This window comes from Loxodonta africana, chromosome 3 (assembly GCF_030014295.1).
Source record: "Loxodonta africana isolate mLoxAfr1 chromosome 3, mLoxAfr1.hap2, whole genome shotgun sequence".
In the NCBI taxonomy this organism is placed as follows: domain Eukaryota; kingdom Metazoa; phylum Chordata; class Mammalia; order Proboscidea; family Elephantidae; genus Loxodonta; species Loxodonta africana.
Window position 1 is genome coordinate 8,353,828 of NC_087344.1, and position 69,945 is coordinate 8,423,772.

General features: G+C 54.9%; 4 protein-coding genes and 1 pseudogene across 4 annotated transcripts; 1 reads left to right on the forward strand and 4 right to left on the reverse strand.

The window, feature by feature from the left end:
• The first annotated feature begins 18,369 nt into the window (after positions 1-18,369).
• NRTN (neurturin) lies at positions 18,370-22,339 on the forward strand. Its single transcript, XM_003421655.4, has 2 exons — positions 18,370-18,543; positions 21,792-22,339. The coding sequence occupies exons 1-2, from the start codon at positions 18,375-18,377 to the stop codon at positions 22,214-22,216; spliced, it is 594 nt and encodes a 197-aa protein (XP_003421703.1). The 5' UTR covers positions 18,370-18,374; the 3' UTR covers positions 22,217-22,339.
• Positions 22,340-25,918: 3,579 nt separating this feature from the next.
• LOC100663187 (3-galactosyl-N-acetylglucosaminide 4-alpha-L-fucosyltransferase FUT3-like) lies at positions 25,919-27,064 on the reverse strand (annotated as a pseudogene).
• A 12,809-nt stretch (positions 27,065-39,873) lies between these two features.
• On the reverse strand, positions 39,874-40,962 carry LOC100676461 (3-galactosyl-N-acetylglucosaminide 4-alpha-L-fucosyltransferase FUT3-like). The gene has a single exon (XM_064283094.1). The coding sequence runs from the start codon at positions 40,960-40,962 to the stop codon at positions 39,874-39,876; it is 1,089 nt and encodes a 362-aa protein (XP_064139164.1).
• An 11,446-nt stretch (positions 40,963-52,408) lies between these two features.
• Positions 52,409-53,582, reverse strand: LOC100676180 (3-galactosyl-N-acetylglucosaminide 4-alpha-L-fucosyltransferase FUT3-like). Its single transcript, XM_064283095.1, is given in 2 exon segments — positions 52,409-52,958; positions 52,960-53,582. Coding segments are annotated over 2 exon segments (1,086 nt in total). The 3' UTR covers positions 52,409-52,495.
• Positions 53,583-67,448: 13,866 nt separating this feature from the next.
• Positions 67,449-68,884, reverse strand: LOC100662901 (3-galactosyl-N-acetylglucosaminide 4-alpha-L-fucosyltransferase FUT3-like). Its single transcript, XM_064279819.1, is given in 2 exon segments — positions 67,449-68,341; positions 68,344-68,884. Coding segments are annotated over 2 exon segments (1,326 nt in total). The 5' UTR covers positions 68,777-68,884.
• Positions 68,885-69,945: the final 1,061 nt, after the last annotated feature.

Here is a 69,945-nt window from a genome sequence, read left to right on the forward strand (position 1 = left end):
CTCGGGCCACCTGATGGTTTTCCCACCTCACTGACCTGGGGCCCAGGGACTCAGAGCCCCTTGACCTGCCACCCACAGCTGCAAATGGCCCTGTGGGGACAGCTGCCAGTCTTGCTTCTCCCATTCTCACCTGGAACCCACAGCCCCTTCCTGCCGCCCATAGGCCTCAGGAGTCCAATTCCACCGCACAGCTCCTCCTCTGGCCTGGGGTCCTCACTCCAGCCCAGCTGACCCCAACCTGGAGGGGGGTGTTCAGTCTGCGTCCCCTGCCAGGCCCTGAGGCCTCTCTCCCTGTTCTGAACATTGTCCAGTCCGGAGGTGGGTGATACGGATGAATAAATGACACTGAAGTCCAGTTTTGGGGAAGCCACTTGGGTAGCCCTGAACTGTCTGGGGGACCATGCGAGAATGACACTGCCCCCACGCTGAGGGTTCCATGAGGTGAGATGCATGCGATGCTGGCACAGGTGGGGAAGCTGAGGCCCAGCGAGCTACAGCCACCGCATGTTTGTGGCGCTCAGTGTGTGGACGTGGTTGGTGCTCTGGTCGGGGATGGCTGGAGGGACAGAGGGCACCATGGGCGCCGGCTGCCTCCTCCCCCATAGGCCTGGTCCCTGGGGGTCCCTGGACCAGTTCCTGTGCTAAGATGGAAACTTCTCCACCAGCCAAATCTGTATTTTGGCCAGCGGCCGCAAGCCTCCCAGAACCTCTGCTGAGGCCTCCACTGAGAACCAAACACCCTCCCCGGGAATGGTGGCCACCCGGGAGGATAGAAGGCCAGTCCTGGGGGACAGGCAGGGGAGCAGCCAGGACAGTCACTCAGCCCCAGGCTTGAGCCTTTTCCTTGCTCTGTGACCTTGGGCCAGTGGCTTGACCTCTCTGGACCTCAGGTTTCCCAGCTGCCAAGTGGGCACAGGGCAATCGGGTAAGGGGGTGGCATTGCAAGCAAGTACCTGGGCCGAGGGAGGGTAGGGGGGACACCTGAGGAGGCAGTAATGAATAGAACTAGTTCCAGGCAAACACCAGGGAGTGTGGGCAGGCGGCAGGGCCTGAGGCTGTGGCTTGGGGTGTGACCTTGACCCTGAGGCCAACAGAGTTGAATCAGTCAAACGGGTCATGCATCCGTGGGTGCCCCCTGCTCCCCTCCAAGCCTCAGTTTCTCCACATCTGCGCACTAGGAAGGCCACTGTTCTACCCATGGCTGCACTTGAAGCATGGGAGGTTCAAGGCCCAGCCACATCCGCAGCCCCCCTTAGGGACACAGCCTGGGCCAGGGAAGGTTTAAAAATAAAGCATGAAAATCTGAGTGTTTCCTGCAAATAGAACCACCCCTGTGTCCCATCGACCTCCCAGGCAGCAGATCCAGACAGTTCTTTAGGGGTGGGGCCTTGTGGAGTGTCCTGGACTCCAAGGGTTCTGTCTGGGGGTTCAAAATTGCCAGTAGGGCTGGGACAGGGTGGGGCGAGGAGGGTGTGTCCATGTGCACCCCAGTTCCCAGCTGTGGGTGTGAGTCAGGGAGTGGGACAGAATGTTTGTCACTTCCTGTCTAGGTGATGAAAACGTGTGAATTGATGACAAAGTGGCCAGGGGTGCTGGGTTGACTAAGATGACCCTATGAGGCCTCGGAGGGAATAAGCCTGAGTTTCAGGGGTGACCATGGGGACTGATCCTGTGAGGCATGGGGCCTCCAGTGTGTGTCCCTGTGAGTGTGTGTGTCCAAGTGTGATGGGGCCCCTCTCTGCATGTTTGTGAGTGTGCATGTCTGTAACTGTGACAGGGGCTCCTGTGTGTGTCTATGTGAGTGTGTGTCTCCGAGTGTGACGAGGCTGCTCTGCATATGTCCATGTATGTTTGTCCCTAAACATGATAAGGCTCTTTTGTGTGTGTGTCCCTGAGTGTGACGGTTCCCCCATGTGTGTCTGTGTGACTGTGGGTGTCCCTGAGTGGGGTGGGGGCTTCTGTGTGTGTGCATGTGAGTGTGTGTGTCCCTGAGTGTGACAGGGGCTCTTTCATGTGTTTCCGTGTGAGTGTGCATGGCCCTGAGTGTGACAGGGGCTCCTGTGTGTGTCTGTGTCAGTGTGTGTCCCTGAGTCTGACAGGGGCTGCTTCCCGTGTACATCCATGTGATTATTCCTGTCCCTAAGTGTGACAGCGTCTCTGCCCACATGTGGGTTTGTGTCTGGCCATGAGCGTGACCAGCCTTGGATCTGCGTGAAGGTGGGCCTGGGTACGGCGTCCCATCTCCTGCCCGATCCCTTCCCGGCCCACCGCGGCCCCGCCCCAAGCCCTTGCCCCGCCCATCTGGAGGAAGAACCAAGTCTTTCAAGTCGCGGTTGCCAGGGCAACCGTTTTACAAGTGTCCACATGGTGGGCACATGTGTGTGTCCTGCGCCCCATGTGTCTGCACGGCCCCGCCCCCACGGCCCCCAGCCGGCGGCGGGGAAGGGGCACAGGCTATGTGGAGTGAGCGGGAGGCGGCCAAGGGGCAGCTGGTGACAGCTTAATGGTGGCTGGCTGGAGTGGGGGTGGGCTCCTGGCCGGGCTGTGTGTGTGCAGGAGGGCTGTGCCTCCCAGCCGGGTCCAGCGTGTGTGTGTGTGTTGTGTATGACAGCATCTCTGATTTCTGTGAGTGTGGCTGTGCAGTAGACACCGGGTGGCGTGTAAGCCTTGTGGGTCTTTGTGTGAAAACTGTGTGTGAGCGCTGTGTGTGTGTGCACACGCGCACGTGCATCGGGAATGGTGTGAGTTGTCCTTGTGGCTGTATCAGCCTGGGCGGCCTAGAAAGGGTCAGGGACTACGTGTGGGTTGCATTGTCTGTGCCCAGTGACTGTGCCTGTGTGTGTCTATGTTAACGTGTGTACCAGTGCCAGGCAGTGTGGGAGTGTGCTACAATCTGCTGCGTGTGAGACACAGGACCATGTGCTTGATGGAGCTTTAGCACATGTCTGTGAGTGAGGACCTGCGTGTGACGGTGTTGTGCACGTGCAAATGCTGGCGTGCGTGTGTAAATGCATGTGCAGCAATGGCGGCAGGGTGTGCTCCTGGGGGTTTTCAGTGACGTGTGTGCACGGCACGGCAGTGGGATCTGTATATGAGGCCGCCAGTGCCACTCTGCCCTCCCAGCCCGGGCGTGTGTGTGTGTGTCCCTGGGAGGGGTGTGTCAGCGGTCCTGGGAGGGAGCATTTTTCAACAGCAATATGATGGGCATGTGGGCACTGCTCACCACGCACCAGACACGGTTTCTCACCCTCACTCATTCAGTCCTCACTACTAATCACACCCCTGTGGCACAGTGAGGAAACCGAGGCACTGAGAGGCAAAGGAGCGGGCCAAGGGCACACTTCTCTGACACATGCCCACTCTCACGCCCCTTCATCCACAAACACTCCGCTCACACGTTCACCACCCCGCGCACACACCCAGTCGTCCCACGCCCAAATCAGCCCGCAGAGTGGGTGGTGAGGCTGTCTGAGCACTCCCCATCACCAAGCACTCTGTGTAGTAATGAAGTTGTATAGACTTCTTGGGAATGGGGTGGGGTCTTGTTGTGGTTCGGTGCCATAGAGTGGATTCCTACCCATAGTGACCCCACATGACGGAGTGGAACTGCCCCATAGGGTTTTCTAGACTGTAACCTTTATGGAAGCAGATCACCAGGTCTTTTCTCCCATGAAGCGGCTGGATGGGTTTTGAACCGTCCACCATTTGGCTAGCAGGCGAACGCTTAACCATTGTTGCGCCACCAGGGCTCTTTGATGGGGTCCTAGAAAGGCCTAATACCCTTAGGAATCCCACGCTGCTGAGGTAGGAAGAAGGCAGGCGGCGGGAGTGAGATATTAGAGCGCGAGGCCCGAGGAACACAAACTGAGGCCCTTTCCGCGCCAGGAGTAGCCTACTTGCGGGGAGCCTAGGGAGCCTGTCTTTCGGTAACGGGGCCTGGTTGGGGGCGGCACCATTGTAGAACCAGCCCCGCCCCACCCGGCCCTGTCCCGCCCCTCCACCCGTGCCCAAGTCCGCCTGGCGCCGCCAGGGGGCGCTTTGGGAACGCAGAGCCGTCGAGGAGGTGCGTCCAGTGGGCTTGAAGGACTCGTTGGGGGCGCGCCGGGCGCGGGGGTCTTGGTGCCAAAAAAAGGAGAGGGCTTAATCCGGAGCCTGGAGTGGGAATGGGGTCCTCCACAGGGCTGGGAGGCCATATTGTGGGGAAGTACCACTTACTGGGGGGCTCTGGGGACCGCGGGTGTCGTCTTAGGGCATCGCGTGCGGAAATAGGGGGAAACTTTGGGTCTCACTTCCCTGATTCCGTGGAAGGACTTTCTTGGGGAGGGAACTTCTCCTGTGACCCAGCTTTCTGGAAAGGGGACATGGGCAGAATTGGGGGCCCCATAATCCTCAGTGGGGTGGCGGAGTTGTGGGCCGCGGCCACCGCCAATGGGATGGGGGCGCTGTCCCCTTAGTTCCCTGGAGAGGGACTACAGGGAGGGGAACCTCAGGGAGGGGGCGCGTTTGGGGCCCAGGCTTACCCGAAGGGGCGCCGTCGGGGTCCCCGTGGCCTGGGGTGATGGCCGTCTGGGGGGGCCCTGGTGGCCCCGGCGCCCCCGCCACCTGCGCTCCTTGGGCTCTCTCTCGGGCGGGAGAGGGGCGGGGCGGCTCCGGGCCTGCAAACCCGAGCCCCCGCCCCCGGCCCCGCCCCGGCCCCGCCCCCGGCCCGCGCCGGCCGAGCCGTCCGCGGCGGGAGCGGCCGAGGCGGCGGGAGAGCGCGCCGCGGAGCGGCTCGGAGCGCCGGGCCTCTCGCGCCGCCGCCGCGCCCGCGTCCGCACCGCGCCTCAGGCCGCCCGCGCCGTCAGTGCGCCCGCGCCCGAACCCTCTGCGCCGCCGGCCGTCCAGGGCAGCCCAGCCCCAGCCCGCTGGGCCCGGATGGCCGCAGCCCGCGGCTGAGCGAGCCGGGGGGCCCATGGGCCGGCCCGCGCCGCGCCCCCACCGCGGCCGCCCCCTCCGGCCCGGGTCCCCCAGGCGGCCCGGATGGCGGTCGCGGCGGCAGGGGCTGGGGCCGGCGCGGGCGGCAGGCGCGACCGCCACTGACGGGTAGTACGGAGCCCAGAGCAGGTAAGCAGAGGCAGGCGGGGGTCCCGGCGCGGGGGGGAAGGCGCTCCCGTGGACGGGGACTTGGGGGGCTTGGCAGGGATCCCGGGTAGCCTAGGAGTTTCCCTCCTGGAGTCCCGAACCGGCGTGTGTAGGAGGGTGGGGCCAAGGGGGCGACAGGTCTGCGCGTGGCCTGGGAGGGGGGCGAGATCTTAAGCGCCTCTTCAATCCCGGACCTGGCGGGGGTCCCTGTCCGACGGGGCGGGCACGTTTCTGCCTCCTCGGACCCCTGGGAAGGGGTGCTTTGGGGGCTGGAAGCAGGAGCAGCCGGAATCCCCCTCCCCAGCCTCTGGGAGGGCGAGACCCAGACATCCCTCCCTCCAGACTTGGGGTCTCCAAAGGATCGTAGGGGCATCGGAGCCGGCAGAGTCCGGGCGTGGGCTGCCGTCGCGGCCCAGCTGCGCCCAGAAGTAAACATCTGTCAGCGGCGCGTTCCAGCTGAGTTCCCTTGCGCGCCGCCGCCGCTGCCTTCGCCGCTGGGGACACCGTGTCCTCCGGTGAGGGCCGGGCCCTCCCCGCTCCTGGAGCAGCTGTTCAGCCACAAGAGGGCGCGAAACTCTTTGAGGGGGGTCCCTTAAGGGCAAAGACTGGATTTGAAGGGGGACCCTGCGTCCTCCTTCCCGTGCGTTTGAAAACAGGCATCTCTTGCAGGGGACATTCTTAAAACCCTCCCAGGAGTTGAGGTTTGGGGGTTCTGGAGTCATTAGGCACAGGGGGCTGGGGACAGTGGACAGATTTGGGGTTACACTGGAGAAAGAAATGCCACTCGGCCCCCTTCTCAGGAAACACCAGCATACATTGGGATTCCGCCAGCTTGGCTCAGCAGGCGGTAGTTACCTGCAAGGCTGTGTCACCAGCCCAGGTATGGGAAGCAGGGCCAGGGACATGGGGTGGGGGGTGGCAGAGGAGACCAGACCCCTGACTTTCCCATCTGCCCTGCCCTCTCCCTGCCCAACACCGTACTCTCTGTGTTCCATGATACTCTTTGTTTGTCTCAGAGTGCCCCAGGCTGAGGAAGCCCCAATGGGGCGTGACTGGCCCAGGCGGATGTGTCAGTAGGGGGAAGACTCCAGGCTTTGGCAGCTTCTCTTTACCCCCAAGCCCCTGCCTTGGGGCTCTTTAGGCAGCCCTCCCCACTCCCTTCACCCCAGGACTCCAGAGGTGTGGGTTCCGAAGCCCGTCGCAGGTCTTTACAGCCCACTGCCAGCTAGCAGCAAATAGCTGGATCTAGGGGTGTTTTCAGGGAAGAAAACCAAACACCCCCAGGCAGCTGGGCACAGTGCTGAAATTCCACCATCTGCGCTTGTCCCCTTAGGGGCCTCAGTTTTTAAGGAACAGTAGAGGGTACAGCTTTCAAGAATCTGGGACGGGAAAAAGGACCAAAAAGTTTGCAGCCAGGCACAAAGACACAATCAAGAAATTGTTTCAACAAATGTTTGTTGAACAGGAATGGTGTGGCTGTCTCTGGTGTCAGGGCTCCTGGGCCCTGTCCTTCAAGGGAGACCCAGGGACAGGGACTAGGGGTGCTCAGAGTGGGGAGCGAGGGCTTTACCTGAGAGTAAGAGGCTCAGGGAAGACTTTCTGGAGAAGGAGCATTGGAGCTGGGGCTGTGAAGGTTGAGTAGGAGTTTTCTAAGTGGGCAAAGAAAGGGCAGGTGAAGAAACTGCACATACAAAGTCCTGGAGGCAGAAATAGCATGGTTAGTTTCAGAATCTCCAGGGTAACCCTGTGGGTATGGGAGGGAGAGGCTGTTCCAAAAGGTCGGCAGAGGGCCAACAGAACGGGGACACTCAAGGAGGGCTCCCTGGAGGTAAGGATTAGACACACAGGAAAGAGGAGCAAGTTCGTAACGCATCCAGCGTCACTGGGCCTGGCTGCCTTTGCTGAGGGGTCTCCCCAGAAGCACCTTCCCTGGTCCCTCAAGGTAGGGTGGGAGGGGGTCTGGGCCTCAAGGGCTTATGAGGGGAGAGCAAACAGAGTCTCCCTTTCTGCCTAGTGAGCACCCACTGTGTATTTACTGAGCAAGTCTAGCAGGGGGCCTGCTTGTTCCCATTTTGCCGCTGAGAAAACAGGCTGGGGAGGCTCTGTGTGTGTCCTTAGCATTAAGCTACTTTGTGCCAAGCTGTGTGCTAGGATGAAGCAGGGGGTGAGAGGAGGTTGGGGGAGGGTGGGTGGGAGATGGACAACAGGCTTCCAAACAAGCCCACCAGCCTCCTACTTGCAGGTGTGTTCAGGAAAGTTCTCTTAGAGATGTTGGAATGGAAAGATACTCCAGTCACATCCGAGTGAAATCAGGCTTCGGGCAGGCCCTAGAAGAAATCAGACAGGGGGCCTCTGCTTGCAGCCAAGTTCTGGCAGCAGGTGGGTCCCACTTCACAGGTAGAGAAACTGAGGCCCAGGGAGATGGCACCCGCTGTGCCTATATAAAAGTATGTCGGGAACCTGAGGCAGAATTTTAACCTGGCTCAGATAGGGGGAGAAGGCACAGGCGACTCTGATGCCTGGTTCCCAGGAGATCTGGGGGCTGGTTCTCAGTCTCCCCTAGTGTTGAAGCTTGTGCCTCAGTTTCCCTTTCTGTCAGGTAGCCAGCTTTGTGAGGTGTCCTCCTGGCTGCTTCCCGAGGACCCACACGCCCCCTGTGCCACCTGCTGGGCCCCACACCAGCGGCTCAGCCGTGCCAGGCCTTATTAGCCTGATCTCGTCATTCACTCTGGGAGCCCCCTCCTTCCAGCCCCAGAGGCCCGCGTGGCCGGCTCCAGCCAACCCAGCGTGGTCAAGGTGGAAGTTTTATGGGCCAGCCTCAGAGGGCCGGCCGGAAATGGCGGGTTTGAAAAGCTGGCGGCCCCTCTCCACACACACTCCCCAGCCCTGCCTGCCGGGCCTCCCCCAGAACACGAAGGCTCCAGGGGCCAGTGGGGAATGGAGACACCCTCTCCACCTCATCTCTCCACGCTTCCCCCTGGCTTCATCCACCCCTGCCACGCTGGTCGCCTGGATCAGGCCCAGCATGGTCCTGCCTCCCAGCCTTTGAGCTTACGAGTCCCTCTGCTTGGAACACCCTTCTTAGATCTGCACTTGGCAGCTTCTTCCGCATCCTTCTGGTCTGAGCACTAATTCTACCTCCTCCAAGAAGCTCTCCTTGATCACCCAGCCCCCAGACTATTGCTTCACCTTTTTTTACCTTTGTTGTTGCAGTTGTCAATATCGAAATTACCGTACGTATTTCTTATTATCCATCTCTCCCATTGGATGGTGAGCTTGGTGAGATGGGGCCTGGGTCGGCAGTGTGATACTGAGTCCCTGGCTCCTAGCCCAGGCCCTGGCACACAGAGCTCAACGAGTGGTTGTTCAGTTAATGAGTTGGGGGCAGAACCTGGCCTGGCACCCTGGTTTTTTGCCACGTAGACCCTTTCCAGGAGTCCCTGTTGGTGCAAACAGTGAACACGCTTGGCTGCTGACCAAAAGTTTGGAGATTCTAGTCCACCCAGAGGTGTCTCAGAAGAAAGGGGTGGTGACCAACTTCTGAAAAATCAGCCATCAGAAACCCTGTGGAGCAGTTCTACTCTGACTCACATGGGGTTACCATGAGTTGAAGCTGACTAAATGGCAACGAGTTTGGTTTCTGTTTTTTTCAAGAGGGGGGCTTTACTTGGTTATTCTGTTCTGCTGTATGTCTCTGAGAAAATGTCTCTGGGTCTTGGCCCTACTGTTCTCCCTAAACAGCAGGACTAACACCACACCACCCCCCTGTTCCTCTCCTTCCCCTCAACACTACCCTTGTTACCAAGAGCCAGGGCTCTTCCAGGCAGTGGTCAGGTTCAAACTTCAGCTCGGTCACTTATTTGCTGTGTGACCTTGGGTAAGTCACTTCACCTCTCTGAGCCTTAGTTTCCCTGTGTGGAAAACAGGTGCTAATAATAATGTCTTCTTCAGGGACTGTGTTGGTGAGAATTCGATGTATGGAAAACACTTGGCACAGTGCCTGGCATTGAATCAGTGGAATAGCCAGCTTCCCCAGGAGGTAATTGTTAACATTACTATTGTTGTTGTTGTTGTTGCTAGGGAGGCCATAGAGCACCCAGGGCCGTCAAGTCGATTCCAACTCATAGTGACCCTATAGGACAAGGCAGAACTGCCCCATAGGGTTTCCAAAGCTGTAATCTTTATGGAAGCAGACTGCCACATATTTCTCCTGCAGAACGGCTAGTGGGTTCCAACTCCAACCTCTCGGTTAGCAGCCGAGCGCTTAACCACTGAGCCTCCAGGGCTCCTGGCTATATAGCACAGTGGTTGAGAATGTAGACAAGGAGGTGTTGGTGCTGGGGCTTTGAGCGATGAGTAGGAGTTTTCCTCAGTTGAAATCCCAGCTTCACCACTTACACACTGTGCAACCCTTACGCACAGTGTAACTCTCAGCAAGTCACTTCACTTATCTGGGGCTCAGTTTTCCCATCTACGAAACGGGAATAAAATGGTCTATACCTTGCTGTAAAGTGCTTAAAATGATACCAATAGCGTCGTTCACCAGTGTCAGCTATTAGTTATTATTATTATTTTTTTACTATTATCATGTAGTAGCCAGCACAGACCCCAGGCTTCTCAGTCTTCCCTAGAGGTCGTTCCCCTGTCTGTCTACCCTCAGCTTCACTTTGGCAAAGACAGACCCGAAGCCCTTCATGACAAGCTCAGGGCCAGGACTTGACACTCAGAGTAGTAGGGAGCCAGTGATGATTCTAGCGATAGGGCAGCTTCTGGGGTAGGGAAAAGGGGGGGCTGGGCCCCCACCCTTGGCCAGGCCTGGAAGGGACATCCGAGGTTGTCTCTGTCTGTACCCCCCCGACATGGAGCCACCCCACGGGCTGGCCCCCAGCCCCTGCAGATGCAGCATCGGAACCAGCTGTGCTCACCAGATGTCCCTGGTTTGTCCCCAGATGTGCGTCACCGGCTGGAGGCTGCACTGGCTTCCCTGTCCCCACCACAGGGTGGGGCCGGGCCCTGGGGCTCCCTAGGGGAGAGGGCACATTTTTGTGGGCTGTGGAATTTGTTTCTTGTTTGCACGGCGATTGAATCTTGCTCTGGGAGAGGCCTGGGGCCCTGGCCGAGTCCCGCCCCTCATAGGACCTCAGTTTCCCCCTCAACAGGAACCCCTAGGGCCATCTCGGGGAAGGGAGGTGGGCAGGGCTGCCCTAGGATCAGCCCCATCTGCCAACCCTGGTGCTGTGTGCAACTAATGGGGGAAACGGAGGCACAGCCTCGGACGCATGTTTGTCTGAAGCCTGGGTGAACACACTCGGCGATACCACCTACCACTGCCTATCTGCCTGCAGGGCTTCATTGAGTTGAATGGCCCTCCTGGTGGCACAACAACAATCTGGCGGCTTAATGGTTAAATGCTTGGTGGTTGGCAGTTCAAACCCGCCCAGCAGCTCTGCGGGATAAAGACCTGGCAATCTGCTCCTGTAAAGATTGTCGTGTTGTTAGGTGCTGTTGAGTCAGTTCTAACATATAGTGACCCTATATGCAACAGAACAAAACACTGCCTGGTCCTGCGCCATCCTCACAATCATTGCTATGTTTGAGCCCATTGTTGTAGCCACTCTGTCAGTCCATCTTGTTGATGGTCTTCCTCTTTTCTGATGACCTGGCAGTTCAAATCCACCAGGCGCTCCTTGGAAACTCTATGGGGGCAGTTCTACTCTGTCCTATAGGGTCGCTGTGAGTCGGAATCGACTCGACTGCACTGGGTTTGGTTTGGTTTTTTTCTACTTTACCAAGCATGATGTCCTTCTCCAGGGACTGGTCCCTCCTGATAATATGACCAAAGTACGTAAGACAATGGCTCACCATCCTTGTTTCTAAGAAGCGCTCTGGCTGCACTTCCTCCAAGACAGATTTGTTCGCTCTTCTGGCAGTCCGTGGTATATTCAATATTCTTCACCAATACCATAACTCAAAGGCATCGATTCTCCTTCAGTCTTCCTTATTCATTGTCCAACTTTCCCATGCACATGAGGCAACTGAAAACACCACAGCTTGGGTCAGGTGCACTTTAATCCCTAAAGTGACATCTTTGCTTTTTAACACTTTAAAGACGTCTTTTGCAGCAGATTTGCCCAGTGCAGTGCATCATTTAAGTTCTTGACTGCTGCTTCCATGGCTGTTGATTGTGGACCCAAGTAAAATGAATTCTTGATGACTTCAATCTTTTCTCCGTTTATCATGATGTTGCTCATTGGTCCAGTTGTGAAGATTTTTGGTTTCTTTATGTTGAGGTGTAATCCATACTGAAGGCTGTGGTCTTTGATCTTCATCAGTAAGTGCTTCAAGTCCTCTTCACTTTCTGCATAACGCAGGTTGTTAATGAGTCTTCCTCCAATCCTGATGCCCCGTTCTTCTTCATATAGTCCAGCTTCTCAACTTATTTGCTCAGCATACAGATTGAATAGGTATGGTGAAAGGATACAACCCTGATGCACACTTTTCCTGATTTTAAACCAATCAGTATACCCTTGTTCTATTTTAACGACTGCCTCTTGGTCCATGTACAGGTTCCATATGAGCACAATTAAGTGTTCTGGAATTCCCATTCTTCTCGATGTTATCCATAATTTGTTATGATGCACACAGTCGAATGCCTTTGTATAATCAACAAAACAGAGGTAAACATCCTTCTGGTATTCTCTGCTTTCAGCCAGGATCCATCTGACATCAGCAGTGATACCCCTCGTTCCACGTCCTCTCCTGAATCCGGCCTGAATTTCTGGCAGTTCCCTGTCAATGGACTGCTGCAGCCATTTTTGATCTTCAGCAAAACTTTACCTGCTTGTGATATTAATGATATTGTTCAAACGCACAGCAGTTTGAACCCACCAGCTGCTCTGTGGGAGAAAAGGCCTGGTGATCTGCTCCTGTAAAGATCCTCAAAAACCCTGTGGGGTAGTTCTGCTCTGTCACTTTGGGTTGCTGTGAATCAAAAATCGACAGGATGTCACCCAACAACAACAATAACCAAATGACAGAGGCTGTTGGGTGCATTATATTGATGGGGAAACTGAGGCTTGGAGAGGGGAAGGAGCATGCCTGCCCATTTACTCAGCCAGGAAGAGGCCAAGCAGGGATCTGAGCTCAGCCATCCTGAGCCTGTGTACTGTGGCACTCACAACACATGCCCTTTCTCACACACTCACTTCCTGACCCCTGCGTACCCACTCAGCCTGGCTCACTCTGCTGTGGGCAGTGCTGGCAGCCCCAAGAGCAGCCTGCTTAGGCTTCGCTGGTTTCCCTCCAGCGTTCCCACAGTCCACTTTTGGGCTCTTCCAGAAGATGGGGAAACTGAGGCATAGGAGGGCATGTCTGGGGGTGAGGAGGAGAGGAAGAAAGGTGTGTATGGAGGGAGGCACCACATAGGCAAAAGCATGGCGACTGAGAGCCGCAGCGAGTCCATTCCTCCGAAAACAGAATTGTGGAGACAGCCCTGTGCTTTAAGAAGACTCAGCCAGCCAGCCCTGAAGAAGCTCCCAGTCTGGGGAAGACAGATGAGACATAGACACCACACTGTGAGGGCTGGGCAAGAGAGAGGGACCCAGGGCAGAGGAGCCAAGATGGGGAGCAGGAAAGACTTCCTGGAGGAGGGGCTACAGCAACCAGGGCTTCAGAGGATGAGTAGGAGTTTGCCTGATGGGGAAAGGCCCGGATTCCAGGCCTCACCCAGCCTGGAAGAGATGACTGGTGGGAGTGGGCAAGAAGCAGGTACCTCCCTGAGGCCAGGAGCACTAGCGGACAGAGGCTGGTGACTCCAGGCCCAGGTATGCGTGGTGAGTGCCCCCGGGAAAGCTTGGTGGAAGAGTGGAGCATGACACTAATGAGCAACGTTTCCTGGCATTGCTGAGGAAGCTGCCAGAAACACTCACACACCTCACCCTGGCCGTCTGCTCCTTGGGTCGGAAGGACCTGCCCAGCCGTGTGACTTTGGACTGCTCACCACCTCTCTCTGAGCCTCAGTTTCCCCCGCTCCTGTCCCAGCACCGTGGATTCTGTGGCCCCCCGGGGTCTATCCTAGCTCCCTCTTGCTGAGATTTAGGCTGCCGTGGTCCCCAAGGAAGGGAGGCTGCCCCCGGCTGGGTAGTGAGAAGTCTCCTGGGTCTGGACATTTTCCCCAGGACTGTGGAGATGGCGGCAGGAGCAGACCTGGGCCCAGGATCAGTGGTCAGGGTGGGTGGTTCCCTCCCGGGTCACTGCCTTCTTTGCCTCCATTCACCCCACCCTTGACCCACCATAACTTCCTTGCTTACTGTTCCCCTGAAATCTGTGCTCCCATGGGCCCAGGAGCGCTAATGGCATGTCTGCCTGAGTACTCCCTGCCGGGGGTGTGAGCATGTAGCCGGGATGCAGGCGTCAGCCCCTGGCCAGGGCATAAATCCTGGTGCGCATCTGGGCTACCTCCCTGCCCGTACCTCCTCCTGCTCTCCCCCTGCGTGTCCCTGTCGTCCTATCGGGACAAGTTTGTGTGTGAGTGTGTGTGTCCACGTGTGCCTATTATCTGTGTCAGTGTGGGACAGACGACATGTGTCTGTTTGTGAGAGTGGAGAAACACCAGAGGGAATGTAATCGTGTTCAAGTTCGTGAGTGAGAAAACGTCCAAGTGCATGAGTGTGAAAACACCAAGCACGCATGATAGTGTTCAGCTGTGAGTGTGACAGCACCTGGGTGTGAATGTGAAAACATACCAGTGTGTGAGTGTGATGTATTCAAGTGTGAGTGTGAAAATGTCTGAGTGCATAAGTGTGATAATGCACAGTGTGTGCAATTGTGTTTGAGTGTGAACGTGTATAAGTGTACAGCTGTGAATGTGAAAACATCCAAGTGTGAATGTGGCAGTGCCCAAGTGTGAGTGTGAAAATGCCCAAGTGTGCGTATGTCTAATAATGTTTGGGTGAGAGTGAAGACAGCGAGTGTGAGTCTGATCATGTGTATATGAAAGTATTCTAGTGCACGGCTGTGATAGTGCTTGACTGTGAGTGTGAAAACGTATAAATGTATGATTGCGAATGTGAAAACATCGTGTGCATGTGTGAGCAAGTCTATGAGTGTGAAAATGTCCAAGTGCATAAGCATGATGTTTGGGTGTGAGTGTGATAGTGTCCAAGTGTGAGTGAGTGAATGTAAAAATGTCCAGATGTGTGAGTGTGAGAACACCTGAGTGTAACAGCATGCTTGTATGAGTGTGGTAGTGTCTGACTGAGTGTGATAGTTTGAATGTATGGGGTAGTGTCTGAGTGCGTGAGTATGAAAAAGGCAAAGTGCAGTGTGATATTTGAGTGTGAAAATGCCCCTGAGTGTGTGTGATAGTGTCTGGGAGTGTATACAAGTGTACAAGTGAGAATGCCCAAGTGCATGTGTGTGAGGGGATTGAGTGTGTGTGAGAACATGAGAACGCTGAGTGTGAGTGTGTGTGGGTGTGAGCCTTGAGTGTGCCGTGTGAATGAGCTGGCCCCCTCCCCCGGAGCCTCCTTGACACCCAGGCACACACATCGTGCACACCTGCCGCCCCCACCCCTGTGCCCTCCAGCACACCCCCTCCTGGTTGGTCAGTGCCAGAGACAAACCAGTCGGGTGACCCCGGCACAGAAAGGCCCATTGTTAGCAGATGCTTGTCAGCCAATCACGTTGGGCCCCACCGCTGCCACCGGATGACCCCCGGACTTCCTGTCCCCCATCAGAGCTCCGGGGGGTCTATGCCTCCAAGGCCACTGGGGCCTCCTCTAACCAGGCCACCCTGGGGCTGGCACCTCCTCCACCCTCCCTGTCCCTAGTCAAGCTCTTGGTAGAAACGGAGTGCCAGAGCCCAAGGCTGTTCCAGCCTAATGGGGAAACTGAGGCATGCTTCTTTAAGAGCTGGTGTGAGGGCAGGTGGGGGACCAGGGAGGGCCTGTGTCAGCTTCCCTACCCTGTCTCCCCTCCCTGGGGGGGGGGGTCAGGTCACCTAGGTTCAAATTCCAGCTCTGTGACCTTGGGCAAGTCATTTCACCTCTCTGGGCCTCAGTATTCCCATCTGTAAAATGGGATAAGGATATGACCTGTTTCTTGGAACTCTTGTGAAGTTGAAATGACTCAATACACACTAAGCGGATAGAATGGGGCCTGGCACAGAGTAAGTGCTCGTTAAGGGAAGAGGGGGTATGTTTTGGTACCTGACAGGCCCAGGTTCAAACCCCACAGCTGACCTCTGCTTGCCGTACAACCTTGGGGATGAAATATTCTCCCCGTCACCCGGAAGGCCCTGCACAACCTGCCTGGCCCCATCCTTGCCCTCCCCTCCTCATCTCTCCCCCTTGCTCACTCCACTCCAGCCACACAGGCCTCCTTGCCATCCTCCAATGCACCAGGCCCGGTCCTGCCTCAGGGCCTCTGCATGGGCTGTGCCTCTGCCTTGGAAGGCCCCTGACTCTCCCAGCACCATCCGACTCCATGACACCTGAAATCATTTTGTTCCTGTTTCTTGGTATACTGCCTGTCTTCCCCATCAGATGTACCTGGTCTGTCTTGGTTCCCACACTATCCTCAGGGCACACAGTAGGTACTCAATATAAGTTGGATGAATGAATGAATGGGTGGATTGATTGGGAGGCCAAAAAAGGGATGACAGTTGAAATCTCAAGGCTTAGAATACAGTTGGTGCTTAATAAACAGGGGTGGGTTTCTTGACAGTGATTGGTGCCATATTATAGCCAGACTTAAAACCTTGGACCTTCTAGTTGGGATCTGAGTCACTGGATGCCTTGTTTCTTTGTGTCTGCCCATCCATCCATAAGAAGCCCTGATGGCACAGCGGTTAAGCGCTCAGCTGCTAACCAAAAGGTCAGTAGTTCAAACCCACTAGCCGCCCCATGGGAGGAAGATGTGACAGGCAGTCTGCTTCCATAAAGATTACCAACCAAAAACCAAACTCATTACCATCGAGTCCTTTCCGACTCACAGTGGCGTACAGAACAGAGTAGAACTGCCCCATAGGGTTTCTGAGGTTATAATCCGCACAGAAGCCGACTGCCACATCTTTTTCCTGAGGAGCGGCTGCTGGTGGGTTCAAACCACCAACCTTCCGGTTAGCAGCTAAGCACAATTAGCCATTGTACCACCGGGGCTCCTCGGTAAAGATGACAGCCTTAGAAACCCTGTGGGTCAGTTCTGCTCTGTGCTGTACGGTCTCTATGAGTCAACTTGACAGCAAAGCGTTTTTATCCATCCATTCATCCATCCAACAGGTATTTACTGAGCACCTATTATGTGCTAGTGAACCAGTCGAGCTGACCCTGGGGGGCCTTCCCTCCAGGCTGCCTCTTAACAGACCCCCAGGCTGGCTCAGGGTTTGTTTGTAGCCTCCCCCTGTCTTGGGGACCTCAGTTCCTACCAGCATCACCAAGAGCGATTCAAATCGCAGTATCAAAGATCCAGTAAGTGCTCGGGGCTACTCCACAACATTTGTTCCCAAGCACAAAACTGGCTTGCTTAGTGTGTGTCAGGTCAAAGCAAAAAAAAAAAAAAACCCAAATAACCCAGTGCCACAAAGCACCTGAGTTCAAATCTCCAGTCCTCTTCTAGCTGGGCACCCTTGAACGAGGCCTTACCTTCTCTGTGCTTCAATTTCCTCAGCTGTAAAATGAGGGTACTAGTGCCTCCTTAGGAACCCCTGGGTGGCTCAGATGGTTAAGCACTTGACTACTAGCTGAAAGGTTGGTGGTTCCAACACACCCAGAGGTGCCTGCGAAGAAAGGCCTGGTGATCTGTTTCTGAAAGGTCACAGCCTTGAAAACCTATGGAGCAGTTCTGCTCTGCACACATGGGGTCGCTCCGAGTCTCCACACAATGGCAACTAACGACAGCAATAACAGGTGCCTCCCTCGGGAGCGCAACGACAGGCCTGGTACCCAGCAGGCGCTTAATATATGTTACACGTTCTGTTTGGAGTGTGTGGCTGCTGTGCTCCAGTATCCATGGGGTGAGGCGACGGAGAGATGGGGTTGCGAGTGGTTCCTCCCTCGGCAATGCAAACCGCAGGCAAATAAATGCAAATAGATTTGCATGGAAACATTGCCCCGCCCGCCCGCACACTGTGCGGGCGCGCGCGGGGACGTCCCATTACCCCAGCGCAGGGACGTCCGGTTACCCCACGGGCGGTGCCCTGGCGCGGAGGCTGGCCCAGGCTCTGGCCGGCGGGAGCCGGCGTTCAGCCCGGCTTTCAGCACGCCGTGTAAATGTTTACATGGCCGGCAGCCAGGCACCCCGCGGCCGCCGGGCCGGGGAATGTAAACGCGTCTTGGCGGGACAGGGGGTGGGGTGCACGTGGGTTATTAGACACCTACTGTGCGCAGTGAGCACTACGCGACCAGTCTGGCACAGCAGAGGGAAGTCGGGGCCCTGATGGGGGAACCTCAGGGCATTGTGGGGGCCCCCTCTGCGCCAGTATGGGGAATCTGGGAAGGCTTCCTGGAGGAGGCACCGGCCAAACTGAGACTGAAAGGGAAGGGGAGGAAGGAGGGAGGGGCGCGGAAATGCTTCCAGGTGGAAAGGTCTGGAGGTGGCACGCGACGTCGGGGGCAGCTTTAGTGCATCGCTGCCCAATTCTGGGCATTAGTTTACTCGTCTGGAGGGAAAATTGAGGCTCAGAGAGGGGCAGGAAGTCACTATAAGGACATCAGTCTAGGCGACAGATTTTTGCCTCCCAGATGTACCTCTAGCGCCGTCGCACCTCTGCACCCTTGTCCCACAGTGCCCCCTGCCGGTAGTGGCCTCACCTCCCTTCGCAGTGACCTCCTCGCTGTTCCTGGGATATGCCAGCCTCCTTCCAGCCTCAGGGCCTTTGCACTGGCTTTTCCCCCTCCCAAGATGCCATTCTCCTCGGCCTGGCCAATTCCTATCCTTTGTTCAAGTCTTGGCTCCATGGTCAGCCGCTTAGGGAAACACTCGGGGAGCCCAGCTCGGGGCTGCTGCCCTGTCACCCCTCCTCGGAGCGCCCACACCACCTCTGTTGTGTTCTCCACAACCGTGTTCCGTGGTTCCCTGGTGAATCGTTCCTACGTTATTATCGATCATTAGGCAGGAGTTGTTCATGGTCAGGGGCCCCGCCGTGTTCCCAGTGCCCAGAGCCCCACGCCCATTTGTGGATGGGCAGACGGACGAGGGGGCGTTAGCTGATGGCCCCCCTGTCCCCCCCCGCCCCCCGTGCCCGCAGGCGGAGAATGCAGCGCTGGAAGGCGGCGGCCGTGGCTTCGGTGCTCTGCAGCTCCGTGCTCTCCGTCTGGATGTGTCGAGATGGCCTGTTTCTCAGCCAGCGCCTGGGACCCGCCCTGACCCCGCTTCGCAGGCCGCCGCGCACCCTGGATGCCCGAATCGCCCGCCTGGCCCAGTGTAAGCCCCTCCGCCTCCCAAAAAGGGGTGGCCATAAAGGAGCCCTGATGGCACAACTGCTAAGCGCTCGGCTGCTAACCAAAGGGTTAGCAGTTCGAACTCAGTGTCTCCGAAGGAGAAAGACCTGGCGATCTGCTCCCAAAGATTTCAACCTAGAAAACCCTGTGAGGCAGTTCTACTCTGTCCTATAGGGCTGCTATGAGTCGGCATCGACTCGAGGGCACACAACATTAATGGTGGAACTTCAGGCAGTGGAGTGGGGCCATTGAGGCTTTTTTTAGATGGATGGAAGGAGGGTGCAAATCCCCCCAACGACCTGGCAGGGAGTAAGGGTGGCTGCTGGGAACTGGGGTCTCTTGGCTCAGCTGTCACAAGGAATTAGGCTCTGAACTTGAGGGGCAGGGGGGCCAGATGGAGATTAGCTCCTGGCAGTCGGTCTGGGTGGCCGCTGCAGCGCGGCGGGGGAAGGGGGGGGAAGGCTGGACCCAGTGACCCACCAGGGTGGACACGGACTAAGGTGTATGGAGGAGACAGGAGAGATCTAGAGACAGGAAGAGAGACCCAGAGAAAGAGATAGAGAGACATAGAGGCGGAGTGAAACCGAGAGGAGATAGAGACTAGGGTGAGAAGAGACAGATGGGAAGGCCCACCCCGAGGGGCGTGGCCCAGGCAGCGGCCATGCCCAGCACCCCACTCGCCCCAGCCTTCTGCCCCATGACCATGCGTGCGCCATCACGCACAGCTGGGGTGCGGACGTGGGCGGGGCGCGTGCGGGCGAGCTTTCGTGTGCGGGCCGCGTGCAGCCTGTGTGCACGTCCACGCCCGCTCCGTCGGCCCACACAATCCGTCTTTCTTGTCCTCACAATGGACAAGGGTGGCCCCCGGCGGGGGTTTCACTTCCGCCCCTGCTCCCCCCTGCAGGCAGCGAAGTTCTTCCCAGGACACTGGGGCCCAGAGACTTGGGAGGGGCCCCCAAAAGCCAGCATTCCAGGACCCGGGGGCAAAGCACAGAAGGGCGGAATTTGAGGAGCCGGGGAGGGTCTCTGCCCATGGGTGGGTGCCTGCCTGGCTTGCATCCTGTCCTTGGGCTCAGCTCTGCTTGGGGGGAGGAGTGGCCCCAGATCCCCAAAGCTGTTGGTGATGGTGGCATTTCAGGCATGGTGAGCGTCTCGTGCCTTTATATTCCAGACCCTGTGCGTGTAGCCAGCCCTGCTTGGGGGGAGGGGGGAAAGACAGATATACTGTACTAAAAAAAGTATTCATTGTTTATCTGAAGCTCAAATGGAACTGGGTATCTGTAGTCTCTCTGGCAACCCCTCCAGTAACTTCCCAGACACACACCTCAGGGGTGGGAGCACCGGAAACGAGCTAGGCCGGCGCCTAGCCCCCCAAGGTGGACTTTCCTGGCCACCCCAGTCCCGTCCCTGGGCTAAAAGAACAGGGAACACACTGCCCAGCCCCCCCCCCCATTTCCCACTCTCAGCTCCAGCCACTGAAGGGATTTTGCCAGCTTCACGGAGCAGGCAGGGAAACTGAGGCACCGTGCAGGGCCACCCCTTGTCTGAAGTTGCACAGAGCAGAGCCAGGCTCAGTACCTGGGTCTGTCCGGCTTTTGAGCCCTGCTGTGGGAACACCCACCCCCCAGGGCAGCAGACAGCCCCTCCCCCTGGGGCCTCCCAGAAAGCTCATGCCTTTGACAACGAGGTGCACCAGCCTTGGAGCCAGGTGGGACTACACTGGAGATCTCCTCTCCCGACCACAAAGGTGACTGCCAGCTCCCTGGTGGCTGGGAGCACCTGACTGCTGGTCAACCATCTGCACTGCCTGCCATTCCACCGCCTGTACTCTCCTGGGGCCGCCGAGTACTGGGGCAGGGCCTGCCCCTTGGGAAATAAATTTAGGCTGCAGGGCCCTGGGAACCGGAGACTCAGGGTACCAGCGACTGAGGGACGGCGGGGGGGATGGGGGGACTGGACTTGGGCCAAACTTGGGTTCAGGACGGAGGGGGAGGAGGGCGGTCCGGGCCCTGCTCCGCCATCTGCTGGTGGTGTGGTCTTGGGCAAATCTCTGTACTCTTGAACTATGTTTCCTCACTTGTAACACAGGGCCCTGGTGGCACAACTGTTAAGCACTCAGCTGTAAACCGAAACCGGAAGGTTGCAGGTTTGAACCCACCCAGCGGCTCTGCGGGAGAAAGACCCGGCAATCTGCTTCTGTAAAGATTACAAGCCTAGGAAACCCTATGGGGCAGTTCTACTGTGTCCCATGGGGTTGCCAGGAGTCAGAATTGACTCAACAGCACCTAACAACAAAACGGGGTAGTCCTGACAGTAGCTGCTGCCACCCCACGGGGCCTGGGAACCTCTGCCTCAGTACCTGTTGCTGCTCTATGTATTCTGAGAGGCCCAAACACCCCAATTTGGTTTTTTGGACAGGGAAACTGAGGCCCACTGCTGCATAAACAGCCCAGGGGCTGTGGGGACCTTGGGTGGGGAGCCTCAAAGAGAGTTAGTGACTTATAGCAATTCAGCTAAACAGTGAGGGATTGGGGTGTGGGAAACAGGCCCCTAACCCTGCCTGGAGATGGTGTGCCAATGCCCGGGGACAGCTCAGCACGGGGTGGGGGCAGTTGGGGGCCCTGCTCGGGCAGAGCTTCGGTCACTACCACTGCCTGTTGAGCCCCCTTTCATCTCTGCAAAGAAGTGGGGGCTGCCAAGAGAAAAGGGGGCTACGACCGCCAGGGCAGCCCAGCATAGATCCGGATGGGTTCCAGAAAGCAAGTGTTAGGTGGGAGAGTAAAAGGGAAAGGGGGCCCCAAAGGGAATAAGTTAGAGACTTGGATCAGCCCAGCTCAAAGGAGGGAGGGCAGGATGGAAAATAGCTCTGGACACCCAGAAAGGGCGAGCCAGGCTCTGGGCAGCCCAGCGTGGGGGAACAGTCAAGTGAGGTGTTAGAAGCCATGGGGGCCAGAGGAGAAGGCTGATATGCACCCCCCGGCACCGCCCAGAGAGCGCATGAGCAGCCCAGCAGAGGAGGCTGGTTTTGGCCAGAGGGCTGGATCTGGCCCCCAAAACCGTCCCGCCCCAGGGCAGCGCAGAAAGTGGATGTAGGGACGAGGGAAAAAGGGTTCTGACGGTCCACTAGCGCCCCAGGTGTCCCAGCAAGGGTCTTTTTTTGCAGGGGAAACAGCAAGGGTTGGATACTCCCTGCTGATCCCGTCCCTCTTCTCTTCCTGTCCACTCTCGCAGACCGAGCACTGCTGCAAGGCGCCCCGGACGCGGTGGAGCTGCGCGACCTGACGCCCTGGGTCGGGCGGCCCCCGGGACCCCGCCGTCGGGTGGGGCCTCGGCGTCGGCGCGCGCGTGCGCGCTCGAGCACGCGGCCGTGTGGGCTGCGCGAGCTCGAGGTTCGCGTGAGCGAGCTGGGCCTGGGATACACGTCGGACGAAACGGTGCTGTTCCGCTACTGCGCAGGCGCATGCGAGGCGGCCGCGCGCTTCTACGACCTAGGGCTAAGGCGCCTGCGCCAGCAACGGCGCGTGCGGCGGGAGCGGGTGCGCGCGCAGCCCTGCTGCCGCCCGACGGCCTACGAGGACGAGGTGTCCTTCCTGGACACAAACAGTCGCTACCACACAGTGCACGAGCTGTCGGCGCGCGAGTGCGCCTGCGTGTGACCCTACCTCAACGGGCCCGGGAGACGGGCCCCTCGCCAGACTGCCCATGCGCAGAAGATGCCGTCGAGGCCATGGCACTGACTCTCGTTAAAACTGCGTTGAGATAAAGTGTGGGAAAATGGAGCCAGGGTTGTGATTCTGCGCTCTCCCGGGGTGCCGGTCTCCAAACGAGGGGGTGAGGGCGCGTGAGAAAGCGCTGTCTCCACTGGGGAAAGGGGGGTGATAGGGTGTCGTCTGCAGGGGATTATGGGAGGATCCCGTTTGCTTTGGAGAAGGAAAGAAGTCTCAAAGGGAGACGAAAGAAAAGTGGGGACAGTGTTGGCAGAGAGCTTCCTTCTCACCTCCCTGAGTCCTTCTGCCCCTCCTCCCAGTGTGGGTTTCTGGGGAAGAAAGGGGAGGATTAGAATAGGAAAGGGAGGTGGAGCCATTCTGCAGATGAAGAGACTGAGGTCTAGGTGGACCCAGGCCTGCCTTGCCCGATGAGCCTCCACAGTCCAGCTCCATCAGGGTGAACTCTGAGCCACTATCTCCTTTCACCAGCTAAAAATACCGGCGTGCAGCCCACCTCCTGGTGAGGAAAGTTCTGGGGCGGGCGCCAGCCCAGTCGGCTGAAGACGGCGCCTGCTGGAGCAGAGCTGGGTCCCCAGAGACCTGGGTCCTGTACTTATAAAAGCCCTGGCCAGGCTTCGAGGGGGGATTTACGATGAGCTCCCGCGGAGAATGGAAAAAAATGGGGCGCGATGTTTAGATTTGACGATGGTGTCACCTTGATGCTTGACGGGGTGTTGGGTTCTGGTGGGTCCCACGGTCTGAGAAGGCGGGGAGGGGTCCTGTAAGCCCGGAGGGGGGGTGGCCTGGAGGCCTGAGGGGGTGGAATTCTCTTACTGACCATCTCCCCAGACTGGGGGCTCTGGAGGGTGCACCCCCAGTGCCCAGACAGCCTCCTAAGGCATGGTCCACTCACCTCCACCTTGGCTCTGTCCCCTACGCTGACCAGGCCCCCTCTTATTCTTCCCATACATCAGAGCTCAGCACCACCTACCTAGACTTGTCCTCATCCAAAACCGAGGGGCACAGATCAGAAACTGACCCCAGGGAGGATCACTCAGCCAGGCTCCCTGCCCCCCAGGACTCTGGCTGCAGCTGGAGACACTCCAGGGCAGCTAACAAGCAGAACTTCCAGGGAGCTCAAAATGCAGGGTTTGGCGACACAATCCAGCTCGTGGATGGTCTGTTTGGAAGGCAGTTCCCGGGCAAGGCTGGCTGGGGTCCCTGTTTGCCCCCATGGTCTTTTGACTATGAGGTTTGGGGTGGTGGATTCTTCCAGTCTTTGGGCCTAGTCAGCCCTGCTATGCAGAGAGGCCAGAGTCCCCAAATGCTGTGCAAGCCAAGGTGATGCCCACTCAGAGCCTCAGTTTCCCCATCTGGATGGCTGGGGAGGCCTCCAGCCTCAAGTTGCTGAGCCCAGGACACAGCGGGGAAGCTGGTGTCCACCTAAGTCTGGGCCCCCTGAAGCTCAGCTTCCTCCGTGTGTCTGTGTCTGTGTGTGTGTGTCCCCTGCCCAGGCCTCCAGGGACCTCAGCCTCCCTGTTGTCTTGCACCCAGATCCAAATCCCAACTGCAGGGTGTGGGCCCAGGCGTCAGATAATTGCAAGGTAAATAGAACTGCCTCCCAGACTCTGGGGCTGAGGTTCTCAGCAACCCACACCACACACACTCATACATGTACACAGTCACTTACACACAAACATACATACATCTACACACACAGTCACATATACATACATGTGCACACACATACATAATCACACACACACGTACACACATATACACACACATTTATGGTGCTCAGAGACTACCCCCCCACAGGAACCCAAGCACATGGGATCACACACACCCCACAGCCCATGCTTACACACTCACCACTCACACTCAGGATCACACACTCAGAATGGTGCCCTCGGACAGGGTCTCGTATCCGCCACACACACTCAGCCTCACTCACCCTCACACCCAGACATACACTGAGCGTCACACCGCACCCACCCTGACAACACACCTCCATCAGACAGTCACACAACATCACAGTCCCACACACGGAGCACGGCAGCCAAGCTGCTGCATATACAGGCAGGGACATTCGTGGGGCCTCACACGAGATGGGACGACCACACACAGACATCCCTGGAGACACTTGGGAGCTACGTGTAGTCAAAATGCAGGTACACACAGTCACACCCATGGTCACACACTTACGCATTCACAGCAACAGTGTCAGTCATACAATTCATGTCATAGCAGGGTCCCCACAACCCTACTCAGTCTCTCACTGACACACACAGCGTACACCTGCAGTCACAGAAGCCCCATACACAACTCTACACACTCACAGACACACACACACACCCTCACACAGTATCACAGCAGCCTCCCACAGTCCTACACACATTCACGCTGACTCTCACACACAAGCATAAAGTCACAGAAGCTCCATGCAGCCCCCCCACACACACACGATCACACACTTCTGGTTACAGAGCCCCACACATAGCCTCACACTCTCTCCCGCGCATGCATGCACACGCACACACACACACACACACACACACACAGTCACAGCAAGCCCACACAGTCATGCATACTCTTAACTTGCACACACACACCCCCCAACACACACTCAGGGTTACAGCCCCCCCCCCAAGGCCTGCATGCCCTCATACTAACGGTCACACACCAGATCTCCTGCACGCTCCAGCCCCACGTAGCCCTCCACTTACCCTTACAGCCGCACACACAGCACCTTCCCCCCCCAACAGGGGCATCCCTGTCCTCTATCCTGCCCCCAGCTGTCAGTCAGGTACGCCCAGCCACCTTCGCCCCAGGCTCTAGACATATTGGGTCCCCTTGTTGAAGCCCTGCTCCCAGTGGGACCCCCAGACACCCTGACCCACCCATTGTGGTCTCCACAACCTGCCAGACCCCCTCAGGTGTCAGCTGGAGGAGAGGCCTCCATGGAGCTTTGAACACCTGCTGGCCCCTGACCCCGAGGGCCCCAGATGGTCTCGGGCAGAGTTCTCCCACTTTCTGACATTTGGGGCTGGATCCTTCTCTGGGGCGGGGCTGTCCTGGGCACTGTAGGGTGCGGAGCAGCAACCCTGGCCTCCATCCACCAGATGACTGCAGCACCCCTGCCTCCAGCTGTGACAACCAAAATACGGACATGGCCCGAGTCCCTGGGGGAGACTTGCCCTGGGTGAGGAGTATGCTCTAGAAAAGGGGGCACACCAGTGTTCCTCACAGCATCCCCAGCTGGAGAGTGGGGACAATGTTGTGACCCCAACCACACAGGCAGCGAACACAGAAGTGACAATCACAGGAAGACCAGCCAGAACCATGGTTACTGGGAGCATCACTCCCCGCTCCCAGGGACCTGCTTCCCCAGAGGGTGAGTGCCTTGGTGGGTAAGGTCCCCAGCAGGTGAGGTCCCTGGCAAGTGATACCCTGGAAGGTGAGGTCCCCAGAAGCTGAGGTTCCTCCTGGCAGGCGAGGTCCCAACAGGTGAAGTCTCAGCAGGTGAGGTTCCAGAGGTAAGGTCCCGGCAAGTGAGGTCGCCAGCAGGAGAGGTCCCTGACAGGAGAGGTTCAGGGAGGTGAGGTCCCAGCAGGTGAGGTCCCCAGCAGCCCAGGCCCCAGGCCACAGCTTATGTGAACCAGGAGGCTATACTGGGCACCGTCTGGTACCTGGAGTCCCAGCAGTAGTTCTGGGCCGCAGCGTCTCCCGCCAGCAGAAGTATCTCAGGTAGCTGGCATGGTCCTTGTCCAGGGCCTGCAGGTGCTGAGCCAGGGCCTGGGGGCTCGGGAAGTCGTCCACGTGGATGAAGGCATCAGGCGGCAGGAAGCACTCATAGTTCCTTCTGCTGGGGGCCAGGACCACCAGCACGGCCCAGGCATGGAGGGCGTTCTTCCACAGTTTCTCTGTGATGTAATCGGGGTGCACAGAGTTCTCGAAAGCCAGGTAGAATTTGTACTGGGCCAGCACCTCCATCATGGTGGCAGAGGGCAGCTGCTGGTGGGAGCGCCCGTACACGTCCACTTTCAGGTGGGGCTGCAGCTGCTGGTAGTACTGCACCCGGACCAAGTTTGGTTGCCAGTTGGACACCACCCAGGCCACCAGCTTGGTCTTGGCTGAGAGGTGGGCCTGCGCTTCGGCAGGCTGGCCAGGCTATGGCTCAAGCCAGCCTTAGGGTGTGAAGATGTCCGAGTCGCTGCGGTAGGACATGGTCAGGTTGAAGTAACCATCTAGTGCCTTCAGGTTCTTGAGGTTGGAGGGTGGCTCCAAGTTGAACCAGACCCAGCGCTGGCCCGGTGGCCGTGGGGAGGGTGGGAGCTGCGCCCAAGGCCTGGACATGATGTCCCAGTGATGCACGATGACCGCATCTGCCTGCCGGTACACCCTGGGGCTGGCAGTCGGCTGGCAGTTGGTTGGCAGTCGGCTGTGCCGGGCCACAGCCTGGAGCACTGGGACAGATACACAGGGACATTGAAGGGCCATGTCCACAGCAGGATGACCAGGGGTGGGTGGCTGGGGGTTAACTGGCAGGACTTATTGGCAGATTTGGCCAGGGGTTCCATGGTCCAGGGCTTGCCTGGAGTCACACGCAGGTGAGAGAAGAGGCATAGAGCCAAAAGCAGCTGAAACAGCAGCCCAAAGAGACAGCGGGGCCAGGGATATTGTACCTTGGCCCAACCGATGGGATCCATGGGTCAGAGAAGCTGGGAGGCGGGGAGGGCAGAGAAGGTGTCATTGATAACAAAAATAACAGCCCGCACCTCGAAGGGTGGAGCAGGAGTCGCCACATAGAATCATCATGATATCTGAGGTGGTTGTTGTTAGGTGCCACTGGGTTTTTCTGGCTCATAGCAGCCACGTGACAGAGCAGAACTGCCCCACAGACTTCTCTTGAAAGGAGCCCTGGTGTGCAAATGGTTAAGGGGTCGGCTGTTAACTAAAAGGTTGGTGGTTCAAATATACCCGGCGATTCAAACCTACGCAGCGGTTCTGTTGGAGAGAGACCTGGTGATGTGCTCCCATGAAGATTACAGCCTGGGAAATCCTATGGGGCTGTTCTCCTCTGTCACACAGGGTCGCTATGCGTCAGCATCCACCAGATAGCACCTAACAACAACACTGTTTACAGAAGTAGATTGACAGTTCTCTCTCCTGTGGAGCCGCTTGGTGGGTTCAAACCACCAACCTGATAGCTAGCAGCTGAGTGCTTAACTATTGTTATTCCTATTTTCCAGATGAGAAAACTGAGACCAAGTGACTGCCAGCAAGAAAACAGCAGAGCTGGGGTTTGAGAAAGGTGATCTGGTCTCAGAGTCCACATTCTCCTGGCCACTAGGGGTCACTGGGGAAGATGGGACAGGTGCCAAGGGCTCTCAAGTCCTACCCTGACCCCGCCCACCGCCAGCACCCTCACACTCCCTCCTAGTCTGGAGAGAAGACTGAGCCGGTTATAGATGCTCTAAGCCCCGTGGAGCTGACCTTTCTATCCTTGGCTGTTGTAAGAGTTTGTCAGGTCAAGTAGGAGGATTCATGGCAGAGGGAACAGCCAGTGCAAAGGTGTGGAGGTGAGAAGAGAGCCTGGCTCATTTTTGGGGGGGAGGGGAAGGAAGGCCTTAGGTCTTCAAGCTTAATCTTTACTTAATATTCACTCAAATTGTTCATTCTAAGGAGCCCCTGGCTGGTGCAAATGAAAGTTCAGAGGTTCAAATCCACCAGAGGTGCCTTGGAAGAAAGGCCTGGCAATCTGCTTCCGAAAACTCAGCTGTTGAAAACTCTATGGAGCACAGTTCTACTCTGACCCACAGGAACCTGCTGTGAGATTGGAGTAGACTCCATGGCAACTGGTTTCTTTTTAGGTCTTCAAGGGAGGCAGACTGGTGATGATCAATCACAATGGAAAACACATTGACCCTCAGGCCAAGGGGATTGCCCAAATGCCCACACACATGCATACAATGGCGTTTGGAACCAAGCTACCTGCCCATCAGTGGGCAGCTGGTTAAAGTCCCTACAGTGGAGTACTACGCAGCTGTGAAAAATGAACAATGGCACTTTAGGAGCGCAGCTCTGCAGGTTCCAGATGGGGACCCCGTCTTCCAGAGCCCGACGCTTCTTCAATTTGGGAACATCTCTAAGGACAAGTAAGCACTATAATGAATCCAGAATTAGGTCCAAAAGCAAATCTTTCTTTAGGGGGCCCTGAAGCTTAAGCTAGAGGATTTAAGTCGCACAAACGATTTGTGATAGATGCTAACCTGAAGGTTGGCAGTTTGAACCCACCTGGCAGTACCTCAGAAGAAACGCCTGGCAATCTGCTTCCATAAAGATTACAACCAAGAAAGCCTTACGGAGCAATTGAAGTCTGTAACACATGGGGGTGCCAGGAGTTACAATCGACTCCCCAGCTCCGGGATTTGTGGGCGTTTCATTCACTTCATGCTAAAACTACCTTGGTCTGATACAATACAGTTTACAAGATCAATAAAAAGCAAAACAAACCCATTGCCATCGAGTCGATTCCAATCCTAGTAACTCTGTAGGACAGAGTACAGCTTGCCCCGTAGTGTTGCCAAGGCTGTAATCCTTACGGAAGCAGACTGTCGCATCTTCCTCAACAGGAGTGGCTGGTGGGTTCAAACCGCCAACCTTTCAGTTAGCAGTGGAGTCGTTAACCAGTGTCCAACCAGGGCTCCTTTAAGCCACATCCACTGCCCTTGAGTCCATTCTGACTCACCCCAAAAGCAAACCCATTGCCTTCAAGAGGATTCAGACTCTTAGCCACCCTGTAAGGCAGAGTAGAACTGCCCCGTAGGGTTTCCAAGCAGCACCTGGTGGATTCGGGCTGCCAACCTTTAGGTGAGTCGTCCAGCACTCAAGCACTGTGCCACCAGGGCTCCATTCTGACTCACAGTGACCCTGTGTTGGTCTAACCCTGCCTTAGGAAGCCCTGGTGATGGAGCGGCTAAATTCTCAGCTGCTAACCGGATGACTGGCAGTTTGAACCCACCCAGTGGCTTCACAGAAGAAAGAGCTGGCCACCTGCTCCTGTAACGATTCTAGCCTAGAAAACCCTATGGGGCAGTTCGACTCTGTCACATGAGGTCACTATGAGTTGGAATGGACTCAATGGCACAACAGCAACGACAACCCTGAGCTGCTTAAGATGGGAACCACTAACCCCACACAGCTATGGGGCACTTAGAGATGTTATTCAATTGTGAATTTAAATAAATGGAAATAGTACCCGGGGTGGGAGAGAGGCAGACGGGGGAGTCATAGCTTCAGGGGCGCTGAGTTTCTGTCAATGGTGGAGGAATAACTTGGAAAAGGATCGTCAAGATGGTTGCATAACGTGACGAATGTAATCAACGTCCGCAAATTGTACATGTAAAAAAATCCTGCACCGGCAAATGTCTTGTTAGATATACTTTTACCACAATAAAAACAATAAAAAAAAAAGGAAAGCATAAAAAAATTTTTTTCCTGTGAAATACAACTTTATTATACTGGTAATAGCCTCATTTCACTACTAAGCCCTTGGCTACAAATCAAAAGGTTGGCAGTTTGAACCCACCCAGTGGCTCCTTGGGAGGCAGACCTGGCAGTCTGCTCCCCAAAATGAAATGGAAAGCATAAACATCAATGTCCTAGGCATTAGTGAGCTGAAATAAACTTGTTTTGTTCATTTTGAATTGGACAGTCACATGGTCTACTATGCCGGGAATAACAGCGACTTGAGTATATCTCATTTAAATTTAGAGACCATCTCAACAATAGATTTGATGCGTTGAACACTAATGACCAAAGACCAGAAGAGTTGTAGAATGACATCAAGAACATCACACATGAGGAAAGCAAGAGGTCATTAAGAAGGCAGGAGAGAAAGAAAAGATCTAAATGGATGTCAGAGGAGACTCTGAAACTTTCTCTTGAGTGTCAAGTAGCCAAAGCAAAAGGAAAAAGTGATGAAGTAAAAGAGCTGAACAAGAGATTTCAAAGGGTGGCTCGAGAAGACAAAGTAGTATGATGACCTGTGCAGAAACCTGGAGATAAAAAACCAAAAGGGAGGAACATACTAAGCTTTTCTCAAGCTGAAAGATCTAAAGAAAAAAATTCAAACCTCGAGTTGCAATACCGAAGGATTCTATGGGGGAAATATTAAATGATGCAGGAAGCATCAAAAGCAGATGGAAGGAATACACAGAGTCACTATACCAAAAAGAATTGGTCGGCATTCAACCATTTCAGGAGGTAACATGATCAGGAAGCCATGGTACTGAGGGAAGAAGTTCAAGTTCAAGCTGGTAAAAAACAAGCCTCCAGGAATTGAGGGAATACCTATTGAGACGTTTCAGCAAACGGATGCAGCACTAGACGTGCTCACTTGCCTATGCCAGGAAATTTGGAAGACAGCTGCCTGGCCAAGCAACTGGAAGAGATCCATATTTATGCCTATTCCCAAGAAAGGTGATCCAACTGAATGCGGAAATTATCGAACAATATCATCACTATCACATGCAAGCAAAATTTTGGTGAAGATCATTCAAAAACGGCTGCAGCAGTATATCGACAGGGAACTGCCAGGAATTCAGGCCGGTTTCAGAAGAGGACGTGGAACCAGGGATATCATTGCTGATGTCACATGGATCCTGGCTGAAAGCAGAGAATACCAGAAGGATGTTTACCTGTGTTTTATTGACTATGCAAAGGCATTCAACTGTGTGGATCATAACAAACTATGGATAACATTGCGAAGAATGGTAATTCTAGAACACTTAGTTGTGCTCCTGAGGAACCTGTACATGGATCAAGAGGCAGTCGTAAAAATAGAACAAGGGAATACTGCATGAGGTAAAGTCAGGAAAGGTGTGCGTCAGGGTTGTATCCTTTCACCATACCTATTCAATCTGTATGCTGAGCAAATAATCTGAGAAGCTGGACCAAATGAAGAAGAACGGGGCATCAGGATTGGAGGAGGACTCATTAACAACCTGGGTTATGCAGATGACACAACCTTGCTTGCTGAAAGTGAAGAGGACTTGAAGCACTTACTGATGAAGATCAAAGACCACAGCCTTCAGTATGGATTACACCTCAACATAAGGAAAACAGAAATCCTCACAACTGGTCTGGTAAGCAACATCATGATAAACGGAGAAAAGACTGAAGTTGTCAAGGATTTCATTTTGCTTGGATCCACAATCAACAGCCATGGAAGCAGCAGTCAAGAAATCAAAAGACGCATTGCATTGGGCAAATCTGCTGTAAAAGATCTCTTTAAAAGTATTGAAAGGCAAAGATATTACCTTGAGGACTAAGGTGCGCCTGACCCAATTCATCATGTTTTGAATCGCGTCATATGCATGTGAAAGAGGGACAATGAAAAAGGAAGACGGAAAAATGATTGACACCTTTGAATGGTGGTGTTGGCGAAGAATCTTGAATATACCATGAACTGCCAAAAGAGTGAACAAATCTCTCTTGGAAGAAGTACAACCATAATGCTCCTTAGAAGCAAGAATGGCGAGACTACGTCTCATATACTTTAGACACGTTATCAGGAGGGATCAGTCCCTGGAGAAGGACATCATGCTTGGTAAAATAGAGCGTCCGCAAAAAATAGGAAGACCCTCAACAAGATGGATTGACACAGTGACTGCAACAATGGGCTCAAGCATATCAACAATTGTGAGGATGGCGCAGGACCAGGCAGACAGTGTCTCGTTCTGTTGCGCATGGGGTCATTGTGAGTGGGAACTGACTCGATGGCACCTAACAACAACAACAAAGATCGTAGCTAGGAAAACCCTCTTGCCTCCCACGGAGGTTCTGTCTCTCCTCTGTCCTCACTCTATTTGGGGCCGTTCTGACTGGACAGCGCACAAGAAAAAGCTGACCCTAGAGGCAGGGGGATTTCTTTTTTTTTTTTTTATTGTACATTAGATGGGAGTTTACAGAACACACTAGCCTCTCGTTAAAAAGTAGTACACATAATGTTTTATGACATTGATTAATAACCCCGCAACATGTCAACACACTCGCTTCTTGACCGTGGGCTCCCTATTACCAGCTTTTCTCTCCCCTCCTGCCTTCTGGTCCTTGCCCCTGGGCTGGTGTGCCTCTTTAGTCTCATTTTGTTTTATGGGCCTGTCCACTCTTTGGCTGAAGGGTGAACCTCAGGAGTGACTTCATTATGAGCTGAAAGGGTGTCCGGGGGCCATACTCTTGGGGTTTCTCCAGTCTCTGTCAGGCCAGTAAGTCTGGTCTTTTTTGTGTGTGTTAGAATTTTGTTCTGTATTTTTCTCCAGCTCTGTCCAGGACCCTCTGTTGTGATCCCTGTCAGAGCAGTCAGTGGTGGTAGCCAGGCACCATCTGGTTGTGCTGGGCTCAGTCTGGTGGAGGCTGTGGTAGTTGTGGTCTATTAGTCCTTTGGACAAATCTTTCCCTCGTGTCTTTGGTTTCCTTCATCCTCCCTTAAACCAGATAGGGTGAAACCAGTGGCGTTTCTTAGATGGCCGTTCACAGGCTTTTCAGACTCCAGGCCCTACTCACCAATGTAGAATGTAGAACATTTTCTTTATAAACTATATTATGCCAATTGAGGTAGATGTTCCCCAAGACCATGATCCCTCTAGCGAGGCAGAGGGATTTCTAGCCCAGAACCTTAAGAGGGAGAAAGACAAACACCCAGTTCCTATTGCTGGGGCAAATTTATCAGCACCTTCTAGAAACCTGCCCACCCTACCCCTGGGCCACTGGGTACCCAGGAAGAACCCTAGCTGTGACCATGGGCCACTGGCAGATTGTAGGCCGTTCCAGAACCTGGTGGACCCTTTACTATCTGTCCCCTTCTAGCCCAGCCACTGAACATAAGCAGCTAGAATGGAAGCCAATAGAAGGCGGAGAGGAGAGACGAAGGCTTCCCTGGGAGGAAAGAGGCCTTTCCCAGGAGGCACCCAATGCATTCTAGGGTAAGCGGGTCAGCGTGCCCCAAGAGGCTACCTTACCTTGGGGTCGGTGTACAGGACACAGCGTAACTGTGCCCCATACCGTTTCCAGTGGCTGAACTTCCTGAAGCAGATCGCCAGGCCTTTCTTCCTGGGGGGTGGACTCCAAAGTCTAATCTGGAGAGCAGCTCAGCACGTCCACAGCTTGCACCACCCAGGGACTTCTATAAAGTTAAAAGGCGGACCCAAATCACCAGTTCCCAAAGTGGGTTCCATGGAGGGGCACCAGGGGTCCCTTGAAGGGGTGGGGGAGGGCAGGTGAACAGAATTTCAAGTCAGACAGGGAGAGCTGATGCGTGAGGTGGAAAAGATGTTAAGCCCCTAAGTGAACACACAGGTGTAATTAGAAGTGAGGAGGAGGGTGTGACCCGGTCTGAGCTTCCTGGATATTTGAGGTGTGAGCTAAAACCACAGGGGTTCTTAGAGTAAAAAGGGAAAGGAAGAATCCATGCCAAGTTTATGGGAGGAAAGGTCCCAGTATACTGGAGGAGCAGGGAGAAATTCAGTGCCGCTTCGTCTTCAGAGCAGGAGAGCAGGGCAGAGGCGCCACACAGCACAGATTGCTACACGCACGGTACAGGCCACGTCAGTCGGCAATGACATGTTTAGTGTCAGGGTAATAGGGAACCATGGGAGACTTCAAGCAGAGAGTTCCTCATGTCAACTTGTATTTTGCAAAGTTCTCTAAGGCTGCTGTGGGTGGTGGGGAACAGGCTACCAGAGCGGTGCAGAGTCACGGAGGCCAGAGGAGGCTGTACAGTGTCCTGGCAAGTGATGAAGGGTGTCTAGATAAAGGCAGTATTGGGGGATAGCATCTGGTGGCCTCATCAAACCCATCTGCATAACTCAAAACCAGCCCCTCTCCAAGCTGGGTCCTCCAGGTCCCCATGAAATCCCCAGGGAGCCCCCAAGCTTCCTGCAGTGGACGAGAGACATGTTCTACAATAGAAGCCTGGTTGTGCTAATCCCACCCAAGACACGGAGGCTGCAGAGTCAAAGCCCTGGGTCCAGCCTGGAGCGACAACTACTTCCCATTCCTTGATCAGAACTCATTTCAGAGATGGCGCTTCACGCTGCCTGCATTTCCACCATCTGAGCGTGTCCAATGATTTCTGGTGGTGGTGGACCCAGAAGGCCGGGCTGGCTCGGGGGTGTGGAGATGCCCTCCAGTCAGGGCATCTGCAGAACAGGCAGAACTACAACTCATCATTCTCTCCTTGACTGATGGGATTGTCTGGTGACTTATTGTAAAAAATTGTTCATGGGTCTGACAGTCTTGGTGTCACCGTGTCCCGGGCCTGTGGCCAAGCTTTGACAGGAAGGACTACAGTCTCCTCTCTGCCACCCTGGCCACACGGAAACCAAGGCTCAGGAAGAGAGGATTTCCTGCCTGGGTCACCTGCAAATCATATGCACCAAGTTGTCTCCAAGAAGCCCCGGGGGTGCAATGGTTAACCACTTCTGCTAACCAAAAGATTGGCAGTTTGAACTCACCCACTTGCTCTAAGGACAAAGACCTGGTGAACTGTTTCGAAGGATTACAGCCAAGAAAACCCTATCTTGGCAGTTGTACCCTGTCACATGGGGTCACCCGGAGTCGGAATTGACTCAACAGCACCTAACAAAAACACGGGAGGGGGGCCTGACAGTAGCTGCTGTCACCCCACGGGGCCTGGGGATCCCTGCCTCCGTTGCAGCTCTATGCATTGAGAGGCCCAAATGCCCCCATTCGGTGTTTTGGATGGGGAAACTGAGGCCCGCTGCGGCGTGGTGAACAGTCCAGGGGCTGTGGGGATGTTGAGTGGGGAGCCTCAGAGGAAGGGAGTTAGCGACTTATCGCAGCTCAACTGAAGGGTGAGAGTTGGGGTGTGGGAATCAAACCTCCAACACTGCCTGGAGACGGTGTGCTAGTGCCCAGGGGCAGCCCAGCACAGGGGTGGGGTCCAGAGAAAGAGTGCTGAGGGCGGGGTGCTGCCGGAAGGGGACAGTGGGCACCACGGATTGAGTTAAAGACCTAGATCAGTCCAGCTCAAAGGAGGGAGGGCAGGGTGGAAAATAGCCTCTAGCACCCAGAAAGGGCAAACCAGGCTCTGGGCAGCCCACCAAGGTCACATGGGCGAGAGAGGTGTGTTGGCAGCAATGGGAGCCCAGCGTAGGAATCTGATATGTATCCCCCCAACACCGCCCAGAGAGCGCATGAGCACCCTAGCAGGGGAGACCGCTTTTGGCCACAGGGCTGGATCCGACCCCACAACCCTGCCCCGCCCCAGGGCAGGCAGTATGTGGGTGGGAGGACCGGGGAGAAGCTGCTCAGCGAGTGTTCACCTGCGACCCAGCAAGGGTCTTTTTTGGCAGGGGAGGCAGCAAGGCTCTGGGACCCCTGCTGGTCCCGTTGCCTTTCTCTTCCTGTCAAGCCTCGCAATCCGAGCACTCCTGCAGGGCGCCCGGGACGCCCTCCCCGCGGCTGCCCCCAGGTCGGCGCTGTCAGGCGGGTCCGCGGCGGCCGCTTGCGCATGCGCGCTGGGGCACGCGGCAGTGCGGCCTGCGGGAGATCAAGGTGCACGACAGCGAGCTAGTACTGGGCTAGACGACCGACTAGACAGCGCTGTTCCGCTACTGCGCAGGCGCCTGCGAGGCGCGCGCGCTTCTACGACCTGGGGCTGAGGCGCCTGCGCCAGCAGCGGCACGTGCGGCAGCAGTCGGTGCGCGCGCAGCCCTGCCGCTGACGCCGGCGTACGAGGACACCACAGCCTTTGGCACGCGGTTGACGAGCTGACGGAGCGTAGGTGCGCCTGCGTGTGACCCCACCTCACTGGACCCAGCAAGAAGGCATCGCGCCAGACTGACCATGCGCAGGAGATGCCGTTGACGGCGGGGGAATGGTTGTCACAGTGTGGGAAAATGGAGCCGGGGTCGTGATTCTGCGCTCTGCCGGGGCGCCCGTCTTCAAACGGCAGGGTGCGGGCGCGTGGGGAGAAGACACCGACGCCGCTGGGGAAAGGGGTGATCGGCAGGGATAATGGGAGGATCCCGTCTGCTTTCGGGGCGAAGCAGAGAAGATACAAAGGGGAACAAAAGAGAGTGGGGGCAGTGTGGACAGGGAGCATCCTTCCCACCTCCCTGACAGTCCCCCTGCCCCTCCTCACGACCTGGGCTTCTGGGGAGGAAAGGGGAGGATTGGAGTTGGTAGAGGGAGGTGGAGCCATTCTGCCGATGAAGAAACTGAGGCCTAGGTGGACCCAAGCCTGCGCTGGCGATGGGCCTCCGTAGACCGGCCACAGCAGGGTGAACTTGGAGTCACTATGTCCTGTCGCCAGCTAAACATTCTAGGTAGCCCACCTCCTGGTGGGGACAGCTCTGGGGTGGACTTCAGCTCTGTTGGCTGAAGTAGGTGCCTGCCAGGGCATAGCAGGGTTCCCAGGGACTTGTGTCCAGTACCCATAAAAGCTCTGGCCACGCCTTGGGGGGGGGGGGTGGTTATGATGAGCACTTGTGGAAAAGTAAGGCGCGATATTTAGATTTGCCTGCGATGTTACCTTGATGCTTGACAAGCCCAGGATGGGGTGCTGGATCTGGTGGGTCCCATGGTCTGAGAAGGACGGGTAGCCTGTGAGCCAGGGGCTGACACCTGTAGGCCGAGGGTGTGGACATGTCCTAATTCGCCCCCACAGACTGAGGGCTCTGGAGGGCAGTTTCATCCCTCAGACAGTCTCCTAAGGCATGGTCGCCTCCCCTCTCCCTGGTTCTGTCCCTCTTCCCCCACCAGGCCTCTCCTCTTCTTCACACATATCTGAGCTCAGGACCACCCTCCCAGACTTGCCCTTACTCCAAAACTGAAAGGCACAGGTCAGAAACTGACCCCAGGGAGGATCACCAAGCCAGGGTCCCTGACCCCCAGGACCCTGGCTGCAGCAGGAGACACTGGAGGGCAGCTAACAAGCATGACTTCCAGGGAGTTCCACATGAAGGGTTTGGGGGCATAGCCAAGTGCGTGGGTGGTCTGTTTGGAAGGCAGTTCCTGGGCAGGGCTGGCTGGGGTCCCTGTCCACCCCTGTGGTCTTTTGACTATGAGATTTGGGGTGGTGGATTCTTCCAGTCTTTGGGCCTAGTCAGCCTCACTGTGTAGAGAAGCTGGAGTCCCCAGATGCTGTGCAAGCCAAGGCGGTGCCTGCTCAGAGCCTCAGTTTCCTCATCGGGATGGATCTCTGGATGGCTAGGGAGGCCTCCAGCCCCAAGTTGCTGAGCCCAGGACAGAGAGCAGGGAAGCTGGTGTCCACCTGAGTCTGGGCCCCCTGAATGTCAGCTTCCTCCGTGTGTCTATGTATGTGAGTGCGTGCCCCCTGCCCAGGCCTCCAGGGACCGCACCCTCTCTGTCATCTTCTGGCCAGATCCAACACCCAACCACAGGGCGTGGGCTCAGCCACCAGACAGTTAAAATATAAACAGAACTGCCCCCCCAGACTCTGGGGCTGGGGTTCTCAGCAAACCACACCGCCACCACACACACGTAGAGACACACACATACACACTCACATACACACACGTACACACATATACACGTACACATTCACCTATACACATACGTACACAGTACACACTCATGTATATGTGTGTGCACAGTACATACATGTATACACATGTACACAGATGTACATTCATGTATATGCATACTCACACGTGTACACACTCAGGTATACACACACACTCATGGTACTCAGAGACTACCACCTCCACAGGAACCCAAGCACATGGGATCACACACAGCCCACAGCCCGCGCTTACATACACACCACTCACACTTGGGTTCACACACTCAGAATGATGCCCTCGGACAGTGTCCCACATCAGCCAGACACACACACACTAACAGCCTCACTTACCCTCCCACCCAGACATACACTGAGCGTCACGCTGTACCCGCCCTAACAACACACCTCCATTCAGACAGTCACACTGACGCAGTCACACCACAACACAAACAGTCTCACACACACAGCGTGGCAGCCTCGCTGCTACAATGCTCGTGGGCCTCACACGGGGCGGGACAACCACACACGGATGTCCCCAGAGACACATGAGGAGTTGCGTGTAGTCACAATGCAGGTACACACAGTCACACCCATGGTTACACAGTTACACATTCATAGTAACAGTGTCAGTCACACACTTCATGTCATACCAGGGTCCCAACCACCCTACTCACTCTCTCACTGACGCCCTGCCACACAGCACAGACCTAGAGTCACAGAAGGTCCATATCCCATCACACATTTAGTCACAGAAGCCATGTGTACAACTCTACACACTCAGTCACTGACATACAACACACCCACACACTTAGTATCACAGCAGCCTCCCACAGCCCTGCACACCCTCACGCTGCTAGTCTCACACACCTGCACACACACATGCAAACAGTCACAGAAGCTCCACACACCCACACATGCTGACACACACAATCACACACTTCAGGTTACAGAGCCCCACACACAACCTTACACTCTCTCTTGCACACGCACACACACACACACGATCACACACTTCAGGTTACAGAGCCCAACACACAACCCTACACCCTCTCTCACACACACACACACACAGTCACAGCAGAGCCACACAGCCATGCATACTCTTAACACACACACACACACACACACCCCATCACTCACTCAGGGTCACAGCCCCCCAGGCCCACACACCCTCATGCTAACGATCACGCTCACACCCAGTCGCACACACTCCAGCCCCTCGTGACCCTCCATTCACCCTCACAGTCGTACACACAGCACCTTCCCCCCCTCACAGGGGGATCCCTGTCCTCTATCTTACCCCCAACTGTCAGTGAGGCACACCCAGCCACCTTTGCCCCAGGCTCTAGACATATTGGGTCCCCTTGTTGAAGCCCTGCCCTCCCAGGGACCCCCAGACTCCTTGACCCCACACCCACTGTGGTGTCCACAACCTGCCAAACCCCCTCAGGTGCCACCTGGAGGAGAGGCCCTCATGGGGCTTTGAACACCTGCCAGCCCCTGACCCCGAGGGCCCCAGACGCCCTTAGGCAGGGCTTTCCCACCTCCTGACATTTGGGGCCAGATCCTGCTCTGGGGCAGGGCTGTCCTGGGCACTGTGGGGTGCTGAGCAGCATTCCTGACCTCCACCCACCAGGTGCCTGCAGCACCCCTGCCTCCAGCTGTGACAACCAAAATATGGACATGGCCCGTGTCCCTGGGGGGCAGACTCGCCCTGGGTGAGGAGCACGCTGTAGAAAAGGGGGCACAGCAGTGTTCTTCACAGCATCCCCAGCTGGAGAGTGGGGACAATGTTGTGACTCCGACCACACAGGCAGTGAACACAGCAATGACAATCACAGGAAGACCAGCCAGAGCCATCGCTACTGGAGCACCACTCCCCTCTCCCAGGGAACTACTTCCCCAGAGGACGAGTGCCTTAGTGGGTGCAGTCGCCAGCAGGTGAAGCCCTTGCAGGCAAGGTCCCAGCAGGAGAGGTCCCCGACAGGAGAGTTTCAGGGAGATGAGGTCCCGGCAGGTGAGGTCCCCAGCAGCCCAGGCCCTAGGCTGTGGCTCATGTGAACCAGGAGGCTATGCTGGGCACCGTCTGGTACTTGGAGTCCTGCTGTAGACACCAGCAGGCTTTGCAGTAGTCCTGGGCCCAACTTCTAGAGGAGGGCCGCAGTGTCTCCCGCCAGCGGAAGTATCTTAGGTAGCTGGCATGATCCTTGTCCAGGGCCTGCAGATGCTGGGCCAGGGCCTGGGGGCTCGGGAAGTCGTCCACGTGGATGAAGGCATCAGGTGGCAGGAAGCGCTCGTAGTTCTTTCTGCTGGGGCCCAGGACCACTGGCACGGCCCAGGCCTGGAAGGCGTTCTTCCATAGTTTCTCCGTGATGTAATCCGGGTGCATGGAGTTCTCGAAAGCCAGGTAGAATTTGTACTGGGCCAGCACCTCCATCATGGTGGCAGAGGGCAGCTGCTGGTGGGAGCGCCCGTACACGTCCACTTTCAGGTGGGGCTGCAGCTGCTGGTAGTACCGCACCCGGACCGAGTTCGATTGCCAGTTGGACACCACCCAGGCCACCAGCTTGGTCTTGGCTGAGAGGTGGGCCTGCGCTTCGGCAGGCTGGCCAGGCCACGGCTCGAGCCAGCCATAGGGTGTGAAGATGTCCGAGTCGCTGCGGTAGGACATGGTCAGATTGAAGTAGCCATCTAGTGCCTTCAGGTTCTTGAGGTTGGAGGGCGGCTCCAAGTTGAACCAGACCCAGCGCTGGCCCAGTGGCCGTGGGGAGGGTGGGAGCTGCGCCCAAGGCCTGGACATGATGTCCCAGTGATGCACAATGACCGCGTCTGCCTGCTGGTACACCCTGCGGTTGGTGGTCAGCTGGCAGTCGGCCGTGCCGGGCCACAGCCTGGAGCATTGGGACAGATGCACAGGGACTCTGAAAGGCCACGTCCACAGCAGGACGACCAGGGGTGGGCGGCTGGGGGTCAACTGGCAGGACTCTTTGGCAGATATGTCAGGGGATTCCATGGTCCAGGGCTTGCCTGGAGCCACGCGCAGGTAAGAGAACAGGCACAGAGCCAAAAGCAGCTGGAACAGCAGCCCAAAGAGACAGTGGCGCCAGGGATATTGTACCTTGGCCCAACCGATGGGATCCATGGGTCAGAGAAGCTGGGAGGAAGGGAGAGCAGAGAACACATTGTCGATAACAACAATAACAGCCTGCACCCCCAAGGGTTCACCACAGATAATCCATGACTCCTGAGATTCTGTTGTTAGGTGCCACTGGGTTTTTCCAACTCATAGCGACCCCATGTGACAGAGCAGAACTGCCCCACAGGCTTCTCTTGAAAGGAGCCCTGGTGTGCAAATGGTTAAGGAGTCAGCTGTTAACTAAAAGGTTAGCGGTTCAAACATACCTGGCGATTCAAACCTATGCAGCGGTTCTGCTGGGGAGAGACCTGGCGATCTGTTCCTATGAAGATTACAGCCTGGGAAATCCTACGGGGCCGTTCTCCTCTGTCACGGGGTCGCTATGCGTCAGACAGCACCTGAGAACAACAGTCTTTACAGAAGTAGATTGACAGGTCTTTCTTCCGTGGAGCCACTGGATGGGTTTGAACCAGCATCCTGATAGCTAGCAGCTGAGTGCTGAACCATTATTATTCCTATTTTCCAAATGAGAAAACTGAGACCAAGTGACTGCCAGCAAGAAAATGGCAGAGCCGGGGTTTGAGAAAGGCAGTCTGGCCCCAGCGTCCACATTCTCCTAGCCACTAGGGGTCACTGGGGAAGGTGGGATGGGTCCTGAGGCCTCTCAAGCCCCACTGTGACCCTACCAGCTCCTAGCACCCTCAGATTCCTTCCTAGTATGAAGAAAAGACTGAGCCGGTTATTGATGCCATAAGCCTCGTGGAGTTGACCTTTTGATCCTTGGCTGGCTCTTCCTGGGAGGAAGAGAAAGCAACTGGGCTTTGAAGGTTATGTAAGAGTTGGCCGGGTAGAGTAGGAGCGTTCGTGGCGGAGGGAACAGCCAGTGCCAAGGTGTGGAGGTGAGAGACAGCCTGGCCTGTTTTTGGGGGGAGGGGAAGGAAGACCTTAGATCTTTAAGCTTAAGATTTGTTTAATGTTCACTCAGTTGTTCATCCTAAGGAGTCCCTGGCTGGTGCAAATGAAAGTTTGGAGGTTCAAATCCACCCAGAGGTGCCTTGGAAGAAAGACCTGGCAATTCCAAAAATTTAGCCATTGAAAACCCTGTGGAGCACAGTTCTACTCTGACCCACATGAACCTGCTATGATTTGGAGTCGTTCCAAGGCAACTTTTTTTTTTTTTAAGTCTTTAAGGGAGGCAGACTGGTGATGATCAATCACGATTGAAAACACATTGACCCTCAGGCCAAAGGGGTTTGCCCAAATGCCGACACACGTGCACAAAAGGGCATTTGGAATGAAGCTATCTGCCCACCAATGGGCAGCTGGTTAGAGTCCCTACAGTGGAGTACTACACAGCTGTTAAAAATGAACAATGTCCCTCTAGGAGCACAGATCTGCAGAAAAACCTGGCCGTCTGCTCCCAGAAAGATTCCAGGGTAGAAAACCCTAGGGGGCAGTTCTCCTGTGTCGCATGAGGTCACTATGAGTTGGAATGTACCCAGTGGCACAACAACAACCACCCTGAGCTGTGCAAGATGGGAAACACTAACCCATGTGACTATTGAGTACTTAAAATACTATTCGGTTGTACATTTAAATAAATGGAAATAGTACCCGGGGTGGGAGGGAGGCAGACAGGAGGAGTCATAGCTTAGGGGGCACTGAGTTCCTGGCAATGGTGGAGGAATAATTCGGAAAAGGATCGTCAAGATGGTTGCATAACATGACAAATATAATCAATGTCACTGAATTGTACATGTAAAAAATGCTAAATTGGCAAATGTTAGATATAATTTTAGCACAAAACAATTAAGAAAAAAGGAAGCAGCAAAGAAAAAATTTTTTTCCTTTTAAACACAACTTTATTATATCGGCAATACCCCCATTTCACTATTAAGCCCTCAGCTACAAATCAAAAAGTCAGCGGTTTGAACCCACCCGGTGGATCCTTTGGAGAGAGACCTGGCGATTTGCTCTCATAACGATTGCAATTTAGGAAAACCCTCTTGCCTCCCATGGCAGTTCCATTTCTCCTCTATCTCCATTCTGTTTGGGGCAGTTCTGTTCCGTCACCTGAAGTCACGACAAGAAAAAACTGACTGGAAACACAGCAACAACAACTATGTTGGCCCCAGAGGCAGAGGGATTTCTAACCCAGAAATTACCAGGGAGAAAGACAAACACCCAGTTCCTCCTGCTCAGGGCAATTTATCAGAACCTTCTAGCACCCCACTTACCCCACTCCTGGTCCACCCGGTACCCGGAAAGACCCCTGCCTGTGACCAAGGGCCACCAGCAAATTGAAGGCCGTTCCAGAACCCAGAGGACTCCCAACTATCTGTCCCCTGCCAGCCCAGGCGCTGAACATAAGCAGTTAGAATGGAAGCCAAAAGAAGGGCGAGAGGAGAGACAGAGCCTTTCCCGGGAGGCTGGAGGGCTTTGCCAGGAGGCACCCAATGCATTCTAGGGTAAGCAGGTCATCGTGTCCCAAGAGGCTACCTTACCTTGGGGTCACTGTACGGGTACAGTGGAGCAGCTGGCTGGGAGGCAAAGGATGGCGGTACTGCTGGTCTCCCCAGGTGTGCGCGAGGTGTAAGCAGGGAGGAGAAGGAAGTGTTCCTATACCTTTAGCACAGTGCCATCTGGGGCACATGCTGCCGTCAGGTGACTGTGCTGTCCCGGGACCTAGACCAAGGCCCATAATAAAATTATGGAGCTCCTCTTATTCCTGCTGTGCGGAAAGTTGGGGACCGGGGTCACTCTCTGGCCCTGCCTGTGGCCTTAGAGGCTGCAAGGCTTTGGGCCCACATTCAAAAAACCCATCCATAAACTGAAACCAGTTGAGTGGACTCCAACTCATGGTGACCCCAGCTGTGTCAGAGTAGAGCTGTCTGCCATACATTTTCCAGTGACTGAGTTTTCTGTAAGCAGACCACCAGGCCTTTCTTCCAGGGCACCCCTGGGTGGACTCAAACGTCCCATCTTCTGGAAAGCAGCCCAATGCGTACATAGTTTGCACCACCCAGGGACTCATAAAGTAAAAAGGTGGACCCAAATCACCAGTTCCCAAAATGGGTTCCATGGGGGGCACCAGGGGTCCCTTGAAGGGGTGGGGAAGGAAAGGTGAACAGGATTTCAAGCCAGGCGGGCGGAGCCGGTGCATGAGAGGGAAAGTACTTTAAGCCCCTAAGTGAACACACAGGTGTAATTAGAAGTGAGGAGGAGGGTGTGACCCAGTCTGAGCTTCCTGGGTGTTTGAGGTGTGAGCTAAAACCTCACAGGGCTTCTCAGAGTAAAAAAGGGGAAGAACCCTGCAAAGGTTACGAGAGGAAAAGTCCTGGTATACTGGAGGAACTGGGAGAAATTCAGTGTGGCTGAGTCACCAGAGCAGGCGAGCAGGGCTGGCTACATCTGTCAGAGATGACGTGTTTAGTGCCAGGGTAGTACGGAGCCATGGGAGGCTTCAAGCAGAGGGTTCCTCACGTCGACTTGTATTTTGCAAAGTTTTCTCAGGCTGCTGCGGGTGGTGGGGAACAGGCTAGGGGAGCAGAGCAGAGGCAGAGAGGTTGCCGAGGTGTCCCGGCGAGCGATGAGGGGTTTCTGGACGAAGGTGGTGTTGGGGGCTTCTGACCTCATCAAACCCCTCTGCATGAGTCAAAACCAGCTCCTCTACCTGCTGGGTCCTCCAAGTCCCCATGAAGTCCCCAGGGAGCCCCCAAGCTTCCTGTAGTGGATGAGAGACATGTCCTACAATAGAAGCCTGGTTGTGCTCTGCTCATCCCATCTGGACAAGGAGGCTGCTGAGCCAAAGCCCTGGGTCTGGCCTGGGGCGACAACTACTTTCTGTTCCCTGATCAGAAATCATTTGAGAGGTGGTGCCTTATGCTGCCTGCAGTTCCACCATCTGAGGGTGTCCGGTGATACCTGGTGATGGTGGACCCAGGAGGCAGGGCTGGCTCAGGGGGTTAGGGGTCCCCCAAGTCAGGGCATTTGCAGAATAGGCAGACCTAAGTCAACTCATCGCTCCCTCCTTGGCTGGTGTGATTGTCTGGTGACAGTTAAGCACTTGGCTGCTAACTGAAAGGTTGGTGGTTCGAACCCACCCAGTTGCTCCAAGGGAGAAGGACCTGGCGATGTGCTTCTATAAAGATTACAGCCAAGAAAACCCTCTGGGAGCAGTTGTATTCTGTCTCATGGGGTCATCAGGAGTCAGAATTGACTCAATAGCACCTAACAACAACACAGGGAGGGGGCGGGCCCTGACAGTAGCTCTTGCCACCCCACGGGGCCTGGGGACCCCTGCCTCAGTACCTGTTGCTGCTGTATGTATTCTGAGAGGCCCAAGCACCCTGATTTGTTTTTTTGGATGGGGAAACTGAGGCCTGCTGCTGCATGGTGAACAGCCCAGGGGTGGTGGGGACTTTGAGTGGGGAGCGTCAGAGAAAGTGAGCTATCGACTTATGGCAGTTCAGCTAAAGGGTGAGAGGTGGGGGTGTGGGAAGCAGCCCCCCAACACTGCCTGGAGATGGTGTGCCAGTGCCCCAGGGCACAGGGGTGGGGTCCAGAGAAAGTGTGCTGGGGGTGGTGGGCTGCGGGAAGGGGAGAGGGGGTCCCAGGGGGAATGAGTTAAAGACCCAGATCAGCCCAGCTCAAAGGAGGGAGGTCAGGGTGGAAAATAGCCCCGGGCACCCAGAAAGGGCAAGCCAGGCTCTGGGCAGCCCAGCGTGGCCACATGGTCAAGAGAGGGGTGTTGGCCGTAATGGTGAGACAGGCAGCCGCTGGACAGCAGCTGGGTAGGCGAAATGGGCAGCCGTTGGACAGCAGCTGGATAGGGCTAAGCTAAAACCTCTAGAGTGCAAAATAAGGGGCTGTGGCGAATACCAGCTAGGATCAGTCTGAGGTGGCCACGCAGGGGCAGAACAATGCATGCACGTGCAGAGAGCCTCAATTTGTCCTCTGGGTGACATATCACAGAGATGTCGCCTACGGGGGCGGGGGGCAGGCCTGCTGGGAGGAGCTAAGTCACCATTTTCCCTTTGCGGTGGCCATCTTGTGAATCCTAAGCCCCAGTGCAACTGTGTCAACTTGATGAAGAGGACATCGTTATAGAAGTTGTCCACCAGTTCTGATGGACCATGTTCCTGAACACACCCTGAAGAAGAGCCCCCACTCTGTTTTCTTCTCCATATAAACTCCTGTGCCTGCTGGTTGGGGAGCTATTTTGGCAACACAGGTCCTGGTGTGCTCCCTTGCTTGGCCAACCAAATAAAGTTTTCTTCTTTCGCCATCACCCAACTCGTGTCAGTGTTGCACCAAGCAGGACCTGGGCAACCAGTAACATATTTTGGTGAGCCATCCAGGAGCCCACCACTCGGTGTCTGGGGTGTGCCCATCCCAACCCAACAAGGACTTCAGCAGCCGACAACAAGACCACTTGTTCCGCCTGGGGCCCTCTTCGGACTCTGGATGGTTGTGCTCCAAACCCCATGACTACTCCGGAAAGCGAGGGAAGAAATCTGTAATAGTCAGGTAAGCACTACTTCTGGTGGATTTGAATCTGGGCAGGTCCCTTAGGTGCTCTGTGGTAGATAAGACTAGACTCCTGCCATCTGTCGGGCGCCCCTCTGGGTTGAAGGGAGCGTCCTTCTCTCTCTCGGTGTATCTGGAACCGGTGTTCTTTGTCTGTCTACCTTTGTGTAAGTGTGTAGGAGTATGAACATGGCTAATACTAGAACCATTCCTGAGTGTTCACCCTTAGGGTGTATTTTTAAGAACTGGGATAAATTTGGCTATGATCCTATGAAAAAGAAGAAATTAATTTTCTTATGTAACACTGCTCGGCCCCAGTATTGTCTAGGGGACCAAGAAAGGTGATCCGTGAATGGGTCATGGGACTGCAACACCATCCTTCAGCTAGATTTATATCGCATAAGAAATGGTAAGTGGGATGAAAAACATTATGTGGAAGATTTCATGTCATTGTATAATGATGAGGAAACTCGGAAGGCTTGTAAAATCTGTCTACAAAAGGAAAAGAAAAACGCCACTGTGCCACCACCAGTGCTAGTGGCAAATGACCCTTTTGACCCCTTGGGGTCGGCATGGCCTCCTCTGCCTTACCCTCCTCCCACCCCGCCCCAGCTCCTTCGGTGTCCGCCAGCAGTGCACGCACCTCTCCTCCCGGACCTGTGTGGGGTAAGGGAGGGGTGGCCAGGGGAAGGGAATGCAGGTTGGTGGGAAGGGACAGGGAGCACGGTCCTGCCCCCTTCTTGGTGACCATCCTTTCCCAGAGCCTGGGTGGAGGGGGGAGGGTCTAGAGCTGAACAGGAAAGCAGGGCCATCCAAATGTCCTGGAGATCTTCCCTGTATTGCTCCCTATCAAGGGACAATTATGGCCCAGGGTGCTGTGGAGCCAGGACAGAGCCAACAAGGAAGGCAAGCCTCTAGCCAGTATCCCCTCTGCCAAAGCCCAGTGGCAGATGGGGGCCTGGCTCAGGTTCATGTTCCTTTTAGTACAGTGGACCTGATTACCTGGAAGAATTATACCCCAGGATATTGTGAGGACCCCATAAAAATGTACGAACTGTTTACTACCATCTTTAACTCTTTCGATCCCTCATGGGCAGGCTGTCAGTCTCTCTTAGGCACCCTCCTTCCCCTGGAGGAGAGGCGGATGGCCCTAAACAGGGTCCGAGAGGAAGCCCAGGGATGACGTGACGCTCAGCCAACTGGAGGTGCAGTTGATGACATCTTCGCCCTCCAAGACTCCCCGCTGGGATCACAATTGCATGGCAGAGTACGGTATGCTCACCAGAGTACGGTATGCTCACCTGTTATCAAGACTGTCTCTTAGCGGATCTTAAACATGGAGTACCTAAGCTCTTAAATTGGAATAAGGTGTATGAGATTAAACAGCATAAAGATGAGGATCCTTCAGCTTTCCTCGAAAGGATTTACAGAGCCTTTAGACAACATGCTGATCAGGGTCTGGGGGACCCAGCAAATGCCTGAATGGTCAATAGTATTTTTACAGGACGTTGGAAAAAAAACTTTGTAAGATAGATGGGGCAGTACTATGAGTATTGAATAACTGGTCAAGATGGCATTCAAGGCCTCTAACAACAGGGAAGACAAAGAAAGTGCCAGATTACCCTACTAGCAGTAGCAGTTGAGAGGAGAAAACCTGCAGGCCCTAGCAGGGCCCGACCCCGGCCCCCACTGGGAAGGAACCAGTGTGCATATTGTAAGGAAGAGGGCCACCGGAAAAGACAGTGTCCCAAGAAAAAGAGCAGGTGACAAGTAACTCAAATGCCAGCCCTCAGTCTGGTGGAAGACTCTGACTAGGGTGGACCAGGGGCAGGATCTCCACCTGAACCTCTGGTTATATTGAACGAGGAGGGAAAACCTACTCAATTTTTAGTTAATACTAGAGGTACACACTCGGTGCTCACCAAACCATTCGGACCTCTGTCCAGACAGAAGATCCCAGCAATTGGGATAGTGGGTAAGGAGGACACCTGCCCATTTCTTCAGTCCCTTACCTGCTCCTTTCCTAGCCATGTGAGAACTATGACTCACCCTTTCCTGTATATGCCTGATTGCCCTGTCCCATTGTTGGGCCAAGATTTATTAACTAAATTACAGGCTGAAATATACTTCAACCAGGGACAGGTGCATGTTCAAATTCCAGTTGAATGGGGTGGAAAGCACACTTGATGTGTTCTGCTCCACAAAATCAGGGACAAGAAACAACTGATTTTCCTTGCCAAGCTGCGGTGGCAAAGATTAACCAGGTAGTATGGGGCACTCAAAGATCTGGCAGGGCACATAGTGCAGTCCCAGTAAAGGTTGAGCTACTGCCAGGAATAACCCTGCCTATGCAAAAACAATACCCAATAGGACAAGAGGCTCAGTTGGCGGTACGCCCTTTAGTACAGTGATACTTAGAATTTAGACTGTTAAGGCCCTGCACATCCGCCTTTAACACTCCCATCCTGTCTGTGAAGAAAGGCGTTTCCTATTGACTCGTCCAAGATCTTCATGCCATCAACCAGGTAACTCTGAAAGGCCACCCCACCATGGCTAATCTTATACCTTGCTCTCACCGCTATTACCTGCTTGGAAATTTTTCTCAGTCTTAGATTTAAAGGACACTTTCTTCTGCATGCCCTTGGATCCCTGTAGCCAAGAGATTTTTGCCTTTGAATGTGAAGACCCACACTAGACAAAAAACAACAATATTGCTGGCATGTTCTACCTCAGGACTTTAAAAACAGCCCCACTCTGTTTGGAACCACGCTGGCCTTAGAGATCCAAAGGCTGACACTGACCGATGGCCAACCTGTTACAGTATGTGGATGACTTATTGATTGCCAGCTCTGATGAGTTCAGCTGTGCAGAAAACACTGTGACTGTGTTAAACTTTTTGGCAGAGGCCGTTTGTAGGGTGTTGAAAGAAAAGGCCCAAATGGTCCAGCAGAAGGTCACTTATTTGGGGTTTATCAACAGTGAAGGAAAGCAGGAGCTCCATCCAGACAGGAAAGTTATATGTAGACTAGTGCCCCCAGAGAACCGGAAACAGCTCCAAGGGCTCCTGGGGATGGCAGGCTTCTGCATGATATGGAGCCCTAATTTCTGTCTACTTACCAAGCCCCTCTGTGTCCTCCTAGAAGGAAAAGAGACGGATCTGTTTCTTTGGACCAAATAAGAACAAACGGCATTTGAGTGGGTTAAAAAGGCCCTACTAGAGGCCCCAGTGTTAGGACTCCTGGACTTGCATAAACCTTTTGATCTTTTTGTGCACAAGCATCAGGGTATAGCTACAGGGGTCCTCACTCAAAATCTGGGCTCTTGGAGGCAACTGGTAGCTTGCTTCTCCAAGACTGTGCAGCCAGTCACTCGTGGGTGGCCAGCGTGCCTTGAAGCAGTAGCAGCCACTGTACACATCCTGAAGGGAGGTGAAAAGCTAACCTTGGGCCAAACTATCTGAGTTTGTGCCCCTTATTCGGTACTCACTACACTGGAACAGAGAGGCGGTTATTGGCTATCCCAGAGTTGAATAACTCTATACCAGGCCTCTCTGGTTGATAATCCCAACTTGGTGGTTCCATCTGCTTTTGCTCTAAATCTGGACACCCTTCTCCCTACTCTGCTCCTGGGAGACCCCATCCACCATGACTATGTCCAGACGGTGGACCTGGTCTATGCCAGCCACCCAGACCTACAAGATCAGTCTCTAGCAGATGCTGACACAAATATTCATGGACAGGAGTAGCTTTGTAGAGGGTGGCCAGTGGAGGGCAGGCTATCCAATTGTCAGCCTCCTTGAAGCAAACGCTTTCCCCAGTGGAACCTCGGCCCAAAAGGCTGAGCTGGTTCTGATGATCCAGGCTTTGTGGCTGGCCAAGTTCAAATGAGTGACCATTTACATGGACTCGAAGTACATATTTTCAGTTTTACATGTGCATGGGGCTTTGTGGAAGCAGAAGGGGCTTTTGAATTCAGCCAGGAAAGAAGACAAACACAGCCAACAGATTTTACAACTGTGGGGCATTGCTGCTCCCCGCTGCTCTGGCCGTTGTACACTGCAAAGGACTTCAGGAGGGAGATACAGCTGTGGCCCAGGGCAACTCAAGGGCCGACTTAGAGGCCAAGTGCATGGCAAGAACAATGGCCCCAGTGGTAGTTGCTGCCCTCTTTCCACACCTTAGCTTGCCACCAGCCACGGAAGACCCCAGTTACAGTGACAAAGACCTTTATGTGGCCCATCAGTGGCAGGTCCAGAAAAAGAATAAGTGGTTCTGCACAAGGGATGGGAGGCTATTCATCCCACAATGCAGGATCCCTGGCACCCTAAAGCACCTACATGAGAACACTCACTATGGATGGGAAACTAGGTATGATTGGGTAAAGAGACACTTTGTTGGCCAGAGTTTGTAGGCTATTATCAGGGACATTACTGGACAATGTGTCACCAGTCAGAAAAACAACCCCAAGACCTTCTCAGCAGCGCCAGAGGGGAACATGCATGAGCAAGGCCAGCTTGTCATTAAACATTTGTATTCAATGGCAGGGATGCTTGGCTGCCTTCACAGGGACTCAACATGGCAGATTCTTCCATAACACTTAAGTTCCTCTCCACGCTTCAAAGCCTGGCAGCTGGATATATGTCAAGACCTGGAACGCTGCAGACCTGGCAGAAAAGCGGAAGGAACCTTTTGAGGTGTTGATGTCAACCCCCACAGCAGTCAAGATCACTGGAAGAAGAGCGTGGATCCATCACTCTTGAATCAAACCGGCTCCCGCTTCTGATATATCAACCAACGAACCCTGCAAAACAGACCCTTCATAGCTGTCGTCCTGCTGCTTGTATTCGGGCCTTGTTTAACCTGTTAGTAAAGTTTGTGTCTTTCAGGATCCAGAAGTCCCATCTGCAGACGATGTTACAGCAGGGATATCACCCCATCTCCCCTGAACCAGTTACAGCCAGAGCCCAGTTCTACACCAGTGCCCCTAGCCAGAATGAAGCAGTTACAGAAGAATGACCTCTGGGTCATGTCCCCATCTGGCCCAGGATGTGGACATTATACAGGATCCAAACCCTGAAACGAAAAGGGGGTAGCTGAGATGGGCAGCTGAAAGGGGCAGCCACTGGACGGCGGCCGAGTAGGGCTAAGCTAAAACCACCAGAGTGAAAAATAAGAGGCTGAGGCCAGTACTGGACAGAATCAGTCTGAAGTGCCCATGGAGGCGCAGAACAACACATGCACACACAGAGGGCCTCAACTTGTCCTCCCGGGGACATATCACAGAGATGTCGAGGGGGTGGGGCGGGGGGACTGGGAGGAGCTAAGTCACCATTTTCCCTTCGCCTTGGCCATCTTGTGAATCCTGAACCCCAGTGCAACTGCGTCAACTCATTCGCGACATAGTTATAGAGGTTGTCCGCCAGTCCTGATGGACCACGTTCCTGATGGACCACGTTCCTGAACACACCCTGAAGAAGAGCCCCCGACTCTGTTTTCCTCCCCATATAAACCCCTGTGCCTGCAAGTCAGGGAGTCATCTTGGTGACGCAGGTCCCCATGTGCACCTTTGCTTGGCCAACCAAATAAAGTTTCTTCTTTCGTCTTCACCCTACTCGCCTGACAGTGTCTCAGAGACCTGAGGACTGATAACAATGGGAGCCCAGCATATGAATTTGCCATGCACCCCCCAACACCGCCCAGAGAACCCATGAGCATCCCAGCAGGGCAGGCTGTTTTGGGCCAGAGGGCTGGATTCGACCCCCACAAACTGTCCTGCCCCAGGGCAGCGCAGTACGTGGGTGGGGGGACCGGGGAGAAACGGTTTGGAGAGTGTGCACCTGCGACAAAGCAAGGGTCTTTTTTTGTGGGGAGACACCAAGGATCGGTGAGGTCCCAGTGGTAAGGTCCCGGTAAGTGAGGTCCCCATTAGGAGAGGCTCAGGGATGTGAGGTCCCTGGTAGGTGAGAACCCAGCAGGTGAGATCCCCAACAGCCCAGGCCCTAGGTCGCGGCTCATGTGAACCAAGAGGCTATGCTGGGCACCATCTGGTACCTGGTGTCCTGCTGCAGCCGCCAGCAGGCCTTGCAGTACAGGGCCCAACTTCTGAAGCAGGGCCACAGTGTCTCTTGCCAGCAGAAGTATCTCAGGTAGCTGGCCTGGTCCTTGTCCAGGGCCCGCAGGTGCTGGGCCAGGGCCTGGGGGCTCGGGAAGTTGTCCACGTGGATGAAGGCATCGGGTAGCAGGAAGCGCTCGTAGTTCTTTCTGCTGGGGCCCAGGACCACCGGCACTGCCCAGGCCTGGAGTGCCTTCTTCCACAGTTTCTCCATGATGTAATCCGGGTGCACGGAGTTCTCAAAAGTCAGGTAGAATTTGTACTGGGCCAGCACCTCCATCATGTTGGCGGAGGGCAGCTGCTGGTGGGAGCGCCTGTACACGTCCACTTTCAGGTGGGGCTGCAGCTGCTGGTAGTACCCCCCCGACCAAGTTTGGTTGCCAGTTGGACACCACCCAGGCCACCAGCTTGGTCTTGGCTGAGAGGTGGGCCTGCGCTTCGGCAGGCTGGCCAGGCCATGGCTCAAGCCAGCTGTAGGGTGTGAAGATGTCCAAGTCGCTGCGGTAGGACATGGTCAGATTGAAGTAGCCGTCTAGTGCCTTCAGGTTCTTGAGGTTGGAGGGCGGCTCCAAGTTGGACCAGACCCAGCGCTGGCCCGGTGGCCGTGGGGAGGGCGGGAGCTTCGCCCAAGGCCTGGACGTGATGTCCCAGTGATGCACGATGACCGCGTCTGCCTGCCGGTACTCCCTCGGGCTGGCAGTCGGCTGGCAGTCGGCTGTGCCGGGCCGCAGCCTGGAGCACTGGGACAGATTCACAGGGACATTGAAGGGCCACATGCACAGCAGGATGACCAGTGGTGGGCAGCTGGGGGGGGTCAACTGGCAGGCCCTATTGGCAGATTCAGCCAGGGTTTCCATGGTCCGGGGCTTGCCTGGAGCCATGCGCAGGTGAGAGAAGAGGCATAGAGCCAAAAGCAGCTGGAACAGCAGCCCAAAGAGACAGTGGCACGGGGGATATTGTACCTTGGCCCAGCCGATGGGAACCATGGGTCAGAGAAGCTGGGAGGAGGGGAGGGCAGAGAAGGTGTCACTGATAACAAAAATAACAGCCGGCACCTCGAAGGGTGGGGCAGGGGTCGCCACATATAATCATCATGACATCTGAGGTTGTTGTTAGGTGCCATTGGGTTTTTCCGACTCATAGCAGCCACGTGACAGAGCAGAACTGCCCCACAGGCTTCTCTTGAAAGGAGCCCTGGTGTGCAAATGGTTAAGTGGTCAGCTGTTAACTAAAAGGTTGGTGGTCCAAATATACTCGGTATTTCAAAGCTACCCAGCAGTTCTGCTGGAGAAAGACCTGGCCATCCTCCCATAAAGATTACAGCCTGGGAAATCTTATGGAGCAGGTCTACTCTGTCACCTGGGGTCACTCCAAGCTGAACTTGACACCACACCACCACCACCATGTGGGCCCCAGAGGCACAGGATTTCTAACCCAGAACTTTACCAGGGAGAAAGACAACCCCGCAGTTCTCCCTGCTCGGGCAAGTTTATCAGAACCTTCTAGCACCCTGCCCACCCCACCCGTGGCCCACCCAGAATCCAGAAGGACCCCTGCCTTGACCAAGGGCCACCAGCAAATTGTAGGCCATTCCAGAACTCAGTTGTTGTTGATGTTAGGTGCCATCGAGTGGGTTCTGACTCATATCGATTCCATTTACAAGAGAAGGAAACACTGCCCGGTCCTGTGCCATTCTCACAATAGTAGTTATGCTTGAGCCCATTGTTGCAGCCACTGTGTCAATCCAGGACCCGAAGGACCCTTGACTATTTGCCCTCTACCAGCAAAGGCACTGAACATAAGCAGCTAGAATGGAAGCAAACAGAAAGGGGAGAGAAGAGACGGAGCCTTCCCTGGGAGGCCGGAGGGCTTTCCCAGGAGGCACCCAATGCATTCTAGGGTAAGTGGGTCAGCGTACCCCAAGAGGCTACCTTACCTTGGGGTCAGTGTACAGGTGCAGTGGAGCAGCTCGCTGGGAGGCAAAGGATGGCGGGACTGCTGATCTCCCCAGGTATGTGCAAGGTGTAAGCAGGGAGGAGAAGGAAGTGTTCCTATACCTTTAGCGAAATACAGTCTGGGCCCCATGCCTGCCATCTGGCCACCCGTGTGTCCGGGAAGTTAGACAAAGCGCATAATAAAATTATGGGGCTCCTCTTATCCCCACTATGCAGGAAGTTGGGGACCGGGGTCACCCTCTGGCCTTACCTGTGGCTTTAAGGCTGCCTGGCTTCGGGCCTGCAGTCAATAGACACATCCATAAACTGAAACCAGTTGAGTGGACTCCACCCCATGGTGACTCCGGCTGTGTGAGAGCAGAACTGTGCTCCACAGGGTTGCCAGTAGCTGAGTTTTCCCAAAGGAGATCATCAGGCCTTTCTTCCAGGGCGCCTCAGGGTGGACTCGAACGTCCCATCTTCTGGAGAATACCCAGGGACTGCTGTAAAGTGAAAAGGTAGACTCAAATCACCAGTTCCCGAAGTGGGTTCCATGGGGGGCACCAGGGGCCCCTTGAAGGGGTGGGGAAGGGCAGGTGAACAGGATTTCAAGCCAGGTGGGGGGAGCCGGTACATGAGAGGGAAAGGACTTTAAGCCCCTAAGTGAACACACAGGTGTAATTACAAGTGAGGAGGAGGGTGTGACCCGGTCTGAGCTTCCTGGATGTTTGAGGTGAGAGCTAAAAGCTACAGGGGTTCTTGGCATAAAAAGGGGAAGAAAGAATCCATGCAGATCCCACTTTGAAAAGTGGCGTCTGGGTCTTAAACGCTAGCAGACAGCCATCTAAGATGCATCAATTGGTCTCAACCCACCTGGATCAAAGGAGAATGAAGAACACCAAGGACACAAGGCAATTATGAGCCCAAGAGACAGAAAGGGCCACATGAACCAGTGACTACATCATCCTGACACCAGAAGAACTAGATGGTGCCCAGCTACAACCTATGACTGCCCTGACAGGGAACACAACAGAGAACCCCTGAGGGAGCAGGAGAGCCGTGGGATGCAGACCCCAAATTCTCATGAGACCAGACTTAATGGTCTGACTGAGACTGGAAGGACCGCGGTGGTCATGGCCCCCAGACCTTCTGTTGCCCCAGGCCAGGAACCATTCCCAAAGCCAACTCTCCAGACATGGGTTGGACTGGACAATGGGTTGGAGAGGGATGCTGGTGAAGAGTGAGCTTCTTGGATCAGGTGGACACTTGAGACTATGTTGGCATCTCCTGCCTGGAGGGGAGATGAGAGGGTGGAGGGGGTTAGAAGCTGGTGAAATGGACATGAAAAGAGAGAGTGGAGGGAGAGAGTGGGGTGTCTTATTAGGGGGAGAGTAATTGGGAGTGTGTAGCAAGGTGTATATGGGTTTTTGTGTGAGAGACTGACTTGATTTGTAAACTTTCACTTAAAGCACAATAAAAATTATTAAAAAAAAAAAAAAAAGAATCCATGCCGAGTTTATGGGAGTAAAGGTCCCGGTATACTGGAGGAACTGGGAGAAATTCAGTGTGGCTGGGTCTTCAGAGCAGGAGAGCAGGGCAGAACAGCCACACGGTTCAGACCATGTCAGTCAGTGACGATGTGTTTAGTGTCGGGTAACAGGGAGCCATGGGAGGCTTCAAGGAGAGGGTTTCTCACATCAACTTGTATTTTGCAAAGTTCTCGCAGGCTGCTGTGGGTGGTGCGGAACAGGCTACCAGAGCAGTGCAGAATCACAGAGGCCAGAGGAGCCTGCTGCGGTGTCCTGGTAAGCGATGAGAGGTGTCTGGATAAAAGCAGTGTTGGGGGCTCATATCTGGTGGCCTCATCAAGACAGTCTTCATGACCCAAAACCAGACGTGTTGGGTCCTCCAGGTCCCCAGGGACGTACACGGGGACCCCCACCCCAAACTTTCTGTGGTGGATGAGAGACATGTTTTACAATAGAAACCTGGTTCTGCTCTGCTAATCTCACCCAGGACACGGAGGCTGCAGAGCCAAAGCTCTGGGTCCAGCCTGGGGCATTGAGTACTTCCCGTTCCCCAATCAGAAATCATTTCTGAAAGGGTGCTTCACGCTGCCTGCAGTTCCACCATCTGAGTGTGCCCAGTGATTTCTGGCGGTGGTGGTCCCAGGAGGCAGGGCAGGCTCAGGGGTGTGAGGTCTCCCAAGTCAGGGCATTTACAGAACAGGTAGAGGTATGTCAACTCATCACTTCCTCCTTGGCTGGTGGGATTGTCTGATGTCTTGGTGTCACCATGTCCTGGGCCTGTGGCCAAGCTTTGACAGGCAGGACTGTGGTCTCTTCACAGTCACCTTGCCCGTACAGAAATCAAGGCCCAGGGAGATAGAGTTACTGAACATGGGAAAGTGGGTTCTTGTCTGGTGAACTCAGACTTGCCAATTATCTGGACACTGGCCTTTGAGAAAGACAAGTAACTTTATTGCAATGGGCAGGGCAAGAAGCCGGGAGAAAGTTCCTCAGATCCAGCTCACCAAGCTGCAGGAAGCAGGGCTATGTGATTTGGGCAGCAAGACGACAGCCATGCATGTGTATTGGGGAGGGAAAATTCTAGAAGACCGCAAGGAAACAGAGGGTGACGTGGTTCTTGTAGGACTTCTCACTTCGGAATAGGGTCTGGGTGCTGATTTTCCTTCTGAGAAGTTCCTCCTGTTGCTGCACCAGCTGTTGAAGTCAGTTAGTGGTCACAGCTGACCCTTCTGCCCATGCAGGGTGGGCCGAACTTGGCTTGGGCTAGTTAAAAGACTAATAGAAATTTACTAGCATTCATAGGATCAGGTTACAAGAGGAGTTCCTGCCTGGGTCACTTGGAAATTTCAGATGCATCAAGCTGTCTCCAAGGCGCCCTGGGGATGCAACTGTTAAGCCCTTGGCTGCTAACTGAAAGCTTGGCATTTCAAACTCACCAAGCTAATGCAAGGGAGAAAGACCTGGTCAGTTGTTTCTGTAAGAGTACTGCCAAGAAAATCCTACAGTCCTCTGTTATGTGGGGTCGCCAGGAGTCAGAATCTACTCAACAGCACCTAACAACACGGGGTGGCCCTGACACTAGGTGCTGTCACCCCATGGGGCCTGGGGACCTCTGTCTCAGTACCTGTTGCCGCTCTATGTATTCCGAGAGGCCCAAACACCCCGATTTGGTTTTTTACGTGGGGAAACTGAGGCCCGCTGCTGCATGGTGAACAGCCCAGGGGCTGTAGGGACTTTGGTTGGGGAGCCTCAGAGAAAGAGAGTTAGTGACTTAAGGCAGTTCAGCTAAAGACTGAGGGATTGGGGTGTGGGAAACAGCCCCCCTAACACTGCCTGGAGATGGTGTGCCAGTGCCCGGGGGCAGCCCAGCACAGGGGTGGGGGCAGTTAGGGGCTCTGCTGGGGCAGGGGCTTCAGTCACTGTCACCACCTACTGAGCCCCTCTTTCATCTCTGCAAAGAAGTGCCGGCAGCTAAGTGAAAGGGGGGCGACGACCCGAGGGCAGCCCAGCTCAGAGGTGGGATCCAGAGAAAGTGTGCTATGGGGGTGGACTGCTGGAAACAGAGTGGGCTCCGGAAGCAATGAGTTCGAGATCCAGATCGGCCCAGCTCAAAGGAGGGAGGAGGGCAGGATGGAAAGTAGCCCCAGGCACCCAGAAAGGACGAGCGAGGCTCTGGGCAGCCTAGCGTGGGGTCATGGCCAAGAGAGACTGTTGGCATCCATGGAGACCCAGCGTAGGAGGCTGATATGCACCCCCAAACACCGGCCAGAGAGCGCAAGCGCATCCCAGGAGGCGAGGCTGGTTTTGGCCAGAGGGCTGGATCCGACCCCCAACACTGTCCCGCCCCAGGGCAGCGCAGTATGTGGATGGGGGGCAGGGAGAAGCGGTTCGGAGAGTGTGCACCTGCGACCCAACAAGGGTGGGGGCCCCCCTGCAGATCCCCGGCACCCTTCTCTTCCTTTCCAGCACCCTCGCAGACGTAGCACTCCTGCAGGGCCACCGGGCCCGGGTGGAGCCGCGTGATCTGACACCTTGGGCCTTGCTGCCCCGCAGCCCGAGCTTGCGCATGCGTGCTGAGGCGAGCGGGCGTGTGGACTGCGCGAGCTCGAGGTGCACGAGAGGGAACCGGGCCTGGGATACACGTCTGGACAGCGGTGTTCCGCTACTGCGCAGGCGCGTACCAGACGGCCGCGGGTTTCTGCGACCCGGGGCTGCAGCGCCTGAGCCTGCAGTGACGCGTGCGGTGGGAGCCGGTGTGCACGCAGCCGTGGTGCCGTCCGACGCCCTGCGAGGACGAGGTTTGATCCCTGGACACGCACAGCTGCTTCCACAGGGTGCACGAGCTGTCTGCGCGCGAGTGGCCCTGCGTGTGACCCTACCTCACCGACTCGGCGAGACGGCCGCTCGCCAGACTGACCATGCACAGAAGGTACTGTCGAGGCCGTGGCCCTGACTCTTAACTGCACTGAGATAAATAAAGTGTGGGAAAATGGAGCCAGGGTCGTGAGTCTGCACTCTCCCGGGGTGCCCATCTCCACCAAAAGAGGGAGTGTGGGCGCATGGGGAGGAGACACTGTACCCACTGGGGAAAGTGGAGGGCGATAGGTGTCGTCTGCAGGGAGTTATGGGAGGATCCCGTGTAATTTCGGGGAGAAGATGCAAAGAGAGGGACAGAAGAAATGTGGGGGCAGTGTTGACAGGGGGCATCCTTCTGTAACCTGACTCTACCAATGCCAGTAAATTTCCATTAGTCCTTGCACTAGCCCAAACCAGATTTGGCCCACCCCGCATGCGCAGAATGGCCAGCTGGGATCACTAATTGGCCTCAACAGAGGAGGCAGCAACAGGAGGAACGAATCAGAAGGAAAATCATCACCCGGAACCTTTTCTGAAGTGAGATGTCCGACAAGAACCAGGTCACCTCGTGTTTCCTGGCTCCCTTCCAGAATTTTCCCTCCCTAGTACCCCTGAAAAAAAAATTTTTTTTTTTTTTTTTTAGTACCCCTGCTCATTGCCATCTTGCTGCCCAAAAGAGGATATAAGCCCTGCTTCCCCATAGCCCTCCTGGCTCCTTGCTTGGCTTACTGCAGTAAAGTCACTTTATCTTTCTCAAAGCCCATCCAAAACCAAACCCATTGCCATGAAGTCGATTCCGACTCATAGCGACCCTATAAGACGGAGTAGAACTACCCCATAGGGTTTCCAAGGAGCAGCTGGTGGATTCCAACCGCCGACCTTGTTAGCAGCCAAGCTGTTAACCACTGCGCCACCAGGGTTTCCTCACACGGGTGTCCAGGTAACTGACAAGTCTGAGCGCTCAGGACAAGGACCCACCTTCCCGGGTTTGGTAACAATTTTGGTGCCCAACGGGGGGCCTCTGTCTGGAGTCCCTTTGATCGAGAGCGGAAACTCCACCAAGCCTCTTGTTTGGCAGGATGGGATGTGTCTCCGAACGGTTATCTCACCCTGCCACCCTGCTGGGAGAACAGGCAGCCTAGTTTATGATTACTGACTTTGGTTAGGTTCACGTTGTTTCTGAGTGCGTGTGTGAGTGAAATATGGGAACCTAACCTAGTGTACCTTTGCTGGGGTGCTTTGTTTTTTCATGTGATTTCTAATTACTGTTTGGGGTCACTTAGCTATGACAAAAGAGAAGGAAAATGGGAAGAAATTCCCTACGTCCAAACTTTTCTGTCTCTCTGGCAAAATAAAGACCTACAAAAAACAATGTAAGCTAGTGGTGCAGGGAAAAAGGAGAAGGAGAAAAGCCCTGTCTGGAGAGGCCTGGGGCAAAGCCAGGCCAGATACTTAGGATGATGAATGGGAAGACAAGACAAATCTGGAATGTTTTTAAAAGGATTCTGTGTTTAGGACTGTGGGTTTATGTGAATGTACTACAGAGAGCCTGTAGCCCTGCCTTCCACCAATACTTAATTGAATATGCTAAAAGCAGAACTAGGATCTGCTGGGGAGGAACATGGGTTTTTCGTTTCAAGCCAGTAACCCTGTGTATAGAGTTGGGGCTTAGGTCGCAGAAACTCCCAGTGCTGCCCAGGGGATAGTCTCACAGCACGCACCCGTATTGGGGTGCAATTTCACCAGGGATCCACCCAAGTCTCCTCAGGGCAATTTCCGCTGAGACAAATGCCTGCTAGACTGGATCATAATGGCCAGCCTAGCGGGTTTATCTGGGATCCATACACGGTTCTCCACCTCTGACCTGTATAGCTGAAAGAATAGAGGTGACCTATTTGTTTTTGTCCATCTTTGCCATCACCCTAATTGGGCTGTCAGTCACTCCTAAATATTCTTTTAATTCTAGAGGAATGGAAGATGGTCTTACAGAAGGCCCAAGAAGCAGACAGGTTGCATACCCTCGACCTTCAAAATGGGATTATACTCCCGGCAGCCCAGGCTGTACCTGCCACAGATATCGGCTGGGGGCAGGACAGCTAGGACATTATAAAAACTGGTTAACAGTAAGGAGCCTCAAAACAGAAGAGCCTTAGAAAAGTTCAGGATGTACAACAAGCCCCAAGGAAAATTCCTCCAGCTTCCTAGAACAGGTGTACAAAGCATACCGGCAGTTCACTGATAGAAACCCTGAAGACCCAGAGAACGCCCAGTTAATAAATGTGACCCTCATCAGCCAGAGCGCCCCTGACATCAGGTGGAAACTTCAAAAGTTAGGCGGCCTAGGAATGAATACTTCACTTGTTGAGATTGCCTTTAAGGTCTTCAATAATCGGGACCAGGTACCAGGAAAAAGGCCGCACTTCTGGCAGCAGCTCTTAACAGTGACCCAGTGCCCAGGGGGACCTCGTGCGGAGTAAGTCCTTGTGGGCCCCAAAAGGGCTGGTGGCCAACCCAAGGCCCCCTAAAGCTAGGCCCAGACAGGGTGCTTACTGCAAACAAGACCACTGGAAACGAGTGTGTCCCTTGCAGCCAACCTGTAACACAGCTCCCACAGCTGTCAGCCAGTGACTCAGACTGACGGGGCTCAGGGAGTCCCCTGGAACCCTTGAGGAGCCCCAAGTTGCAATAACAGTGGGAGGACAACTTGCTGACACAACAGAGCAGAGAGCTGGAGAACATGGCCTCTGCCCTGGCAGGCCTGTGACAGCAAAAGCATCTCAGCTGGAGGAAGGAAAGCCTACTAGAGATGCCTTCTTTGAATAATGTACTGTGGTCGACAGAGGTGGCAGTTATACACTGCCCCGGGCACCAGCAGGGGGTCTCTTTGGCAACCAGAAACCCCCAGTACACTGAGTGTGAGATAAACAGAGCTTGTGAATGGGGCTTTGACCTTAATAACAGAGCAGAAGACAGGTACAATTCCCAGGGACAGGTGTTGATACCAGGTCACCTGATGCACCTGCTAACAAAGACAGCTCATGAGAGCACACGTCATGGTTGGGATACTATCTCTCCCTGGCTAGCCAAACTGATCAAAGGGCCTCATCTACAAAAGACTATCCAGGAAGTAGCACATTGAACAATCCAAAAACATGCCTGGGGTACAAACCCACTGGACTGGACCCGGAGAAGACTGGCAAGTGGACGTAACAGTTAGGCCAACAGCTACACGAGGTTTCACATAGATACCTTTATCGGATAGGTAGAAGCCTTCCCCTTCCAAAGGGAAACGGCATCCGAGGTAAACAAAGCTCTCCTCGATGAAATTATTCCTAGATTTGGCAAAGTGGTAACAGGGGAGCCTCTGTATCCAAAGTCAGGACATTTAGGAATTCGGTAGAACTTACATGCTCCCTGAGGACCGCAGTAACTACTGCATTGACTGTGTGCTTGAAAGGTCTAATTAGAAGCCTAAGCCAGTGTGGGCAGTGTGGGTCAATGCTTGCATTCCAGGAGACCAGCCTGCCCTGGACCAAGCTGCTGCATTGCCCTGTTGAGAGTCCGGGTGGCTCCTAGAAGCAGGCTCCAGTTGAGCCCCTGTGAAGGTCTGTATGGGAGACCTTTCCCTGAGGCAGCCTGGGATTGTAGTGGTTCAGGTGATCCGTCAGTAGTCCAGGAACTTCAGTGTTTCCAGGTATCTTAGGTAAAGGTTCCATTTCAGCCTCCTGGGCTGCGGTGAGGATGACCTGCATTTCAGTGGTTATGGTGTGTGTTCTGCTTATAAAAGGGAATTTCCTTTGCTTCCCTCTAGCACCTAAGCAACTTTTATTACCTATCCTCTTTGCCCTCCTAAATCTTAGGGGTGGAGCAAGGTGGCAGAATCTGGCGAGTAGCACTGGTACGCACAAGTTGGAAGCCATCAGCGGGTGTACAGCGTTAACAGGACGGTTGTGAATTGGACTGAGGGGAAAACCTCTGAGTCTATGACACTGCCTGGCAGCAGGAGAAAGCCAGTAAGCTTCTGGTGGTGGCATAATGGAAGGGTCCTGGAGACCGTCTGCTTGGCTTCCAGTCTTGGTCCGCCTGGGTTCCAATCTTGGTCCGCCTAGGTTCCAATCTTGGTCCGCCTGGGTTCTAACCTTGGCTCTGCTAGCTTCTGATTTTAGGTCAAGGGGCTTCACTTCAGGTGGCTCAGTTTCCTTCTCTGCAAAATAGCAGTAAACAACAGTGGTCGCTTTATAGGGTTGCTGTGAAGATTCAGTAAGATAAACTGAGAACCGCTTAGATCATTGGCTGGGATATATTTATAAACTATGTTATGCCAGTTGAGCTAGATGTTCCCCGAGACCATGGTCCGCACAGCCCTCAGCCCAGTAGTTTGGTCCCTCAGGGAGTTTGGGTGTGTCTATGGAGCTTCTATGACCTTGCCTTGGACAAGTTGTGCTAGCTTCCCTATTCTCTCTAGTTTTGTTTTATGGGCCTGTCTAATCTTTGGCTGAAGAGTGAACCTCAAGAGTGACTTACATTGTTCTCCAGCTGTGTCCGGGACCCTCTATTGTGATCCCTGTCAGAGCAGTTGGTGGTGGTGGCCAGGAACCATCTAGTTATGCTGGATTCATTCTGGTGAAGGCTGTGATGCTTGCGGTCCATTAGTCCTTTGGACTAATCCTTCCCTTATCTTTGGTTTTAAGACTTCTTTGCCTGTTACACCCAGGAGATAATCATTCCTTGCCTGTTCATACCCACTGCCATTGCCGTCAAGTCGATTCTCACTCATAGCGACCTCATAGGACAGAGTAGAACTGTCCCATAGAGTTCCCAAGGAGCTCCTGGTGGATTTGAACTGCTTACCTTTTGGTTAGCAGCCATAGCATCTAACCACTACATCACCAGGGTTTCCTGCCTGTTCATAGTTCACTAAAACTCTGCCCCACGTCAGCAGGAAGTAGCCAGATGAGTCGCCAACCCTTATCCCTTAAGATTAAGGAATTGCTACAACTCAAGGGGGGATTGTAACCTGACGCTACGAATGCCAGTAAATTTCCATTAGTCCTTAAATTAGCCTAAGCCAGATTTGGCCCACTCTGCGTGGGTAGAAGGGCCAGCTGTGATCACTAATTGACCTCAATGGAGGACGCAGCTACAGGAGGAACAAATCAGAAGGAACATCAGTACCCAGACCCTATTCCAAAGTGAGAGGTCTAGCAAGAACCATGTCACCTTCTGTTTCCTGGTTGTGTTCTAGAATTTTCCTTTCCCACTACGCCTGCCCAAATCACATATAAGCCCTGCTTCCCCGTAACTTGTTGAGCCGGATCTGAGGAACTTCCTCCAGGCTCTTCATTTTGCCCCTTGCAGTAAAGTTATTTTCTCTTTCTTAAAGACCGGTGTCCAGATAATTGGCAAGTCTGAGGGTGCCGGACAGAGACCCACCTTCCCCAGTTGCGTAACAGTTCCCACCTCCCTGACAGTCCCTCTGCCCCTCCTAACAATGTGGGCTTCTGGGGAGGAAAGGGTAGGACTGGAGTTGATAGAGAGAGGTAGAGCCATTCTGCAAATGAAGAGACTGAGGTCTAGGTGGACCCAAGCCTGCCTTGCCTGATGGGCCTCCATAGAGTGGTCCTGCCAGGGTGAACTCAGAGCCACTATCTCCTGTCACCAGCTAAAAATACTCATGCAGCCACCTCCTGGTGGGGACAGCTCTGGGGTGGACTTCAGCTCCGTTGGCTGAAGTAGGTGCCTGCTAGGGCATAGCATCTGCTTGAGCACAGCTGGGTCCCCAGGGACTTGTGTCCTGTACCCATAAAAGCCCCAGTCAGGCCTCAGGGTTTATTATAAGCCTCTTGGTAAAAGCATGGCTCAATATTTAGATTTGCCCATGGTGTCACCTTGATGCTTGACAGGCCCAGGACCACAGGGTGTTGGGTTCTGGTGGGTCCCACAGTCTGAAAAGGGAGGGGCAGCCTGTGAGTTGGGGCTGGCACTGGTAGGTTGAGGGTGTGGACATCTCCTAATTCACCCCCGCACACTGAGGGCTCTGGAGGGCACACCCTCACCCCTCAGACAGTCTCCTAAGGCATGGGCCCCTCCCCTCTCCCTGGTTCTGTCCCCCTTCCCCCACCAGACCCCCTCCTCTTCTTCCCACGCATCTGAACTCAGCGCCACCTACCCACACTCGTCCTTACTCCAAAACTGAAGGGCACAAATAAGAAACTGACCCCAAGGAGGATCACCCAGCCAAGCTCCCTGCCCCCAAAGGACCCTGGCTGCAGCTGGAGCCACTTGAGGGCAGCTAAAAAGCAGGGCTTCCAGGGAAAATTGAAGTGCAGGGTTTGCTGACAGGGCCCAGCGTGTTGGAGGTCTGCTTAGAAGGCAGTTCCTGGGCAAGGCTGGCTGGGGTTCCTGTCAGCCTTCATGGTCTTTTGCCTATGTGGTTTGGGGTGGTGGATTCCTCCAGTCTTTGGGCCCAGTCAGCCCTGCTATGCAGAGAGGCTGGAGTCCCCAAACGCTGTGCAAGCCAAGGCGATACCCACTCAGAGCCTCAGTTTCCCCATCTGCACGGATCTCTCGATGGTTGGGGAGGCCTCCAGCCTCAAGTTGCTGAGCCCAGGACACAGCGGGGAAGCTGGTGTCCACCCAAGTCTGGGCCCCCTGAAGCTCAGCTTCCTCTGTGTGTCTCTGTGTGTGAATGTGTGCCCCTGCCCAGGCCTCCAGGGACCTCACCCTCCCTATTGTCTCCCACCCAGATCTAAATTCTAACCACAGGGCGTGGGCCCAGCCGTCAGACAATTGCAGCATAAACAGAACTGCCTCCCAGACTCCGAGGCTGAGGTTCTCAGCAACCTACACCACACACTCGAATACACACACATACACACTTGTATACACGCACACACTTCTGGTACTCAGAGACTACCCCCCCACAGGAACCCAAGCACATGGGATCACACACACCCCACAGCCCACACTTACACACTCACCACTCACACTCAGGATCACATACTCAGTGTGGTGCCCTCAGACAGGGTCCCATATCAGCCAAACACACACACCACACAGTCACAGCCTCACTCACCCTCACAACCAGACATACAGTGAGCGTCACACTGCGCCCACCCTAACAACACTCCTCCATTCAGACACAGTCATACTTACAGTGGCACAATGTCACAAACAGTCTCACACATGGAGCGTGGCAGCCTCTCTGCTGCACACTCAGGCAGAGACACTTCTGGGGCCTCACACGGGCAGGGTGACCACACACAGATGTACCCAGAGACACACCAGGAGCTGCATATAGTCACAACGCAGGTACACACAGTCACACCCATGGTCACACAGTTACACATTCATAGTAACAGTGTCAGTCACACACTTCATGTCATACCAGGGTCCCCACCACCCTATTCACTCTCTCACTGCCTCACTCACACACAGCATACACCTAGAGTCACGGAAGCAACACACCCCCTCACACATTTAGTCACAGAGTCCTGTGTACAACTCTACACACTCGCTCTCTGACACACACACACACACACCCTCACATAGTATCACATCAGCCTCCCACAGCCCTGCACATGCTCACGCTGACTCTCTCACACACCTGCACACAGTCACAGAAGCTCCATGCAGCCACGCACACACTCTTGCTGACACACACACACACATACCCATGATCACAAACTTCAGGTTAACAGAGCCCCACATACAACCCTACACTCTCTCTTGCAGACACACACACACACACACAGAGTCATATCAGGCCCACATAGTCACACATACTCCAACTCACACACACACGCCCTATCACACACTTAGGGTCACAGCCCCCCCAGGCCAGCACACCCTCATGCTAACGGTCACACTTACACCCGATCTCATGCACCGTCCAGCCCCACGTGACCCTGCACACACCCTCACAGCCACACACACAGCACCACCCCTCCCCGCCGCAGGGGGATCCATGTCCTTCTCAATTCTGCCCCAACCCTTGGTCAGGCACGTCCAGCCACTCTTGCCCCAGGCTCTGGACCCAGATGGTCCCCTTGTTGAAGCCCTGCCCCCCAGACACCCTGGCCCCACACCCACGGTGGTCTCCCCAACCTGCCAGACACCCTTGGGTGCCAGCTGGAGGAGAGACCCCCATGGAGCTTTGAACACCTGCCAGCCCCTGACCCTGAGAGCCCCAGGCGGTCTCCGACAGGGTTCCCCACCTCCTGACATTTGGGGCCAGATCCTTCTCTGGGGCAGGGCTGTCCTGGGCACTGTGGGGTGCTGAGCAGCATTCCTGGCCTCCACCCACCAGGTGCCTGCAGCACCCCTGCCTCCAGCTGTGACAACCAAAATACGGGCATGGCCCGTGTCCTGGGGTGCAGACTCGCCCTGGGTGAGTAGCATGCTCTAGAAAAGGGGGCACAGCAGTGTTCTTCACAGCATCCCCAGCTGGACAGTGGGGACAATGTTGTGACTCCGACCACACAGGCAGTGAACACAGCAATGACAATCACAGGAAGACCAGCCAGAGCCATGGCTACTGGAGCACCACTCGCGCCTCCCAGGGATCTGCTTCCCCAGAGGGTGAGTGCCTTGGTGGGTACAGTCCCCAGCAGATGAGGTCCCTGGAAAGTGATACCCTGGCAGGTGAGGTCCCCAGAAGCTGAGGTTCCTCCTGGCAGGTGAGGTCCCAGCAGGTGAGGTCCCCAGGAAGTGAGATTCCTCCTGGCCAGTGAAGTCCCTGCAGGTGAGATCCCCAACAGCCCAGGCCCCAGGCCGTGGCTAATGTGAACCAGGAGGCTCTGCTGGGCACCATCTGGTACCTGGAGTCCTGTTGCAGCCGCCGGCAGGCCTTGCAGTAGGCCAGGGCCAAGCTGATGGAGCAGGGCCTCAGTGTCTCCTGCCAGTGGAAGTATCTCAGGTAGCTGGCCTGGTCCTTGTCCAGTGCCTGCAAGTGCTGGGCCAGGGCCTGGGGGCTTGGGAAGTCGTCCACGTGGATGAAGGCATCAGGTGGCAGGAAGCGCTCGTAGTTTCTTCTGTTGGGGCCCAGGACCACCAGCACGGCCCAGGCATGGAGTGCCTTCTTCCACAGTTTCTCCGTGATGTAATCGGGGTGCAGGGAGTTCTTGAAAGCCAGGTAGAATTTGTACTGGGCCAGCACCTCCATCATGTTGGCGGAGGGCAGCTGCTGGTGGGAGCGCCCGTACACGTCCACTTTCAGGTGGGGCTGCAGCTGCTGGTAGTACTGCACCCGGACCGAGTTCAATTCCCAGTTGGACACCACCCAGGCCATCAGCTTGGTCTTGGCTGAGAGGTGGGCCTGCGCTTCGGCAGGCTGGCCAGGCCACGGCTCGAGCCAGCCATAGGGTGTGAAGATGTCCGAGTCGCTGCAGTAGGACATGGTCAGGTTGAAGTAGCCATCTAGTGCTCTTTGAGAATGGAGGGTGGCTCCAAGTTGAACCAGACCCAGCGCTGGCCCGGTGGCCGTGGGGAGGGTGGGAGCTGTGCCCAAGGCCTGGACGTGATGTCCCAGTGATGCACAATGACCGCATCTGCCTGCTGGTACACCCTGCGGTTGGTGGTCAGCTGGCAGTCGGCCGTGCCGGGCCACAGCCTGGAGCATTGGGACAGATGCACAGGGACTCTGAAGGGCCACGTCCACAGCAGGACGACCAGTGGTGGGCGGCTGGGGGTCAACTGGCAGGACTCTTTGGCAGATTTGGCCAGGGGTTCCATGGTCCAGGGCTTGCCTGGAGCCATGCGCAGGTAAGAGAAGAGGCATAGAGTCAAAAGCAGCTGGAACAGCAGCCCAAAGAGACAGCGGGGCCAGGGATATTGTACCTTGGCCCAGCCGATGGGAACCATGGGTCAGAGAAGCTGGGAGGAAGGGAGAGCAGAGAAGGCATCATCGATAACAAAAATAGCAACCCACACCTCGAAGGGTAGATTAGGATTCGCCAAAGATAATCCATGACTCCTGAGATTGTTGTTAGGTGCCACTGGGTTTTTCTGACTCATAGCGATGCCATGTGACAGAGTAGAACTGCCCCATAGGCTTCCCTTGGAAGGAGCCCTCCTGGTGCAAATGGTTAACTGGTCGGCTGTTAACTAAAAGGTTTGTGGTTCAAATATACTGAGTGGTTCTGCTGGAGAAAGACCTGGTGATCTGCTCCCATGAAGATTACAGCCTGGGAAGTCCTATGGAGCTGTTCTCCTCTGTCGCATGGGGTCACTATGTGTCAGCATCCATTAGACAGCACCTAACAACAGTCTTTACAGAAGCAGATTGACAGGTCTTTCTTCTGTGGAGCTGCTGGGTGAGTTTGAACCACCAACCTGATAGCTAGCAGCTGAGTGCTTAACCATTATTATTCCTATTTTCCAGATGAGAAAACTGAGACCAAGTGACTGCCAGCAAGAAAACAGCAGAGCTGGGGTTTGAGAAAGGTGATCTGGTCTCAGAGTCCACATTCTCCTGGCCACTAGGGGTCACTGGGGAAGATGGGACAGGCGCCAAGGGCTCTCAAGTCCTACCCTGACCCCGCCCACCGCCAGCACCCTCACACTCCCTCCTAGTCTGGAGAGAAGACTGAGCCGGTTATAGATGCTCTAAGCCCCGTGGAGCTGACCTTTCTATCCTTGGCTGTTGTAAGAGTTTGTCAGGTCAAGTAGGAGGATTCATGGCAGAGGGAACAGCCAGTGCAAAGGTGTGGAGGTGAGAAGAGAGCCTGGCTCATTTTTGGGGGGCAGGGGAAGGAAGGCCTTAGGCCTTCAAGCTTAATCTTTACTTAATATTCACTCAGTTGTTCATTCGAAGGAGTCCCTGACTGTTGCAGATGAAAGTTCGGAGGTTCGAATCCACCAGAGGTGCCTTGGAAGAAAGGCCTGGTAATCTACATCCAAAAATTCTGGTGTGGAAAACCCTATGGAGCAGAGTTCTACTGTGACCATTTGGGGCTGCCATGAGTCGGAGCTGACTCCATGGCAACTGTCTTTTTTTAAATCTTTAAGTGAGGCAAACGGGCAATAATCAG

What these genes read in the sequence shown, in the direction of transcription:
- NRTN (XM_003421655.4), top strand. Translation starts at nt 18,375, where the DNA reads ATGCAGCGCTGGAAGGCGGCGGCCGTGGCTTCGGTGCTCTGCAGCTCC. An exon ending in AATCGCCCGCCTGGCCCAGT is followed by an intron (nt 18,544 to 21,791) that starts GTAAGCCCCTCC and finishes CCACTCTCGCAG; the next exon opens with ACCGAGCACTGCTGCAAGGC.
- LOC100676461 (XM_064283094.1), bottom strand. Translation starts at nt 40,962, where the DNA reads ATGGATCCCATCGGTTGGGCCAAGGTACAATATCCCTGGCGCCACTGT.